The sequence below is a fragment of the Homo sapiens genome, chromosome 10 (assembly GCF_000001405.40).
Source record: "Homo sapiens chromosome 10, GRCh38.p14 Primary Assembly".
Classification (NCBI taxonomy): Eukaryota; Metazoa; Chordata; class Mammalia; order Primates; family Hominidae; genus Homo; species Homo sapiens.
The window spans coordinates 105,982,668-106,054,756 of record NC_000010.11 but is presented as its reverse complement, the minus strand read 5'-3'; the positions used below and the strand labels follow the sequence as shown (position 1 = coordinate 106,054,756).

The 72,089-nt window shown below is 37.2% G+C and overlaps 1 long non-coding RNA gene across 1 annotated transcript, besides 1 other annotated feature; it reads right to left on the bottom strand.

Annotated features, from left to right (window-relative positions):
* Nucleotides 31,566-32,076: an enhancer, noted in NCBI's record as "NANOG hESC enhancer chr10:107782439-107782949 (GRCh37/hg19 assembly coordinates)". NCBI's record gives its function as "activates a minimal SCP1, AML or CMV promoter by ChIP-STARR-seq in naive H9 embryonic stem cells {active_cell/tissue: H9 hESC(naive)}" and the evidence as "EXISTENCE:reporter gene assay evidence [ECO:0000049][PMID:30033119]".
* Nucleotides 40,782-43,254, bottom strand: LOC105378468 (uncharacterized). The gene is made up of 2 exons (XR_946292.3): nt 43,103-43,254; nt 40,782-41,220 (listed from the first exon to the last, which is right to left on the bottom strand). It is a non-coding gene; the product is annotated as an uncharacterized LOC105378468 (long non-coding RNA).
* Nucleotides 43,255-72,089: the final 28,835 nt, after the last annotated feature.

Below are 72,089 nucleotides of genomic sequence, written 5' to 3'. Positions count from 1 at the left end.
TTGTTGTCAGGGAATTTGGGCTTCAGTTTTTTTTTTTTATGAAACACGATAAATTATACATATAACATATTTCATATCCTTATAGCCAGAAAGTAAACCTGTCACCATGCAATTGAAAATGGGACCCTGATTGATATAGTACTTTGCCAAGTAGCCTCTGTGAAGTGACTGACCCTCTTATGATTTAAAAATTTATGCATCTCAGCAGTGATTATTCATCTGTCCATGCATCCTTTTTATATGACATTATTGCTTTTGTGTTCTATTTAATTCAACAAACCTATATTGAATAAATTTTGTACATCAGTAGCTTTTCTTTGCTCTGAGGATAAGAGATTACGACATTGTTTCTGTCCTTGCAGAGCCCACAGTCTAATGAAAGAATTAGACATGTGAAAATTCCTATAAGAAAAATTATAATCAAAATAAATGATAAATCCCAGAAACTCCAACTATAGAATAAATCAAGTGTGTCTGAAGATAAGGGAAAATGGGTGTATTGCAGAAGAAAATTAACACTGAGCTATGTTATTTAACATTATGTAGGAGTTTGAGGTTATTTAAGATTATGTAGGAGTTTGCCAAGTGGACATGAGGCAGGTAAAGCGAAGAAGATGCAGATTTTCCTGAGATAAAGTAGTACATGCATAAAGACACTGGGAAGTGAAGTAACCCGCTGTGTTTGGGGAGTGGCAAGTCTGTCCACTGAATGAATAGAAAAAATTGAGTACGAAAAGGAAGGAAAAAACCTAGTTATAAAGGGCACTGAAGCCCATGCCAAGGAATGACTTTTAATGAGATGTCAGGAGATGTTAAAAGTAACACCTTGGCAGCCAAGCATGAGGCTAAAATTAGATGCTTTCCTCCTTCAGCCTGAAAAGTTTCTCAATATGGCCTCTGGTCTTCTTAAAATTCAGAAGTAAACCATGAAATTTCTAGATTTGAGGCTTGGGAAGAAGAGAGAAATTTCATCAGGATTGGAATAGAATTTTGAATATCAAATTTCTCTATTGAACAATAACATCTTTGACTTTAGGGAGAAAAATAATTAATTGGTCCTGTCCAGTTGCATTAGAGCAGCAATACCTTAGCATTAATTATTTTATATAATTGTTCAAATGTAAGTAAGTGAAAAAGATTTCAGTACCTGCAAGTTTGTACACTGAATCTAACTCTAGTTCTTGGAAGAAGAAAGCTCATAAGCAGATTTCCCCAGAAGGGATAGTAGAGAGAGAAAATGAAGACATAAAATCAGTAAACAAATACATGAGGTCTGCCAAATGATTCTGTTTCCCCTTGAATGCTGTATCTGCACTAAACGCACACTGATGACAAATGGAATGCCTCCATTTACTAGCAGGTTGATCCAGAGGACCCACAATTTCTGATGTATCACTCCAATTTCCGTATTCAGAAAACTATCCTCTCCTTACAAAGCTCTTTAGGACTCTCCCTTGGGGCTTTGTTGCCTACAGTGATCAAAAGACAGCCAACAAAGGGAAGCATCAAATGGAACCAAAATGAGGAGAATAAACATAAAGGGACTTTCCAAAGGCGATTTGTTGCTAAATGAGCGCAGTCCTGTGCTATTGTGCATATGTCATTCGATCCGTGTTCAGCCTGGTCCTGGAGATCAATATGCATTACTAATCAAAATGGCATAGGAATCAGTGCTACAGTCACCTAAGTGATACCAAGTGGCTTTTATTGTATTTCAACATTGACAGTCACATATGTTCCATTGAAATTCTTCAAAGGCAAAATCAGTGAAAGGAAAAATTCTCAGCCAGTGTTGGGAGAGTGTTTTTATGCTCTGAACTAATGTTTCCATGTGCAGGAATACCCCAAAGGCAACACACATGGCCTAGAATTTCACTCCCACCTCACTTCTCCACACATGGCTACCTATTGTGGGTTAATACTGGTACACTTTTCTCAGTTGGGAAGTGAGAATTTCTTATAAGACCGTGAAGATTTGGTCTCTTTTCTTCCACCTCTTACCTGGGCCATTGAAGGATACTGATTTGAGAAGTGCTCTGAAGAACTCACATTTTTCCTGAGGTGGGTTGCCCCAAAGATAGATAGGGGAAGAGGTGTGGCCTGTTCCCCACCTGTTGGGGATCAAGCACAGGAGAAGAAGCTTTTGAAAGCCAATTTGTCCCTCAGACCTAAGCCAAATTTCACAAACAGCATTATCTATCATAAGGATGATATTTCTGTTTTTAGTTTTCATATGCTTCCATATGCCTTCCCATTTAATCCAGGCTAATGCAGAATACAGAATCCAGACTAATGCAGACTACACATAAGTTACAGAAGATACAGAATCTTGGTGAGTAAATTCAGTACAATGAGATATCACCTCATACCTGTTAGGATGGCTACTAACTAAAATGAAAAAAAACAAGTGTTGATGAGGATGTGAGAAATTAGAACCCTTATGCACTGTTAGTGGGATTGTAAAAGGTGCAACCACTATGGAAAATAGTATGAATGTTCCTCAAAAAATTAGAAATAGATTACCATGCGATCCAGCAATCCCACTACTGGGCATATATCCAAAGGATATGAGATCAGTGTGTCGAAGAGATATTTGCTCTCCTATGTTCATTGCAGCATTATTTACAACAGCCAAGATATGAACTCAAGTTTAGTGTCCATTGACAGATGAATGGATCAAGAAAATGTGGTATAAGATACGTGCATGCATGTATTCATTGCAACACTATTCACAATAGCAAAGACATGGAATGAACCCAAATGTCCATCAATGATAGACTGGATAAAGAAAATGTGGTACATATATGCCATGGATTACTATGCAGCCATAAAAAGAAATGAGATCATGTACTTTGCAAAGATACGATGCAGCTGGAAGCAATCATCCTTAGCAAACTAAAACAAGATCAGAAAACCAAACACCGCATGTTCTCACTTATAAGTGGGATCTGAACAATGAAAACACATGGACATAGGGAGGGCAACAACACACACTTGGGCCTGTCAGGAAAGGGTGTTGGGGAGCATTAGGGAAAAGGGCTAATGCATGCGGGGCTTAATACCTAGGTGATGGGTTGATAGGTGCAGCAAACCACCATGGCATACTTCTACGTATGTAACAAACCTGCACATTCTGCACATGTACCCCAGAACTTAAAAAAAAAAAAGAAAATATGGTATATATACACAATAGAATATTACCCTTAAAAAAGAAAAAAAGAATATCCCATTATTTGCAACAACATGGAAGAACCTAGAGGACACTATAGTAAGCAAAATAAACCAGCCACAGGAAGATGATCTCATTTATACGTGAAGTGTAAAAAAGTTAGTATACAAAGAGAGAGGAAAATGGTGGTTCCCAAAGGCTGGCTTAAGGAAGGAGATTGGAAAGATGTTGGTCAAAGGACACAAATTTTTTAGAAAGGAAAAATAAGTTCAAGAGATGTGTTGTTTATCTTGGTGACTACAATTAATACCAATGTATAATGTATATGAAGACTGTGAAAAGAGATTTTGTGTTCTTATCACACACAAAAAAATTATGTGTGAAACAATGCAAACATTAAATAGCTTGATATAGCCATTTCATGATATATACATATAACAAAACATCATGGCGTATACCATAAATACCATAAATATAAACAATTAAAAAATAAATGAAAAGAAAATATACAATCCTAAAAAATATCACTGCAATTCAGAAGCAGTTTTATCTACTTCCTTCCTAATACCTTGAAGTGTGTGTGTGTGTGTGTGTGTGTGTAAAACTAACTAGAAAGTTTATAAAAGGCCATGGAAGTGTAGCATGGTAGAGAAGATAATAAACTGGGTTATGGATATGCTATTAACTAGCTGGGTAACTTGGATAAGTGGATTAAACTCTATTGTTCTCCAGTTTCCTCTTTTATAGTATTTATTGAGTACAAGCTCTTTATTTAAAATATTTAGCATTCTGCGATTCCAAAACACTAGTTCTTTGTTTACTATTTATGTGACTCACTTTTCCTTTCCCAGGTCACTGATAGCTGTGACTCTGTGGTGGTCACATATATAATGATGCTTAGAGAATGGAAAGACCAAATAGTGAAACTCTACTGAATACATTGAATCATTTATTTGACAAGAGGAGAAAAACAAGTGAATTATATCCTTAAAGTTTGAATGGTGGTAGGCCAATAGAGCATTACTCAAAATAGTAACTTAGAGACTGTGAAAGGTTAGATTATTAATGAGCAAATATTTACCCTTCCCTTCAACTATCAATGGAAGATTATGCTTCCCCATCCAAAAAATGTTGAACTTAGCAATAGGACTGACTTTAGGTAAAGGAACATAGGGAAAAGTGACAGTTTACAATTCTTAATGGGAGCCCTAAGAAACATGATACTTTTCCTCTACCCCTGTCTTTCACTCCTACATTTTCACCATAAGAAGAACATGCCTTGAGTATCTGCGGGTCCAAAGAGAATGAAGATATGTGAAGCAGAATTGGACTCAACTCAGAACCTGGGGCCAAGTCGAGCTGAGCCTAACCTAGGTCAGCCAAAATCCAGATGATTCACAGATATCAAACTAAGAAAGAAATGCCTATTATTTTATGCACTGTTATATTGTGGTTACTTATCATGAAGCATTAAGTAGATATCTCATGCCAAGACTCAACAAGTTCAATTGCATTCTTAATTTTTATGATAATCTAAGTCAAAGCACAGGCAATGGATACATTTGATTTTTTTTTTTTTTTATGTATCTCTGGGTAATTCTACCCATTATAGGAAATACCACCTGACTGAGGGAGGACCTTCCCCTACCACACTAACTTTGAATGGAAATGCAAAATTAGCTCCTTTCACTTTTTTATTTGGTAAACATGAGTTGAGACTCCCCCATTTGGGAAAAGCTCAACTGTTCCTCCAAGACTCTTTAAAAAGTTATAACTAAGGCTCAGGGGAGAAGGTTGACTTATTAAATACAACCTTTAGTACTTCTTCATAACACGGTGAGACTCGCTGAGGCCTTGAACCTGCTGGAAAGAGTTTTACCAAACTAGAAAGGAACTCAATTTCAAAGAATGGCTGGAGAGCATTTGTATCTTTAGCGCAGAGTGCCCTGCTACACTCTATGTTATCAGCCACCTAGAGCTTTAGGTTACTTTTACCAAGAAAGACTACATTTTTTTCTTCATAAGCATTAAAACATTCCACAGGCATTCTTCTGCAGACTGGAAGCTACAATTTGTTATATGGGTCTGATTTCCAGAGCACACAAATCACAGGTCCTTGAAAATGTGTGTGGGCATTTTACAGAATGGTTTAGCTAGAAGAACATTTTCCTATACTACATTTTTTGGGGGAATAGCTGGGTTGTACCAATATTAGAAGCCAAATATAAGGCCACTTAAATGGACATTTACGTACATTGCTTTTTCTGGTGAAGTGAGCAGTTTTCAAAGGCCAGAAAGCCTCATATCTTCTCTCTCAGCTCTAAGGTTTACTAGTTATATCTTTGGACAAGTCACTTTAATTCTCTAATCTCAGATTCCTGATCCATAAATTGACCATATAATAGTCCCTACCTAATTAACATGTGAGGAAAAACAAAGTTAATAGATGTGAAAAGCTGAGTATATCATAAACCCTTGATAAATGTATCCTAGAGTAAGTGTTATTATTTTGGATCTGAAAGATGTGTCCTCAATAGAGCCATTTTCAACATCAGCTGACATTTTTGGAGAACAGAGACCATTCCTCAATTTTTAGAAATCAGACTAAATGAAATGTAACCATATAAGCTTATATATTATGCTTAGGATCATAATTTGGTTCTTTCTACATTTTTGGCATAATAGTACCCACTTAGGAAGAAAAGGCTGCCCTGTGCTGAAATCCTGCAGAGTGTCAGGTGCTAGGTATGTATATAAAGTGATTCATTAACTCTCACATCAAATCTCAGACTTAACAAATGACTACATTGGACTCTGGTTTTAAAGTGTGCTGCTATTATAAAATGCTCTTTCCCCTCAGTTTTTCTTGACAACTTTATCCTTTTATTTTTTGCCTCTCTGATTCTTTCATGATAAACTCTGCACTTAACTATTGTCCATTCTAAATATCACGTTTATAGCGTTACTTATTTTTTTCCATTTTTGGGTGGTGGAAATTGGGTCTTTGGAATTGTTACGTATAACAAGAACTAAAGAAAACCTTATGACTAAGTAGTAGACTACCTGAAAGCTTGATTGGCAGAAATGGAAGAAGTTGGCATTGGAAGGCCTTCACCCTTCGTCCCCAGTTTAGGAGTGAGGAATTAGGTTTGCCTAAATCAGGAACTAGCAGGTATTTCTAATATCCTAAATAAGCCCTAACTGGAATCTTAACCCATTAATTCTTATTTCTAGTCCCCATCAGGATTTAGTGTTTGTTAGATATTTGAATTCCAAAGATCAGTAGTCCCACATTCAATTCTGTTTTGTTCAATGCTGAGACTGTAGGGCCTCTATCAGATGCATAATAATAATTTTAATCATCATGTTCATAATTGGATTCATAAAAATGATGTTAATCATGTTAATTATAATAGGTGTGCTGGAACTTTATCCTGTGCCAGATGACATGAAAGGTTCTTTCTTTACCCTAAAACAGTTTTCTCCGTGTGTTATGAAGACTGTCTTACCACTGCCCAGTGCTTGGTGAGTTTTGCCTGTAATATGTCATCTAAAAATTCAATGAAAATATGTTGCTGATTATAATATTCACAATTTCAGCATGAAACTGATTACAATTTCAAACGGGGGTAATTTAAGAAAAGCTTAGCAAAAGAATAATGTATAAAGGCATGAGCAGTGTTTAAGGAAGCTCACAAGGAACAGTGCAGTAGTCCTGGGCTAGTATCAGCTAGGTAGGCATAAATACCTTTATACCTGCAAAAGCAAGGGAAAGAAGCAAAGACCTGAACCCTTGCTGCTTAATGAGAGGTTGAGGATTGCTTCACAACAATCTGTCAGAGAAGGAGCTGGATAATAGATACCTGGAACTCAATTTCCTCCAGCCACACCCCTTAATTTCTCACTCTTCTTTTTCTCTTGATTCAAGTTCGAGGGTAAGGACAGTACCATGTTGATACTGTCCAGGTAGGTAAACTCAGGACACAGAGCAGGATGAAAATGGTAAGAAAGTGGATCTAGAGGGACAAATGGAAGATATCCTGCATAATAATTGGTAGAACTTCTCAGAGAACAAAGACAAAGGAAAACTCAAATATTTTTATAGGAATGCTAAGTAGGACTTATTGAACAATAAATCTTTTATATTGAAAAGGGTAAAAATATGTGATATATCTGTTTAAAAAATGAACATTTGAAATCACTGATTTCAGGGTAGATATGTGAAGCAATGGACCAGATGAAGAGAGGCAGAACATAAAGTGTTTATACTCCCATGACACAAAAGCAAGGTGAGAAAAGAATATAAACGCAACTCAAACATGTAGAATAGAAAGTCCAACTGAGATCCAGACACCATTTCCAATGGCCTTGGTTATGGGAAAACTTTCCTCAATGTTAGTTATATTATCATGAAATATGCAACAAATAAATGAAATAAGCTGAAATTAAGAAGAAATATCAAGTTATAGAACTTACTGCCGAAAATGTTGTCTGCAGACCAGACATCAACATTGGCATCAACTGGAAGGTAGAAATTTAGAATATTGGGTGTTAGTCTAAGGATTATTGAATCCAAATCTGTATTTTAACAAATCCACAGATTCATTTGCTTTAAAGTTTGAGATGCACGGATCTCGTTGTTTCTTTCATAAGCTGGGGAGGTGATTGTGCAATGAATAAATGATGGGAAGAAAGTGCAGTGACATGGTGCTGTATGCTAAGTGGAGATAAGGCTAGACAGAAATATTAGGCTAGGTTCTGGGGGAACCTGTGGGCAGCCCAAGAAGGTAGCTCACACCTGTAATCCCAGCACTTTGGGAGGCTGAGGCAGGATTATCATTTGAGGTCAGGAGTTTGAGCTCAGCCTGGCCATCATGGTGAAACTCAACTTTACTAAAAATACAAAAATTAGCTGGGCATGGTGGCATGCACCTGCAGTCCCAGTTACTCGGGAGGCTGAGGCAGAAGAATCACTTGAACCCGGGACATGGAGGTTGCAGTGAGCCAACACTCCAGCGTGGGCAACAGAGGGAGACTATCTCAAAAAATATATAAATAAATAAATAAAAAAAAGCAGCAGCAGCCTGAACTTCACCCCAGTCAATGGCGTACCACAGTTATCAGAATGTAGTTATTCGGTGTTAGAGTGTCTACTGCATGGGTGCTCTTTAATCTTAGATAAGTCTCCTAATTAATCTACTTATGTTTGAAATGTTTCTGGTAATTTGGTTTTCTTTCTTTAATAAGCTGTTGATTTATGTGTTAACTTTATTATATTTCTGCAAATTTCCAGCTTTGTTATAGATCTTTTCTCTTTTAATTTGGAGTTGGTCGAAATCTGAGATAGGACTGATAAGATCCGTCTTAGTGAGTTAACTTTTTAGAGAAGTAATCTAAAATTTGTGTCCTGGAAAATTTTTAAAGTATATTTGGCCCGGGGCAGTGGCTCACACCTGTAATCCCAGCACTTTGGGAGGCTGAGGCGGGCAGATCACCTGAGGTCAGGAGTTCAAGACCAACCTGGACAACATGGAGAAACCCCATCACTACTAAAAATACAGAAATTAGCCGGGCATGGTGGCAGACGCCTGTAATCCCAGCTACGCAGGAGGCTGAAGCAAGAGAATCTCTTGAACCCAGGAAGCAGAGGTTGCAGTGAGCCGAGATCACGCCACTGCACTCCAGCCTGGGCAACAGAGTGAGACTCCATCTCAAAAAAAAAAAAAAAGAAAAGAAAATAAAGTATTTTCACTGAGTTCTCATCGTATTTCCTGTTTTCCAGAATTTCTCCATGAGCTGTATTCTTTTGCAGTTTGGATTGATTTGTCATGCTTTGCTTGTTTTTTTTTTTTTTTTTTTCCTCCAGAAGTAAACTTTCTCAAGGGGGTTCCTAAAAGGATGTTGTATAGAAAATAGCCACATGAACTTTATTAGCTTCGTATTGGAATTCTCTCTCAGAACACAATCTAATCCCTATTTCAATATACAATAACCAAAGCCCACACTGTCCAATGATAAACTGCACTAATAAGACCCTCTGGACTGTTTCTAAGGTAGCACTATGAAGAAAAAAAAATCAAATGCCCTTAAAGATCCTTTTTAAAGCAAAAACACCTGCTTTCCCAAATGGAGAGTCTTTGAAATCAGTGTGCATTTATTTTTGCAGTATATTCGGCCTTGGCTTCAGGAAGCATCAGGTGAATGTCACAAACTCAGTGAGTCATTCTCCCTCACCACTCTGCCCACCCCCACCCCCCACCCCACCCACTACGGGGAATAAAAAATAAGATTATTCTTAGAAAAATACACCTACTTCAGAGAGCTGTTCTGTTGACTGAGTGCTCTTACAAAGTAAGGGGGCTATTTTTTCTCTGCCTATACTGATTTCGTCTTGCATGTATGTATGTATTTGTTTATTTGTCTGCTTGTTCATATCTTGTGCATTCAGGTATCTATTTATTTAGTAGAGGTGACTAGGAGCATTTTCTGACTTTTTTCTCTGTTTTTCATTCATGTCTTTTCTTTGTAAGCATGTAGTCTTCTCTTTCAAGGGGAGATATCCACAACTACTAAATAACTGTTCATCTCATTAACAAACTATGTGGATATAGTCAGTGTTGGGAAAATATGATTAAAAACAAAATCTCCTCCCAATCTAAAATAACTTCTCCACATATGGTTTTCCACAAGAACAAGAAATAATTTTATTATTGAATAAGCATTAAAGCAAAATCTGGTGTACATCACAGGCAATCCACTAAAGAGATTGCAAACACAGAAATAAATCTCACTTTTATACAACTAAGCAGACACAACACATTACATACGTGTTCAAGATAAACAATCACTAATCCTCAAGGAAGAGGACTTGACAGCACCATTTGTCACACATAGTTTATTCTAGATTCGCTTGGTAATTGGGGTGGCCATCTGTGTTAGCTAATTGGCTTTATCTAAAGGAGAAATAAAATTCTCATATCATTATGACAGGAAGTACTTTTAGAGAAGGACACCTGGCCCCCTGAAATTAGGCTACTGCCCTCCCACAAACTAGGAGGTAGAGACACTATTTTCTTTGATGATTACATTTGAAAGATGTGGTTCCCAGATTCTTGGGAAAGATATTCCTGGATGCTAAAGCTGGTGAGAGGCTTATTTAGTCTATAGAAAGATTTCATGCATTTCAAAGAGACAAAGAGCTTACAATTACAAGTCTTCTAAAGTAAATGCTCTAAGAAAAGTGAGTGGGGTGAAGGCTCTTCCCTTATTTTCCAGAAGAAAGTAGAATTAAACTTCTCATTTTTAACTTGTACTTATCCTTACATCAGCCAAACACATCTCACCAGGAATCAGAAGCTCAAGGCGTTAGTGCTTGCTTTCTCACTCAGTAGCTGTTGCTTATTCTGTGAGTTTTATTTTCCATCTATGAGAAACTTAGTTAGAAACTGCATAATGTCAAAGGGCTTACACACAATGTGTGGTTCATGAACCAATAACAGTGGAGTTTGTTGGAAAACAGAATTCTAGGCTCTCTCCCAAGACTGAATCAGAGTGCATATTTTAACAGTACTTCTAGTGATTCAACGTGCATTTAAGACTCAGAAGCACTAGTCTATGACCATGGTTCTCTATGAGTAAACATAGTTAACCACAGAGAACCATGGTCATAGACTAGTGCTTCCGATGTACCCTAAAACTTAAAGTATAATAATAATAAAATATTTTTTAAAAACTATGTTTTACTCATATTAAATTGTGCTTTTTAAAATTATTGAGCTGTGAGTGTTTTTAATATGCTCTGGATAACGATGTTTATTGGATATGCGTTTTAAGATATATTCTCCAAGTTTTGGGGTTGTATTTTCAATTTTTCGATACTGGTTTTCAAAGAACAGTTTTAATTTTGATGAAGTCAAACTTACCAAGTTGTTTTCTCTCATGATTCTTGCCCTTTTTGTCTCATCTAAGTCATATCTGCATAAACCAAGGTCACAGAGACATTATACCATGTTTCCTTCTGAAGGATTTATCAGTTTTGGTTTTATATTTAGGTTTATAATGTAATTATAGTTAATTTTTGTTTATCATATAAGCTATACAACATGGTTTATTGAATGTTTTTGCAAAAGTCTTTGCAATTGTAATTGTAACATTTAATTATTCTAGCATCGTTTGTTGAAGACTAGCCTTTCCTTGATTAACTGCCTTAGCATTTGTTTAAAAAAATAATTGATTAAATATATTTACAGTTTACTTCAAGATTTTCTATTCTGTCCCATTGATTACGTTTTTTTAAAACAACAACAGAACCATAACTTACAATGATTTGTATTTTTATTATTTAGTCAATACCACACTGTCTTGATTACTATAGCGTTATATTAGGTTTTTGACATTTAGATATTCTTTATAAGCATTCTGGATATTATTCTTTTATTAGATACATGATTTGAAAATATTTTCTCCTATTATCTGTGTTGCCTTTTTACTCTGTTGATAGTGTCTTTTGATGCACAATTTAAAATAATTCATGAACTTCAATTTGTTTATTTTTTCTTTTTTTTAACCTATGCCTTTAGTGCTGTACCCGAAAAATCATTGTCAAATTCAATGTTGTGAAGACTTTGCCCTGTGTTTTCATTTAAGAATTTTATAGTTTTAGATCTTAACATTTAAGTCTTTAATTCATTTTAATTTTTTGCATATGGTGTTAAGCAAGAGTCCAACTTCATTATTTTGCATATGGATATCCAGTTTCCCAGACCATTTGTTGAAAAGACTATCTTTTCCCCATTATTGATCTTGGCCCCCTTGTCCAAAATCATTCAACCATGTATGTGAGAGTTTATTTCTGAACTCTCTATTCGATTCCATTGATGCATATGTCTGTCTTGATGCTAGTATACACAGTTTTGATAACTGTAGCTTTGTAGTTAATTTTGAAATTAGGATGTGTGAGTCCCCCAACTTTGTCTTTCTTTTTCAAGATTGTTTAGCTATTTAGAGTCTCCTGCAATTCCATATAAATTTTTGGATGGGTTTTTCTATTAACACAAAATTTTAAAAATCTTTGGAATTTTGATAGGTATGGCATTGAATCTATAGATTTTTTTTGTAGTATAGACATCTTAACATTATTCATTCTTCCAATCCATTACCATGGGATGAGTTTTTATTTATATATGTCTTCTTTAATTTCTTTCAGCAATGTTTTGTAGTTTTTCTTTTATAAGTCTTTTACTTCCTTGGTTAATTCCTAAAAATTTTATTTTTCTTAAGGATGTTGTAAATTTAATTGCTTTTGTAATTTTCTTTTCTGGTTGTTCATTGTTAGTGCACAGAAATGCAACTGATTTTTGGATGCGAACTGTACATCCTGCTAATTTTCTAAATTTATATAAATACATATAAGGTCCTACTATCTGCAAACAGAGATAATCTTATTTTTCCTTTCCAGTATAGATGCCTATTATTTCTTTTTCTTGCATAATTGCTCTGCTAGGACTTCCAGTTCTATGTTGAGTAGAAATAGAAGTGGCAAAATGGCCATCTTTCTCTTGTTATTGATTTTAGAAAAAAAGCTTTTAATTTAAACCAAAGGTTATTATGTTGAGATAGTTTGTTTTGATTTGTAGTTTGTTGAGTATTTTTTTTACCCTGAAATGGTGTTGAATTTTGCCAAATTACTTTTCTGCACCAATCAAGGCTATGCTTTTTAAAAAATTATTCTGTTAATGTGATAGTACACTGGTTTTCATGTGTTAAATCATTCTTGAAACCCAAGGATAAATATCCCATTTGGTCATGGTGTAGAGTTATTTTAACATGATGCTGAATTCAATTTGCTAGTATATTGTTCAGGGTTTTGCATTAATATTCCTAAGGGATATTTGGTCTGTAGTTTTCTCCTCTTGCAGTGTCTTTGTCTGGCTTTGGTATCATGGTAATACTGGCCTCATAGAATAAGTTAAAAAGTGTCCCTACACAGCTAAATTTTTTGGAAAAGTTTGAGAAAAATTTGTGTTAGTTCTTTAAATCTGTGGTAGAATTCACCCATAAAGCCATCAGGTCCAGAACTGTTCTTTAGTGGGAATTTTTCTTTATTGACTCAATCTCTTTACTAGTTATAGATTTATTCAGATTTTCTGTTTTTTATAGCTAAATCTTGGTAGGCTTTGTATTCCTAAGAATTTGTTCCTTTCATGTACTTTGTCCAAATGGTTGTTGTACAGTTATTCACAGTACTCTCATAATCCTTATTTCTGTAGAAAGCAGTAATGTTTCCACTTTTATTACGAATTTTAGTAACTTGAGTATTCTCTTTGTATCTTAGTCCATTTAGCTAAAATTGTGTCGATTTTGTTTACCTTTTTAAAGAGCCAACTCTTGATTTTGCTAATTTTCTGTATTATTTTTCTATCTTCTATATTATTTACCCCTGCTCTACTCTTTATTATTTCATTCTTTATGCTACATAGCTTTGGGTTTAGTTTGTTTTTTTCCAATTTTTTAAGTTGTAAAGATTTTTGTTGTTTTGTTTTTTTTAAATGTATAAACACTTATAGCTATAAATTTCTCCCTTAGCAATCCTTTCACTGTATCCCATAAGTTTTAATATGTCATGTTTATACTTTCATTCATGTTTAAGTATTTTCTAATTTCCCTTATGATTTCCTTTTTTAGCCATTGTTTAATAGTCTGTTGTATAATTTCCACAGTTTTATGAATTTTTCCCAGTTTTACTTATGTTATTAATTTCTAACTTCATTCTACTGTGACCAGAGAAGATAATTTGTATGCTATCTTTCCTTTCAAATATATTGAGACTGCTTAAAACATATGGTCTATCCTGGAAAATGTCCCATGTATACTTGAGAAGAATGTGTATGCTGTTGCTTTTCAGTAAGATGTTTTGCACGTGTCTGTAAAATCTAGTTGGGTTATTGCTTTCTTTAAGTCTTCTATTTCCTTAATTATCTTCTATCTGGCTGTTCTATTCATTATTGAAAGCTGAGTATCAAAATCTCCAACTATTACTGTAAAACTATTTCTCTTTTGCATTCTTTCAATTTTTGCTTTATATAATAATATGTTAGTCTGTTCTTAATTATGTAAATCTTCATATTTTCAATATTTATTGCTGAATTGAATCTTTTATTAATATATTGTTTAATGTCCTTTGTGTTCTTATAAACATTTTGTGATTTAAAGTCTATTTTGTTTGACATTAGTGTATTAGGTTCTCCAGAGAAATACAATACACACATATATATGTGCACATATAATATACAAATACATATATAAATATATACGCACACATACATATATATCATGTATATGTATATGTAAACATGTTTGTATATATTTTTTATGTGAAATAGCTCACATGGTTATAGAGGTGAGGAAGTACCACATATTGCTATCTACAAGCTGGAAAACCAGGAAAGCCAGGGGCATAACTTATCCCAGACACAGAAGTCTGAGAATCAGGGCTCTGATGGTATAAGTCCTGATCTGAGTCCAAAAGCCAAAGAACTGGGAGTGTTAATGTCTGAGAGCAGGAGGAGGTAGAGGTCCCTGCTTAAGCAGACAGAGAAAATTTGCCATTCCTCCACCTTTTTATTCATGCCCTCAGCAAATTGGAGCTGTCCACCCACATAGTGAAGGCAAATTTTTTTATTCAGTCTACTAATTCAAATGTTAGTCTCTTCCAGAGATACCTTCATAGACACATTCAGAAATAATATTTTACCAGCATCTCATTTCTCTGTCAAGTGGACACATAAAATTAACCATCAAAAATCCACCTCTTGTTATCTTGCCATCCATATGCATTCCCTTAAATAATACCTAATATCAAAATAAAGACAATAGCAAGGTCATAATTCCACCTAATATGATAAAACTATCTTGCACACAACTTAAAATCCACTAACTCCTTCTCCAGAATGGGAGGTAAAGTCCTTCATATAATGAATATAAGTCAGTTAATATTATCTACTTATTCTTGAGTAGTCCTTGGTAGTTCACATCTTTCAAGGGACATGTCCATCACTTTATCTAGGTAGTAAAATTTATTGGCCTAAACTTGTTAATGACAGTTTCTTATTATCAAAATGTTATGAATTCCAGTTTCTAGTCATATAAGTAAAGAACTTGGAAGTCATCACTCTTATTCTCAGAGGAAGAAAATCTGAACAAATTAAAAATCATCAACTTTGCTTATATTCTTTAGAAAAATGAGGACACGGGGAAAACTGCTGCCCTGAAAAAACTGAAGAGAGGTACATACTGAGAACAAGAGCTTTCTGGATGTAGAAGATGCCTGCTACTAGAGCAGGTACTGGTAGGGGCAAAACTGTGATTGATAAATTTCTGGAGGCAATTGTGGACAAGCTCAAGAGTTAAATTCCAGGTAGGATTGAGGAGCAATCTTTGGGGAACTCCTACACTTTGAGGAGTTTTATTTCTTGAGGAACTCCCACACTATTATGAGTTTTACTTCCAAGCCCACCAAGTTCCTTGAGTAAAGATAAAACAAAAATCCTCTCTTGCTTTCAGTAAGAAGAGGGGAAAGAGTAATCAATTTAAAATATACCTAGAGCATTATCTTCTTCTTAACAAAAGGCTGTCCTCAAGGAAAACTATTTTACCAGAGGCCCACAAACCTTGGGAAAAAAAAATCCACTTCTAGAAACTTCTAGTCTTCCTGTCTCACAAAGGGGGAGAAAAAGAAATAATAAGCACCTATAAAGGTCACAGCCCAGGGATACAGCAAAGTTAATCATAGGATTATAGAATGCTTCTCTTTCCCACAACTTACTACCATATTAATAGGGCTCCTGTACAGTAACAAAGCACCACAACTGAAAGAACTCAAGGCTTAGACCAAAGATAATAAAGGAGACAAAAACAAAAACACTAGAATAACTTTAGTCTCTTATATCACAGTTACTCAAACAGTAAATACAACACAACTCCTACCCAGAAAAATATAAAAACACACACAATAGGCCTATTTACTATAGTTTATTTAACCCAATGCATTACTTCCAGCATCTAAGAAAAAATTACAAGGCATGCTAATAGGTAAACACGCACACACACAGAGTCTGTGGAAACAAAGCAGGCATCAAAACCAGAATCAGATATAGCAGATATTTTGACATTATGAGACTGGGAATACAAAACAACTATGACTAATATCCTGAGACATCTAATGGAAAAAGTGGATATCATGCAATAATAGATGAGCAATGTAAACAGAGATAGGAAACTGTAAGAGAATCAAAAGAAAATGCTAGAAATAGAAAACACTTTGAGAGAAAAAATGAATGGCTTTTATGAATTAATGAGTAAACTGGATATAGCTGAGGGGAAAATATTAATGATCTTGAAGAAAAAGAGAAATAGAAAAAAAAGGAACAGAATATCCAAGAATTGAAGGACAATTTAAAACAAAGCATAATGTGCACATAATTGAAATGTCATAAAGAGAATAAAAAAGGAACAGAAAAACTATTTAAAGTAAAAATCGCAAACAATTTTCCAAAAGTAAGACAGACACCAGCCCACAGATCCAGGAATCCCTGAGAACACCAATCAGGAGAAAAAAAAAAAATATATATATATATATATATACACACACACACACACACACACACACACACATACATACATATATATCTCCTGTGTGTATATATATATTACATATAATCTCTCCTGTATATGTGTATATATATATACACACATATACATACATATACACATACAGGGGAGATTATATATAATATATATATACACATACATATACAGAAACATATGTGTGTGTATATATACACATACATATACACACGTATGTGTGTGTATATATACACATACATATACACACGTGTGTATATGTATACATATATATACACATACAGGCATATATACATATATATACACACAGACATATCATATTCAAACTGCAGAAAATCAAAGATAAAGAGAAAATCTAGAAAGAATTTAGAGAATAAAATGCACATTACATACAGAGGAACAAGGATAAGCATTACATTGAACTTCTCTTCAGAAGCTATGCAAGCAAGAAGAGAATAGAGTGAAATATTTAAAGTTTTGGAAGACAGAATCTACCAACGTAAAGTTCTGTATCCAGCAACCTTTTCAAAGTGAAAGAGAAATAAACAACTTCTCAGACAAATAAAAATTGATGGAATTTGTCACCATTAGACCTGCATTGCAAGACATGTTAAAAATATCTTCTTCAGAGGGAAGAAAAATCATATAGGTCAGAAACTTAGACAGTCATAAAGAAAAAAAGAGTATTAGAGAAAGAATAAATGAAGGTAAACCAAAATCTTTTCTTTCCCTTACTGTTAATTGAGCTAACAGATAATAAGTTGTTCAACAAAATAACGTCAACAATGTGGTCAGTGATTATAGCTTACAGATAAATGAAATGATGATATAAATGTAATGAGGAACTGGAGGGAGGAATTAGAAATCCTGTGTTACAAGGTACCTGCACTACCCAAAGTACCTGCACAAACTCTAGGGAAGCTTCCAAAAATGGTATAAAAACCAGTATAATTTATATGGACTAAGAAAGGAAAGAAAATAGAACCATAAAAAATACTAATTTAAAACTGGAGAAAGCAGAAAAAAGGTAGAAAAAGTGAACAACTAATATAAAACAGTTATCAACATGGTAAATTTAAATCATTTGTATCAATAATCACTGTATATTAATGGTATAAATACATCAATTAAAATGCTAAGATATTAAAAGTTGATTAAAGAGAAAAACAAGGCCCAATTATATGTTGTCTAAAGGAGATACGCTTTAAATGTAATGATAAAGACAGATTATAGGAATGATATGTATAAAGACATATCATTTTAGCAGAAATCAAAAGAAAGCTAAGGTAGCCAACATTAATTTCAGACAATGTAGACTTTAGAGCAAAAGAAATTATCAGGGATAAAGAAGGAAATTTCATAATAAAAAAGCGTCAATTCTCCAAGAAAACTAACAATCTTAAAAGTGTATATGCATAAAAACAATCAAAATACAGGAGGCAGAAACTGATAGAACTACAAGAAGAAATAGATAAATCCACTATTATAGTTGGTGTCTTCAACACTCATCTAACAGTAATTGACAGACCTAGCCGGCATAAAATCAGTAAGGATACAGTTACCTAAACAGTACTCAATTAATTGGACATAATTAGCATTTATAGAAATGTCATTTGACAATGGCAAAATACATCTTCTTCTCAAGGTTTTATGAAATTTGCCAAGATAGAATATTATCTAGGTCATAAAACACACTGACAAATTAATTAAGTAAATCATACAAGGCATGTTCTCAAACCACAATAAACTAGAAATCAATAATAAAAAGATAAATGTAGGGTCCCAAAATAATTAGAGAATAAATAATACAATTGTAAATAACACATGGCTAAAAGAAAAAATCTCAAGAGAAATTAAAAGGAAGTATTTTGAACTAAATGAAAATGAAAATATAAATTAAAATTTGTGAGATGCAGTAAAAGCAATGCTTAGAGAGAAATTTAGAGCATTGAATTTATATATTTAGAAAAGAAGAATGCTCTAAATGTGTAATCTAAGCTTAAATCTGAAAAATGAGAAAACAATGAGGAAATTAAATCCAAAGTCAGGTGAATGAGAAATAAAAAAATTAGATCATAAATTAATGAAATCAATGACAGAAAATTCATAGAGAAAATCAATGAGACCAAAGGCTAGTTCTTTGAAGAAATAATAAGATTGAAAAACCTCTAGATAGGTAACAAATGAACAAAATGCCAATAAAACAAAAAAGAGAGAGCAGACACAAATTAATAACAGAAATTAAAGAGGGACCATTACTACTGATGCCATGGACATTATAAGGATAATAAAATAGTGTTCTGAGCAATTCTATGCCCAAAAATTTGATTTTCTAAATGAAATAGACCAAATTTTTGAAAGACACAATCTTCCAAAGCTCACACAAGGAGAAATATATAATTGGAATAACCCCATATCTATTAAATAAATTGAATCACTAATTATTACTCTTCCAAAACAAAATGTTTCAGGTTCAAGTGGGTTCACTGGTGAATTCTACCAAATATTAAAGGAAGAGATGATATCAATTCTTTACAATCTTCTCCAGAAAAACAAACAGAAATGTCACTTCCTTTAAGGCCAGCATTACCTTAATACTGAAATCAAAGACATTACAGGAAAAGAAAGTTATAGGCCAATATATCTTATAAACATAGATGCAAATATGATTTTTAAAAAAGTATTAGCAAAATAAGTATACACCATGACCAAGTGTGAATTATCTCAGTTATGCAAAGCTGGTTCAAGATTCCAATATTAATTAATATGGTCTACCACATCAGTGGGCTAAAGAAAAACAAATTACATTATCATATCAATAGATTCATTTAAAAAATGACAAAATCCAACGTTCATTCATGATAAAAACACCCAGCACACTAGAAATAAAAGAGAACTTCTTAAGCTTGATAGAGAACATCTACAAAAAAAAAAAAACCCTATATCTAAAATCATACTTAATGGTAACAACCTAGTTTTTTTCCTGCAAAGCACTAGACAAGGGTGCCCACACTTACCATTATACTGGAAGTCCTAGCTAATGCAATAAGACAAGAAAAAGAAATGGAAGTTTTACAGATAAGGAGGGAAAAATAGAATAAACTTTTTCTTAGATGCCATGCTTGTCTATGTGCAAAATTCCAAATCAACTAAAAAACCCTCTTAGAATTAGTAAGTAATCATAAGAAGTTTGCAGGATACAAGATTAATATATGGAAGTTAGTTGCTTTTCTTTGTACCAGCAATGAAATATTGAAATTTGAATTTTAAAACACCATACCATGTACATTACTTCTTCCCTCTAAAGAATATTTAGGTATAAATCAAAGAAAATACATGCAAGGTCTATATGAGGGTAATGACAAACCTCTTGTAAAATAAATCAAAGAAGATCTAAATAGAGATATACTTCATGTTCATAAATAAAAATACTCAATATTTCCAACATGTCAGTTCTTCCCAACTTTTGAGCTATATACTCATTATAATGTCAATAACATTGATAGTTATATCCCTTCTTTTACTCCTAATCTTATATTTATTTTCTGTACTTTAGAGTTTGTTTTCCACTGCATTGATTTTGGCTGTTACCTTTATTATTTTCTTCCATTTAATTTGTTCTACTTTCTCTTATCTTTTTAAAATTTCTTCTGCTCCTATCTCTCTCTCTCTGTCTCACCTTCTCTTTCTCTTCCATCTCCCTGTCTCTTTCTCTATCTCATTTTTCCTGGTGTTTCAAATTAAGTACTTTCCATTGATTATCTTCCAGTTCACTGTTTTCCACTCAGCTACGTTGAGTCTACTGAGGAAATTTTTATATCTGATATAATTACATATAAGTGTTGTATCTTTTATGAGTTATAATAATATATAATATACTGATGAGATTTTTATATCTGATATGATATATATATAATTTTCACTTTATTAGTTCCACTTCTATGATTAAATTATTCATGTCTCCATGCATGTTGTGTACTTTTTCCACTAGATCTTTAAAAATTGATCATGGTTATTTTAAAGTATCTGTCTGATAGTTTCAAATACATCATCTTCGAATCGAGCCCTTTTTATTGCATTTTGTAAATAGCTTTTTCTCTGTGTCTTTTAATTTTTTATTCAGTTTGATTCAATTCCAGACATTATAACTTTCTGTATAGTATATAGGAAACTGATATATAGTATTTATGTATAAAAATATACTTGTCTTTTCTCAGTCAATGAGTGTGGAAGATTGAATTAATCTTAACAGTAATTCAGCCAAGTTTTTTTGTTGCTCTGTTTACCTTTAGTTCACCACAAATTTCACATTTCTTCGATGATGCCTGGTGTTTATTATGGGGGTTCTGAATGCTGAAGAGTTTTTGCCAACATTTGTGCTCTGCCCTCACCTTTCAGCTATTACTATACATTTCTGCTGCAGAGGTAGTGTCTTTCTGTGATTCTGGCCATCTCTGAAAGCAAACATTGCTTGCTGCTTGATGCTTGCCAGAGTGATGATGAGAAACAGAGGCAATTTTGTCCTGGTCCAGCCTGGGTCTCAAGTATGCTCTGTTTTCCTGAGCTTTGGAAGTGGAATTCTCTCAGCATTCTTCTCACTTTATGCCCATGACAGAAAGCCAACTTCTGCCTTGTCTCTGCAGTGGATCTTGTCCAGGAGAGCTTATTATTTTCTCCTCCTCTCAGTGCTATAAAGACCTCAAATGATATTATTACAGGATTCTGGCTTAGTATATTTTCCTGTGATTTTAGTAAAAAAGTTAGAGTTTCCCATTGGTAATTGGTTCCCTTTTATACTACATGCTATTCAGATAAATCTTCATTCAGTTCTCTTTACTTTTAGGTCCTTTGGAAATCACATTAGGTGAAACTGTTCAGAAATATAAAGAGCCAAACAATTCAAATCAAACGCATATTTCTCTTGCTATATTATCATTGACAACCAGCATTTGCCTTTTATTTCTTCCTAGTTGTAGTTTTATAATATCTCTGAAATAAATTTTCTAGATCCTGGACATTCTTACATTTTCACTGGAGATTTACTTTACTTAATTGAATTCCACTCCATCTGACAATGGTTAATTATTAGAACAGTCATTGTGACAACCAAGTCCCTGGAGTATTACTGATGTTTTCCAAATCACATATGTGAGTGGCTTATTCTTTGTGTGGCAAAAGAGGTCAATCAGGCAAAAGAATGTAGGTCGATAGTTTAGAAATTATATATGAGAAAAAGAAATCTATACACAACTACAATTCAAGGTCTTCCTGTCCAGTGTGCTAGTCTAATCAATCATTCCTGTTGAATTCACATAGTATACTTATCTCTTGTGGTAAAGAGTTGAAAGCCAAGATTAATGAAGTCAATAGGGTAGCTTTTGCAGATGATGGTAACAAGATATCCTTGGAGAATCTTTTCAGTGTTATCTAAAGTCATCTAATAGATTGACATAAAAGTACTTAATTTTCTAATTTGGGTATAAATGTTAAAATTATATAAATCACCCAGACAAATTATGTCTAGTGTTATTTGTTCTTTAGTTAACTGATTCATTAATTTATACATAATTCATTTTTTTCTGACACCACTGTATTGGCCATAACAAATTCAATGGACTTTTTCCTGGCCATTTTTATAATCTTTCACTGCAATTTGTCCCATCTTGTTTGAAACAAAAATTTTAGATGACATTAAATTCTAAGATAGTGAGTAGGAAGTTACAATTATGATTAAGATACTTATGTTATTGTAATTTTGGCTGTTCTGATTTATTTAAAGAGTGTTGATAATAAGGATATCACCTTATAATCAATATGACTGCAATTTGAGAAATAAAAAGAAAAATTTAACTAAAACAAAACCTCTGTTTCTTCTCTTTCATATGCTTCTGCAAGACCAGCTGTAACATACATACAATATAAGAAAGAAAGTTATATAGATGATATTTTTAAAGCATTTTTTGGTACACCACAACCTGGGAGGGCAAAAGTTCAACTTCTAGCATGCATGGCATGTAAACTATACCATCTATCTTTCTACCCTCCAAACAGAAAGGGCCCTTTTAGAACTCTCTACCTACTTATATGCCACTTACATTCCCTGGAATATTCTTCCTATGGCTGCCCACTACTCAGCCTTAACGTCAGTATGACTGTCACTTTGTATTCCTGCCTTTTATTTTTTAGCAATACTAAATGTATTCTTCCAGTACATTATATATTCTACTGTGCTATAATTTTCTTTTTATATTTCTATTTTGTAGAAGTTTTACTTCCTATTTCTCCTCTACTAGATTGACTAGTAGAAGAGAACTATATTGTTATTTTTATATTCTCAGTGTTCTAGGATATTTTCTCATCTAATGTGTATTCACTGAGTAATAAATGGAAGGAATTACATATTTGATGATGGATTGACTAACTTAATAAATTAAAAAATGAATTTGCATTATTAATAATGAGTTGATTTAAAGAGAAAGTTGGACAAGATCAGCACAGTGACATTTCTGCTTGGGAATGAAAAGCTTACCATATATTGTGTTTTGGCAGTGACCCTATTACTTATCTGTAGAGTATTCTTTTAAAAAACTTAAGAAAAAGGAAAGGTATACACCAAAGACATTGTCATGTCCCCCATCCCAATGCAGAGACCATCTTTATTTTGTAAAGTTCACGTATTTTTATCATAATTGTGTTATTATTATTAAATAGCATATAATTAATACTATGTATTATGCTATGTGTTTTGAAGCAGTTAATTTTTATAGCAACTTATGATAAGAGTTCTATTAACCTGACAAGTGCTAAAGAGTTAATAAGTGTCAGAGCCCAGGTAACTCATGCTGGTGGTTCTTAAGTCTAGCTGCCTCTACTGATAACCTCATTGGAGTACTAGAGTGGCTTAGATTCAGAGATGCTGGCTCATGCTAACAAAACCAAAAACAAATCAACATGTCAAACCAGAGTGAAAGTTAGCTAATTTTCCATGAGATATGCAATATTCTGCATGAATCAACAATAATGTCAGCTTAACAAGGACTGTCCTCCTGTAAGCTAGTTACATAAAAGCCAAAGTAGTATCAAAAGTGTTCTTGGTGATCAAAATTAAATAAAGGAAAAATAGAGCTATAATATGCACTGTATAATTAATGGCATTGGATTCTAATGGGCTTGACAGGCAGTCCACCTAATAACTTCAGTCTGATAAGGGCATCCTCTCTCACTGGCCAGTTTGAATATTGCCAATGCTTTACTTTGTCACTCACTTCTATATTTATCCCTTCCATGATGATCTACTAGCCTTATGGTTGATACAGTCCTTCTTCTGCTATGATACTATCTTCAGTTTATTCTCACATTTTGTTGGCCAGGAATCTCCTTAAGGCAGTCAATCCTGAATATCTCTATTGTAAACAATTACAACATGACTTGGCATTTATCATAGTTACAAAATATTTTGAATGAAATATTAGGTTGGTGCAAAAGTAATTATGGTTTTTGCCATTTAAAAGTAATGGCAGAAACCACAATTACTTTCGTACCAACATAAATATTTTTGTTTAAAAATTAATTTTCACAAAAACCCTTGAGATAGGTACTTTTTGTTCATCCCTGTTTTACATAAAGGAAACAAAGTCTTGAAGAATTTGCATAACCTCCACACGAACATCAAGTATATAGAGGAGTCAGGATAAGAATCCGGCTCTCTCAGTTTTCAGAACCTGGGATCTTAACATTTATGTAATTACTAGTTGTTCTCATTACTTAACTCTCAGAGGGTAAGTTTATTATTTTTTCTATATTCCTAGGACATGTCATTGTCACCACTACATGGGTCTTACAGCAGCTATTATTGGCTCCTTTTAACAAATGAGGAAAGTGATGCCCAGGGAGATTAGGCGAATTGCACAAAGTCACATGGCCAGGAAGTGGCACAACAGCTTTTAGAATCCAGACTTTCTTGGCTTTAACTTCTTTGACCTTTTTACATTATCATTCTGCTGAAAAGTTTGCCTATCTACTCAAATTAACCAGGAAAATGGAGGTGATTTTAGACCACAGTTGGAAAGATGTTGTTTTCCAGTAGCTTGGTCATGTGCAGGGGTTACGCTATCCTAGGACGCTCAGCAATAGGTATTTTGACACCATGTGACCTGGATTTTTTACTCACCTTAGATACTGACATTTAAGCACTTAAAATCCTTCAGGAAAAAGTAAATCCTTCCAGAGAAATAAAGCAACAGTTTTTCATGTTAGTATTAAACAGAGCAGACTGGAAAAAAAAATCTATAAAACACCATACAATATGTAAATATACTGTTATATAGAAATATAACCAATATTGAAATAGAAAGAAGATACTCTTTAGTCCTTCCCATGGAATTCCACATTCCTCCGCACTCATGACAGATATCTATGGGGTTTTCCCTCTTCATAACATCATATACATGAATTAGGTTATGTTTCTTACAAGACCAAATTATTTACAACTAAATGTTCTCAAATATTTAAGATCCATAGATGATTTCATTGGTTGAAAAGTATAAACAAGCCTGTTTTCCTGCATTATTTTTTCACTGAGCTTTCAAATGACAAAATGTTTGAGAGAAAAGTCTTGCTACTTTGGACTGAACAGTGGAGTGGCAGGGGGAAAACACATTACTTAGAGAGTTAAGAGTCTTAATTTTCATTCTCATTAACAAGAGTGTATATAGCTAACAAAACTAACACCAACACAGTTACCAGCCACAGAACAGTTATATGTTTTTAAGTTCCATTTATATATCAGAGAGTTATCTTTCATCTTTACAGCAGGCACATAGGCAGTTGTCTTAGTTCAGGCTGCTATAAAAAAATACCATAAACTGGGTGACTTATAAACAACAGATATTTATTTCTCATAGTCCTGCAGGCTGGAAGTCTGAGATCAAAGTTCCAGCTTGGTCCAGTTCTGGTGAGGACCTTCTTCCAGATTTCAGACTGCTGACTTATCATTGCATTCTCACATGGCAGAAATAAATCAAAAGAGCTCTCTGGGTTCCTTTCTATAAGGGCCCTAACGTCATTCATGAAGACTTCACCCACATGACCTTATTATCCCTCAAAGGTGCCACCTCCTAATACTATCACCTTGTGAATCAGGATTCCAACAATGAATTTTGGAGGAACACAAACATTCAGTCCATTGCAGGAGCTATTTTAGTTCCATTTGTAAGGTGAGGAGGGAAAAAAAAGACTGACCCATAATCTTGAGTAACTTTCTCAAAATCATAGTTAGTGTATCAAGCATGGTTCCACTAGGAAAACAAAAACAGGTTACTCAACACAAGGAGTGGATCACACAGGTAGCAAAAAGACAGAAAGAAGGCAATGAATCAGCCCAGAGATTCAGGGCATCAGGAAGCTACCCTAGATTGGAGGGATGAAAGAAGGAGGCAGTGTCATACTCAAGTAACTGAGTGGAGGCTGTAAAATGCAGAAAGCTTGACTGTCAGAAGCTGGAGCCAAATGGGTGCAGCTGCTGTTTGACATGTTGTCAAAAGTGAAGTGTGGGGAGTATTTACTTTTGCTCTTAGGGAAAGTAGACCGAACAGTACATGGGCTGATTATGATTTTGATTAGCTTTAAGTATGCTCTTTCCAGGTCATCATGCTAGTTTTATGTAGTGTCAAAGCACTTGCAATATGATTTGGGGCAAATAACTTAAGTCTTTGGGCCTTTAGTTCTTTGTTTTGAAGAACTTTTGTGAACCTAATTGGTGACAGTACTGGTCTAGGACTCAGATCTCCTGAAATTGTCAGTGTAGGGTCTTCTTGCTGCATTTATCTATCCAGCTTTATAACCTTTAGATGAATAAGGTTTTGTATTTTAATTGAAATAATTTTCTTCCCATTGCGTTAGTTTTCTGATTGAACAGTATCAACTATTGGATGGTAGATTTGAGCAAAATGTGGAAAAAACTCAACTACAAGTTGAGAGTTGAAGGTTTTATAATGGCTTGTTCATCTTAACAGTCTGCTGGGTCTGTTCAGTCAGAGATATATCCCCAAGTAAAATGCCTGTGTCATTAGGATCACATTTACCAGGGACTGAGCTTAAGAAGTAGTGTGGTGACAGCCCAGCTCATTGATATGGTTGGCTGTGTCTTCACCCAAATCTCATCTTGAATTGTAGCTCCCATAATTCCCATCAGTTGTGGGAGGGACCCCAGGAAAGATAACAGAACCACTGGGGTGGTTTCCCCCTTACTGTTCACATGGTAGTGAATAAGTCTCATGAAATCTGATGGTTTTATCAGGGAAAATCCTTTTTGCTTGGTTCTCATTCTTTCTTGCCACCACCATATAAGAAGTACCTTTTGCCTTCAGGCACGATTGTGAGGCCTCCCCAGCCATGTAGAACTGTAAGACCATTAAACCTCCTTTTCTTTATAAATTACCCAGTCTTGGGTATGTTTTTATCAGCAGTGTGAGAATGGACTAATGCACTCATGAAAGTGATAAAGGCCATGAGAACTTTGGTAACTGGGCAAGCAATCAAAACATAAAGTAGTATTCTAGGACAAGCAAGAGCTAGGTAATCTGCTAGAAATTCTTTCAAATTCTTTCCAAAAAATTTGTTGAATTATAGCTAATCAGCAACTTTAGGAGTGTCATTCATGGGCAGGCAGAATCCAGGCATGTTTTACTTTTTACAAGAATCAAAGAGGAACCAACAGTAGATGACTGTCTGCCAGCACTGGCTCAAAAGAAACCCTTGATCACTAAGTCAATTTGAATACCAGGGAACAGGGGAATTAGGAGATTAGAGAACCAATCTAATCCTAATCTTTACTCTGCACCATTTCTTCACTATGGGGAGATGACCAGCAACAGCTTTTTGACAAGAGACTTGCTGAAAATGTAACCATGGCAAGCAGAGTTGCACAAACTAGACAACAGAAAATTGATATCAAGGAGGAGAATATCAATTGCAAGGCTATCCATTCCAATCTGAATCCACAGACACCTTCCTTTTACAAGCACACTGGGAAAACCAACTGTCTCAAAGAGCATATCAGACTAAGCCCCAGAATATTTTTCTCCTCTTGGGGAAGAAAATGGGATATGGAATTAGGAGAACTCAGAGGGAGAGAAGAAAATTACACAATTTAATCATCTTTGGTAAGTTATTAATGCATCAGTACATAGAAAAGATAGGGCATTGATGAGAAATGATAATATCAAAAGATATAAGGATGAACAATGTGCTGAATTCATTTGAAGGTCTATCAGCAATATACATCGTCATTGATGCATATCTAATAAAGAATATATAAAGTAGTCTTGATAATTAACTACAAAGTTTTACCATAATAACATAATGCCTCATTATGTGACTCCCATTTTTCTCTGGATTTGTAGTTAGAAAGATCTGACCTAAGGCAATTTGGAGACTTTTACTCTATAGTAGGTAGAGGAGTGTGAAGTGGCTATTTCTTCTAGCATCTTTACATGGATATGGCCAAAGATTCTGCACTTAACTATGGGGTTTAGTTTTCTTTATAGGGTCTGAAATTGGCTGTATACTTTCTCTTCTTTTGCTAAAAGGGCAATTAGACTAAAAGATAACTAGCTCTTGAGAACAGCGTTAATATCAATGTACTTTATAGGCCATTTACTCCCTATAACTCTCTTTCCAATTTTTATTTGATACCAGATGCATAAACTATGAACAGCTTGTTTGGAATTCTTAGAGCTAAGGGAATTGAGGAAACTATTGGTAAAAAGTATTATTTAAGGTAGAAAAAAGTCACTGATTAAAGGGAAGACTTGTTAATATCATGTCAAAATAAGTCAATTCCACTAAACATTTTGGCTCTACATTTTAATTAGAAAGGCTGCTTATCTAGAAGTGTATAGACTTTTGAAATCAATGTTTTTTATGTCCTGGATTTTCTAAGATATTAAACAATTCTATTTCCAGAAAGTTAGAACCCTAAAGGACCTTGGGAATTCAGTTCTGTTCCATCATTTTCTGATAAGGAGAAGGAAGGATGCTCCTCCAAACTTGTTTAACAATTAAGAGTCAAAACAATGTCCATATGCCTATGAGCTTTGAAATGTTGTTCCAGCAGAAATTTCATTACTGATAGTGCCTACAATTTTCAGAAAGACTAATAGGAAAGAATAGAAACCAGTAAATTCCACTAGAATACAAAAAAAATTGGACAGGCCTTATGGAGAGGTTAGTGATGACTCAGACAGATGGTACACAGAAATAATAATTGGTCAGTCAGAATGAACAAGGAATTGCCATATTCTGCCTCCCTCTGTCTACTGGGATACTGCCTGTTTGCCTTCATGTTCTTTCAGCTATGACCTCAAACTTCTCTCTCTGATCTCCAGTGTTCCTAATGACTGACTTTCCAGACCCAATTTGTATAATCCTAAGCCCAGATCCCTTCAGTTGATAGTTTGGTCAAGGTAAAAAAAAAAAAAAAAATTTGAAAAAAAAAAAAAAAAAACAACCCTGTTAATATTTAACTAATTCCTAGGATTAACAGGCAGTTACTGTCCTACAGTCAATTGTCCTCTTCCTAGGCTAATCAAACTCTTCACACTTATGCATGGCCTGTGAAGAATTATGTAATATACAGTTGTCCCTTAAACAACACAGAAATTAGCAGGGACTGACTTCTCTGTATTTTTTAATCCATATATAGCTTTTGACTCCCCAGGAATTTAAGTACTAATAGCCTAGAGTTGGTTGGAAGCCTTACCAATAACATGAACAGCCAGTTAACACATATTGTACATGTTATATATATTATATATAGTAGTTTTATAATAAAGTAGGCTAGAGAAAAAAATGTTAAGAAAGTCACAAGGAAGAGAAAATGTATTTACTATTTATTAAGTGGAAATGGATCATCGTAAAGGACTTCACCTGTGGTCTCCATGTTGAGTAGACTGAGGAGGAGGAGGAAATGGAGGGGTTAGTCTTGCTATCTCAGGGCTGGCAGAGGTGGAAGAAAATCTGAGTGTAAGTAGACCTTTGCAATTCAAACCCATGTTTTTCAAGGGTCAGTTGTACTTAGCTTCTCTCTGAAACTTACCTTGAAAGAAGAATTTCTTTTTGTAGGCAAAAAACAGAGTTGGGATTTGGAAATGCTGAATGTCCAGAATAATGTTCAACGCCTGGTCCATTCTAATCCTAAATAGGCAACAGTCAGATGAACTGCGTAGCTCCATTCATTATCCTGCCTGCTGAGCCTCAGCAATCCCAGATTGATTGGTATCTAACAAATAAAGATCCTCTCTTCCTTTCTGATAACAGCTAACTATTATGTTTATACTTCCAAATGGAAATGATATTTCAGCTAGCCAAACGTGAAGTTTACCCCAAAGCAAACAGGCAGTTAGCTAGGCAATTGCTTCATTTTCAAAAGTTCTACATTAAATTCAAATGTTATTCGAGGTTCACTGCCATTCAGATTGACATTTAGAAAGAAAATATGCATTCTTTCCTAACCTTTAGAAACAACATAGGATTTAGACATTTCAATCTTGTTTCGTTCTCCTTTACTTGTGTTTCTTATCCATTTATTCAGTTCCCAAACAATTATTTCTTAACCTTTGATAGAAAGTGATGAGCTGCTCTGAGAACAGCAACTATTAGAGACACTTCAGTATTGCAATACAGCTGCTGAGAACACTTTATCTCATTTTCTCTGTGATTTTATTTAGCCTAGGTTTTGAAAATCAATTAAAATGGAGAACAAAATAATATGTTTATTTTTCCTTTGGAGGGCAAGGTTCAACCTTCTCTTAAACCAAACAGAAATAGTTTCTATCTGAGTAAAGAAAAATAAAGCTAAGATTTTTAACATGTGTATTATCGAATCACTCTCCCCAGACTTTAACCAAGGATAAAATCAGAGCTGCTTCTTTTACTTGAAATGTTAAGAGTTGGACATAATATTTTCCAAGCAAAAAGGTAAGGCCACAAAATTAATGGTGGAGAACGTTCACCAAGCATTTCTTCCAGAATGAACATGGAGCACTATGGGGTCAGGAGTCAGGCCTCATGTGAAGTTCATTCATGGATTATTCATGCACAAGAAAGAACATTGAAATTTGATGGCCAAGGAAATTAAAAAGAGAAAGGAGCATTTGCTCTTTAAGAGCTAGTTATAAGATACTTGTGCAACTACAGAGCTGAGGCAGACATGTGTATTGACCAAAAATCGTTTTAAAATGATTTTAAAGCATAAAGGCATATGATTTAAAGGCACAATTTTAAGTTGCAGAGTAGATTGATGTGAAAGTTCTCCAGAGGTTATCCTATAGACCAATTTCTCTGACCACATTTATGAACAGAAAGTAGCTATATTGACACAATGTTTGAATAGAAAGCAGAAGTTTGGGGAACCTAAGTTATGAGCCTTATCCTGTCATTCACTGAGTGTGAGCCCTTGAGCCCTTGCGAAAATAATACATTTAAAATGTGGTTACACCTAATCCTTCATAGAATCAGCAAGATGGCTGGATCTAGTTACCTAGTGCTTGCCCTATCCTCACAAAAGCGGACAGAAACAAAAAATAATTATATTTTGAGTAGAGTGACTGCAGAAGTACACTGAAGAACACCATGGAAGCAGCAAAATTCATGTGAGTTGTGGCAGTTCAGGATAGCACCATAGTTCGGGTATCTAGGTGTTGTTCTGTCTCTGCTATACAGTCTTGTTGGTAGGGACTGACTTGGATTCGGGGGGGACTTCTTTATACAAGGCAAAGGTAATCTGGATATTCCAAGTGGTTTCCACTTCCACCACAAACACCAGCAATTGTGGCTGCAAGAGGATCCCTGTCGGGCCTCTGAGCCCAAGCTAAGCCATCGCATCCCCTGTGACCTGCACATATATGCCCAGATGGCCTGAAGTAACTGAAGAATCACAAAAGAAGTGAAAATGGCCTGTTCCTTGCCTTAACTGATGACATTCCACCACAAAAGAAGTGAAAATGGCCAGTCCTTGCCTTAAGTGATGACATTATCTTGTGAAATTCCTTCTCCTGGCTCATCCTGGCTCAAAAGCTCCCCTACTGAGCACCTTGTGACCCCCACACCTGCCCACCAGAGAACAACCCCCCTTTGACTGTAATTTTGCTTTACCTACCCAAATCTTATAAAACGGCCCTACCTTTATCTCCCTTCGCTGACTCTCTTTTCGGACTCAGCCCGCCTGCACCCAGATGATTAAAAAGCTTTATTGCTCACACAAAGCCTGTTTGGTGGTCTCTTCACAGGGACACGAGTGAAATATGGTGTCGTGACTTGGATCGGGGGACCTCCCTTGGGAGATCAATCCCGTCCTCCCGCTCTTTGCTCCGTGAGAAAGATCCACCTACGACCTCAGGTCCTCAGACCAACCAGCCCAAGGAACATCTCACCAATTTTAAATCCAGTAAGCGGCCTCTTTTTACTCTCTTCTCCAACCTTTCTCACTATCCTTCAACCACTTTCTCCTTTCAATCTTGGTGCCACACTTCAATTTCTCCCTTCTCTTAATTTCAGTTCCTTTCCTTTTCTGGTAGAGATGAAGGAGACGTGTTTTATGCGTGGACCCAAAACTCCAGCGCTGGTCACAGACTCAGGAAGACAGTCTTCCCTTAGTGTTTAATCACGTGGGGCGCCTGCCTGATTACTCACCCACGTTTCAGAGGTGTCTGACCACGTGGGGATGCCTGCCTTGGTCCTTCACCCTTAGCGGCAAGTACCGCTTTTCTGGGGGATAAGAACCCCCCACCCCCACCCCTTTTCTCTATGTCTCTACTCTCTCTTTTTTCTGGGCTTACCTCCTTCACTATGGGCAACCTTCCAGCCTCCATTCCTCCCTCTTCTCCCTTAGCCTGTGTTCTCAAGAACTTAAAACCTCTTCAACTCATACCTGACCTAAACACCTTATTTTCTTCTGCAACACCGCTTGGCCCCAATACAAACTTGACAATGGCTCTAAATGGCCAGAAAATGGCACTTCCAATTTCTCCATCCTACAAGACCTAAATAATTTTTGTTGAAAAATGGGCAAATGGTCTGAGGTGCCTTACATCCAGGCATTTTTCACACTTCGTTCTCTCCCTAGTCCCTGTTCCCAACGCGATTCCTTCCAAATCCACCTTCTTTCCCTCCTGCCTGTCCCCAGTCCCAACCCCAAGTGTCACTGAGTCTTTCCAGTTTTCCTTTTCTACAGACCCATCTGACTTCTCCCCTCCTCCCCAGGCTGCTGGTCGCCAGGCCGAGCTAAGTCCCAATTCTTCCTCAGCCTCCGTTCCTCCACCCTATAATCCTTCTATCACCTCCCCTCCTCACACCGGGTCCGGCTTACAGTTTAGTTCCACAACTAGCTCTTCCCCACCTGCGCAACAATTTCCTCTTAGAGAAGTGGCTGGAGCTGAAGGCAAAGTCAGGGTACATGTACCTTTTTCTCTATCAGAACTCTTTCAAATCAGTTAGTGTTTAGGCTCTTTTTCATCAAATATGAAAAACCCAGCCCAGTTCATGGCTCATTTGGCAGCAACCCTGAGACGCTTTACAGCCCTAGACCCTAAAAGGTCAAAAGGCCGTCTTATTCTCAATATACATTTTATTACCCAATCCGCTCCCGACTTTAAATAAAGCTCCAAAATATAAATTCCAGCCCTCAAACCCCACAGCAAGACTTAATTAACATTGCCTTCAAGGTGTACAATAATAGAAAAAAGTTGCAATTCCTTACCTCCAGTGTGAGACAAACTCCAGCCACATCTCCAGCACACAAGAACTTCCAAACGCCTGAACCGCAGCTGCCAGGCATTCCTCCAGAACCTCCTCCCCCAGGAGCTTGCTACAAGCGCCAGAAATCTGGCCACCAGGCCAAGGAATGTCCGCAGCCTGGGATTCCTCCTAAGCCGCGTCCCATCTGTGAAGGACCCCCACTGAAAATTGGACTGTTCAACTCACCTGGCAGCCACTCCCAGAGCCCCTGGAACTCTGGCCCAAGGCTCTCTGACTCCTTCCCAGATCTTCTCGGCTTAGCGGCTGAAGGCTGACACTGCAAGATCGCCTCGGAAGCTCCCTAAACCATCACAGACGCCGAGCTTCTGGTAACTCTCACAGTGGAATGTAAGTCTGTCCCCTTCTTAATCAATACGGAGGCTACCCACTCCACATTACCTTCTTTTCAAGGGCCTGTTTCCCCCTTGCCTCCATAATTGTTGTGGGTATTGACGGCCAGGCTTCTAAACCTCTTAAAACTCCCCAACTCTGGTGCCAACTTAGACAATAGTCTTTTAAGCACTCCTTTTTAGTTATCCCCACCTGCCTTTATTAGGCCCTTATTAGGCCGAGACGCTTTAACTAAATTATCTGCTTCCCTGACTATTCCTGGGCTACAGCCACTCCTCATTGCCGCCTTTTCCTCCAGTTCAAAGCCTCCTTCACATCCTCCCCTTGTATCTCCCCACCTTAACCCACAAGTATAAGACACCTCTACTCCCTCCTTAGTGACTGATCATGCACCCCTTACCATCCCATTAAAACCTAATCACTCTTACCCTGCTCAATGCCAATATCCCATCCCACAGGTTGCCTTAAAGGGATTAAAGTCTGTTATCACTTGCCTGCTACAGCATGGTCTTTAAAGGCTATAAACTCCCCTTACAATTCCCCCATTTTACCTGTCCTAAAACCAGACAAGGCTTACAGATTAGTTCAGGATCTGCACCTTATGAACCAAATTGTTTTGCCTATCTACCCTGTGGTGCCAAACTCATATACTCTCCTATCCTCAATACCTCCCTCTGCACACCATTATTCTGCTCTAGATCTCAAACATGCTTTCTTTACTATTCCTTTGCACCCTTCATCCCAGCCTCTGTTCACTTTCACCTGGACTGACCCTGACACCCACCAGGTTCAGCAAATTACCTAGGCAAGGCTTCAGAGACAGCCCCCATTACTTCAGTCAAGCCCAAATTTCTTCATCTGTTACCTATCTCGGCATAATTCTCATAAAAACACACGTGCTCTCCCTGCTGATCGTGTCTGGCTAATCTCCCAAACCCCAATCCCTCCTACAAAACAACAACTCCTTTCCTTCCTAGGCATGGTTAGTGCGGTCAGAATTCTTACACAAGAGCCGGGACTGCATCCTGTAGCCTTTCTGTCCAAACTACTGGACCTTACTCTTTTAGCCTAGCCCTCATGTCTGCCTGCAGCAGCTGCCGCTGCCTTAATACTTTTAAAGGCCCTAAAAATCACAAACTGCTCAACTCACTCTCTACAGTTCTCATAACTTCCAAAATCTATTTTCTTCCTCACACCTGACACATATACTTTCTGCTCCCCAGCTCCTTCAGCTGTACTCACTCTTTGTTGAGTCTCCCACAATTATCATTGTTTCTGGCCCAGACTTCAATCGGGCCTCCCACAGTATTCTGGATACCACACCTGACCCCCATGACTGTATCTCTCTGATCCACCTGACATTCACCCCATTTCCCCATATTTCCTTCTTTCCTGTTCCTCACCCTGAGCACACTTGGTTTATTGATACTAGTTCCACCAGGCCTAATTGCCACACACCAGCAAAGGCAGGCTATGCTATAGTACAAGCCACCAGCCCGCCTCTTAGAACCTCTCATTTCCTTTCCATCATGGAAATCTATCCTCAAGGAAATAGCTTCTCAGTGTTCCATCTGCTATTCTACCACTCCTCAGGGATTATTCAGGCCCCCTCCCTTCCCTACACATCAAGCTGGAGGATTTGCCCTCGCCCAGGACTGGCAACTCTTAACTCCCTCTTAGAGTGGATAGATGATCTTTGCTGGCAGGGGACCCTCCAATACTTTCACCCTGATGAAGTTCTTTTGTTTACTTTTATACTCACTGTTATTCTCATTCCCATTCTTATGCCACCCTCTACCTCTCCCCAGCTATCTCCACCACACTGTCAACTTTACTCAATCTCTCCTAGCCGTTTCTAATCCCTTCTTAGCAAACTGCTGGCTTTGCATTTCCCTTTCTTCCAGTGCCTACACAGCTGTCCCCACCTTACATGCAGACTAGGCAACATCTCCTGTCTCCCTACATCTCCAAACTTCCTTTAACAGCCCTCATTTTACCCTCCTGAAGAACTCATTTACTTTCTAGACAGGTCCAGCAAGACCTCTCCAGACATTTCACATCAGCAAGCTGCCGCCCTCCTCCGCACTTACTTAAAAAGCCTTTCTCCTTATATCAACCCTACTCTCCTCATATTTGGACCTCTCACAACACAAACTACTATTCCTATGGCTGCTCCTGTATGTATCTCTCGGCAAAGACCCACTGGAATTCCCCTAGGTAACCTTTCACCTTCTCGATGTTCCTTTACTCTTCATCTCCAAAGCCCAACTACACACATCACTGAAACAATTGGAGCCTTCCAGCTCCATATTACAGACAAGCCGTCTATCAATACTGGCAAACTTAAAAACATTAGCAGTAATTATTGCTTAAGAAGACACTTACCCTGTATTTCACTCCATCCTTGGCTACCTTCCCCTTGCTCATCAGACTCTCCTCCCAGACCCTCTTCTTGTTTACTTATACCCAGCCCCGAAAATAACAGTGAAAGGTTGCTCATAGATACTCAACGTTTTCTCATACACCATGAAAATCGAACCTCCTCCTCTACGCAGTTACCCCATCTGTCCCCATTACAACCTCTGATGGCTGCCGCCCTAACTGGATCCCTAGAAGTCTGGGTAAAAGACACCCCTTTCAGCACTCCCTCTCATCTTTTTACTTTGCATCTCCAGTTTTGCCTCGCACAAGGCCTCTTCTTCCTCTGTGGATCCTCTACCTACATGTGTCTACCTGTTAATTGGACAGGCACATGCACACTAGTTTTCCTTACTCCCAAAATTCAATTTGCAAATGGGACTAAAGAGCTCCCTGTTCTCCTCATGACACCGACACGACAAAGAAGAGTTTTTCCACTAATTCCCTTGCTTGTCAGTTTAGGACTTTCTGCCTCTACTATTGTTCTCAGTACTGGAATAGCAGGCATTTCAACCTGTTATGACCTTCCATAGCCTCTCTAATGACTTCTCTGCTAGCATCACAGACATATGACAAACTTTATCAGTCCTCCAGGCCCAAGTTGACTCTTTAGCTGCAGTTGTCCCCCAAAACCGCTGAGGCCCTGACTTACTCACTGCTGAAAAAGGAGGACTCTGTGTATTCTTAAATGAAGAGTGTTGTTTTTACCTAAATCAATCTGGCCTGGTGTATAACAACATAAAAAAACTCAAGGATAGAGCCCAAAAACTTGCCAACCAAGCAAGTAATTACATTGAACCCGCTTGGGCACTCTCTAATTGGATGTCCTGGGTCCTCCCAATTCTTAGTCCTTTAATACCTATTTTTCTCCTTCTTTTATTTGGACCTTGTATCTTGCGTTTAGTTTCTCAATTCATCCAAAACCGTACCCCGGCCATTATCAATCATTCTATACGAGAAATGTTTCTTCTAACAACCCCACAACATCAACCCTTACCACAAAATCTTCCTTCAACTTAATCTCTCCCACTCTAGGTTCCCACACCGCCCCTAATCCCGCTCGAAGCGGCCCTGAGAAACATCGGCCATTATCTTTCCATGCCACCCCCCCCCAAAAAAAAAATTTTTTTTCGCTACCCCAACACTTCAATACTATTTTATGTTGTTTTTCTTATTAATATAAGAAGGCAGGAATGTCAGGCCTCTGAGCCCAAGCTAAGCCATCGCATCCCCTGTGACCTGCATATATATGCCCAGATGGCCTGAAGTAACTGAAGAATCACAAAAGAAGTGAAAATGGCCTGTTCCTTGCCTTAACTGATGACATTCCACCACAAAAGAAGTAAAAATGGCCGGTCCTTGCCTTAAGTGATGACATTATCTTGTGAAATTCCTTCTCCTGGCTCATCCTGGCTCAAAAGCTCCCCTACTGAGCACCTTGTGACCCCACTCCTGCCCACCAGAGAACAACCCCCCTTTGACTGTAATTTTGCTTTACCTACCCAAATCTTATAAAACAGCCCTACCCTTATCTCCCTTCACTGACTCTCTTTTCGGACTCAGCCCGCCTGCACCCAGGTGATTAAAAAGCTTTATTGCTCACACAAATCCTGTTTGGTGGTCTCTTCACATGGATGTGAGTGAAAATCCCCCAGTTTACACAGGCCCCAAGTCCAGTTTAGAAAGTAGGCAGGCATTTGCACAGCCACATTGTCTCAGAGTAAGACCACACATTGAGTACTTGATATCCTTTGGCTGTGTCCCCACCCATTTCTCATCTTCAACTGTAGTTCCCATAACCCCTATGTTTATGGGCAAGACCGGGTGGGAAGTAATTGAATCATGGGGGTGGTTTCCCTCCATGTTGTTCTCATGAAAGTGAATAAGTTCTCTTGAGATCTGATGGTTTTAAAAGGGATTTCCACCCCCCAACATCCCCCCCACTGCTCTGCACTTCTTTCTCCTGTGAAGAAGGACATGTTTGCTTCCCCTTCTGCCATGATTGTAAGTTTCCTGAGGCCTCTCCATCAATGTACAACTGTGAGTCAATTAAACATCTTTCCTTTATAAATTGACCAGTCTCAGGCAGTTCTTTATAGCAACGTGAAAATGGACTAATACAGCAAATTATTACTAGGGTAGTGGGGCGCTGCTATAAAGATACCTGAAAATGTGGAAGCAACTTTGGAACTGGGTAATAGGCAGAAGCTGGAACAGTTTGGAGGGCTCAGAAGAAGACAGGAAAATATGGGAAAGTTTGGAACTTCCTAGAGATTTGTTGAATGTCTTTGACCAAAATGCTGATAGTGATGTGGACAATGAAGTCCAGGCTGAGGTCGTCTCAGTGGAGATGGGGAACTCACTGGGAAATGGAGTAAAGGTCACTCTTGCTATGCAAAGAGACCGGTGGCATTTTGCCCCTGCCCTAGGGATCTGTAGAACTTTGAACTTGAGAGATGATTTAGGGTATCTGGCAGAAGAAATTTCTAAGCATTAAAGGATTCAAGAGGAAGCAAAGCATAAAAGTTTGGAAAATTTGCAGCCTGATGATGAAAAAAAAACATTTCCTGGGGAGAAATTCAAGCCAGCTGTAGAAACTTGCATAAGTAATGAAGAGTTGAATGCTAATCACCAAGACAATGGGGAAAATGTCTCCAGGGCATGTCGGACACCTTCACAGAAGCCCCTCCCATCACAGCCTGGAAGTCTAGGAGGGAAAAATAGTTCCATGGCTTGGGGCATGCTCCCCCCTGCTGCTCTGTACAGCCTTGGGATTTGGTTCCCTGAATCCCAGCTGTGGCTAAAAGAGGTCAAGGTACAGCTCAAGCCATTGCTTCAGAGGGTGCAAGGCCTCAAGCCTTTGTAGCTTACACGTGGTGTTGGCTGTGGGTACACAGAAGTCAAGAATTGAGGTTTGGGAACCTTCACCTAGATTTGAGGCCATATGGAAATGCCTGGATGTCCAGGCAGAAATTTGCTGCAGGAGCAGAGACCTTATGAATAACCTCTGCTAGGGCAGTGAGGAAGGGAAATGGGGGTTGGAGCACCCACACAGAGTACCCCCTTGGCACTGCCTAGTGGAGCTATGAGAAGAGGGTGACCATCCTCCAGACCCCAGAATGGTAGATCCATGACAGCTTGAACTATGTCCCTGGAAAAGCCACAGACACTCAATGCCAGCCTATGAAAGCATCCAGGAGTAGGGCTATACCCTGCAAAGCCACAGGGTCTGAGTTACCTAAGCCCATGGGAGCCCACCTCTTGTATCGGCATGACCTGGATGTGATTTATGGAGTCAAGGAGATCATTTTGGAACTTTAAGATTTAATGACTGCCCTATTGGATTATGGACTTGCATGGGGCCTGTAGCCCCTTTGTTTTAGCCAGTTTCTCCCATTTAGAATGGGTGTATTTACCCAATGCCTGTACCTCCATTTTATCTAGGAGCAATTAACTTACTTTTGATTTTACAGGCTCATCAGTGGAAGGGACTTGCCTTATCTCAGATGAAATTTTAGATTTGAACTTTTGGGTTAGTGCTAGAATGAATTAAGGATTTGGGGGACTGTTGGAAAGGCATGATTGTGTTTTGAAATGTGAGAACATAAGATTTGGGAGGGGTCAGAGGTGGGATGATACGGTTTGGCTGTGTCCCCACTTAAATCTCATCTTGAATTGTAGTTCTCATAATCCCCATGTGTCATGAGAGGGACCTGGTGGGAGGTAATTGAATAATGGGGACGGTTTCCCCTCATGCTGTTCTCATGATAGTGAGTGAATTCTCATGAGATCTGATGGTTTTATAAGGCGCTGTTTCCCCTTCACTCTGCACTTCTCTCTCCTGTTGCCATGTGAAGAATGTTTGCTTCCTTTTCCACCATGATTTTAAGTTTTCTGAGGCCTCCCCAGCAATACATAACTGCGAGTCTTGGTGGTATCTTGAGGGTTTGGTGGTATCTTGACAATGAACCCACCACTGGAGTGCATCTTGCCCTAGGGGACACTAGTGGCTGACAGTGCTTGTCCTTGAGGCCCCACTATCATTCCACTACATTCATACTGGTACCTGCAGTACCCTAACCCCGGCTGCCAGAGCCTAGGCAGATGGGATGACTGAGAACCTAGTATCTGAACTCACACAGCAAACCATCCACTCAAGAAACAGGTGAATCTGTACAATAGGGAAGGCACCAAACAGCTGGCCATACACATCACCCCTGGGCATCTGCAGATTGTGCCAAAAGACTTCCACTAAAGTTTAGAAATTCTTCTGCCTGATCTACCTTATTATCAAATTTGTTGACTGTATTTTTTATTTCGTTCATTGAATTATTTATTTCCAAGATTTCTGTTTAGTCCTGTTTTATGGTATCTTTCTCTTTATTGAATTTCACAATCAGATCAAGAATTGTCTTCCATATTTTATTGAATTGTCTACCTGTATTATCTTGTATTTCACTGAGTTTCCTTAAGAGCATTATTTTGAATTTCTTTTCAGGCATTTTATAAATATCTTTCACTTCAGGGTCTTTGATTAGAGACATAATCCTCTGAAGGTGTCATATTTCCTTGCTTTTTATGGTTTTTGGGTTCCTACATTAATATCTGTGCATCTAGTAGAAGAGTTACTTTTTAAAATTTTATGAATTATCTTTCATAGAGAAAGACTTTTTCTTGTAGAGAGGTCCTAGGTTGTCAAGTGGGTATCATGCATTGGCTGTAGTTCTGGGTAGATTCAGTGATGTGATCTTTATGCAGTTGCAGTTTCTTCAGCTATCATCCTCATCAGTGATGCCTGTGATTGCCTCAGTGGCCAAGGCTGCAGAAGTTTGTGATGGTGACAAAAGCTAAATAAAAAATAGAGAAAAATAAAGAAAGCCTACAAGACTTATGGTACACCATAAATCAAATAAATTTTCACATCATGAAAATTACATAAATATAAAAGAGGCAGGGAAAGGCATAGAAAACCTATTTAATTAAATAATAAGGGAAAGCTTCCCATGTCTGAGGACATATGTGAGTATCCAGATCCAAAAAGTTTCAATAGTCCCAAATATATTCAACCTAACAAGGTACTCTCCAAGCCACATGATAGTTAAAACTGTCAAAATTCAAAGACCATGATAATTCTAAAAACATCAAGAAAAAAATATCAAGTCATATGTTAAGGAATCCTCATTAGGCTAATAGTGGACTTCTCAGTAGAAACCTTACAGGCAAGAAAACAATAGGATAATATATTTAAAGGTCTGAGAGAAAAAAAATCTGCCATTCAAGACTACTGTACTGGCCGGGCACAGTGGCTCATGCCTGTAATCCCCACACTTTGGGAGGGCAAGGCAGGTGGATTACTTGAGGCCAGGAATTCAAGACCAGCCTGGCCAACATGGCGAAACCCCATCTCTATTAAAAGTACCAAAATTATCAGGGTATGGTGGTGTATGCCTGTAATCTTAGCTACTCAGGAGGCTGAGGCAGGAGAATTGCTTGAACCAGGGAGGTAGAGGTTACTGATTATGCCACTGCATTCTACGCTGGGTGATAGAGTGTGACTCTGTCTCAAAAATAAAGAAACAAAACAACAACAACAACAACAACAACAAACTACTACACCCAGCACAGCTATCTCCTTCAGAAATGAAGAAAAAATTAAGTCTTTCCCAGATAAGTACAACCTGAGAGAATTTATTACCACTAGACTGGCCTTAGAATAAATACTTAAGGAAGATCTACATCTGGAAAAGGAAAAAAAAAAAAAAAAACTATCATGAAAATTGACAAAAGAATAAAAATTACTGGTAGAGTAGTTACACAAATGAAAAATAGAAAGGAATCAAACTTTATCACTACAGAAAACCAGCAAACTGCAAGATAAACAATATGAGGGGAAGAAACAAATAATAGGCAGAGCAAATAGAAAACAATTTTTAAAATGACAGAAGTCAGTTCACACATAAAAATAACAATCTTGAATTTAAGTAATTTAAATTCCTAAATTGGAAGACATGGACTTGCTGAAAGGGAGGAAAAATAAGACCCACAGAAAACACACTCATCTGTAAAGAAAGATAAAAACTGAAAGTGAAGGAATGAAAAGATATACCATGTACACAGAAACAAAAAATAAGCAGGAATAGCTATAATTATAATTATTATTATTATTATGTCACATAAAATAGACTTTAAGTCAAGAAAATATAAAAAGGGACAAAGAAGGTCATTATACAACAATAAAGGGATAAATTCAGCAAGTTTTAGTTCTAAATATATATACATCCAATTCTTGAAAAATTGAAAACATACAGAAAATACTATTGGAGGTAAAGGGAGAGATAGACTATAATACAATAATAGTTGGGGACTTTAACATCCCACTTTCAGGATTGGACAGATCATCTAGACAATGCAATCAACAAAGAAACAGAATTTAAACTGCATTTTAGACTGAAGTAACCTAACAGACATTGATGTCATATTTCATCCAATGGCTTCAGAATACAAACTCTTATCATCAACACATAGAACGTTCTCCACAATAGGCCATATATTAGGGCACAAAAAAGTTTTATTAAATTTTAAAAATCAGGTCTGACCAGAAGGGCAGAGCAAGATAGCTGAATAGAAGCCTCCACCAATCATCCCCATCATAAGGACACCAATTTAACAACAATCTGCATACAAAAAAACCTTTTTAAGAAACAAAAATTAAGTGAGCACTCACAGTACCTGGTTTTAATTTCATATCGCTGCAAGAGGCATTGAAGAGGTAAAAAAGACAGTCTCGAATTGCTAATGCCACTCCTCCCCATCCTCAGGCAGCTGCTGCGTAGTGCAGAGAGAGAATCTATTTGCTTGGAAGAGGGAGAGTGCAGCAATTGTGAGACATTGCATTGAATTCAGTGTTGCTCTGTCACAGCAGAAAGCAAAACTGGTCTGAACTCAGCTGATATCCACCCATGGAGGGAGTATTTATTGCAGGCCTAGCCAGAAGGGAATTGCCCAACTCAGCAGTCAGAACTTGAGTTCTGATAAGCCTTTCCACTGTGGGCTAAAGCACTGTGGGTCCCTAAATAAACTTGAAAGGCAGTCTAGGCCAAAAGGACTGCAACTCCTAGGTGATTCCTAGTGCTGAACTGGGCTCAGAGTCAGTGGACTGCAGGGTCACACGATCTACTGAGACACCAGCCGGGACAGCTAAGGGGGTGCTTGCACCACCCTCCCCCAACCCCAGACTGCACAGCTTATGGCTCTAGAGAAGACCTCATCTTTCTACTTGAGAAGAGGAGAGGGAAGAGTAAATAAAATTTTGTCTTGCATCTTGGATACCAGCTCAGCCACAGTACAATAGGGCACCAGTAAGACTCTTGAGGCACTATTTCAGGCACTAGCTCTAATATATTTTTAGACAAACCCTGGGCCAAAAGGAAACCCACTACCTTGAAGGGAAGGACACAGTCCAGGAAGGATCTATCACATGCTGACTAAAGATCCCTTGTGGCCTAAATAAAAAGCAGTGATAACCAGGTTGTGTACTGTGGGCCTTGGTGAGACTCTGAGACTAGGTGGCTTCAGGTGAGACTCATCATATTCCTAGCTGTAATGGCTATGGGGATAAACTCCATTTTCTAGAGAAAAGCAGAAGGAAACTAAAGGGGACTTTGTCTTGTACTTTAGATACCAACTGGGCCACCAGGGATAGAACACCAAGCAGCCTCTTGAGGTCTCCAATTCTAGGCTTGCCTCTTGGATGGCCCATCCCTGGGCCAGAGGGGTGCCCACTGCCATGAAAAGTGAGTTTCAGCCCAGACAGTCTTCATGACAACTTGATGAAAGAGCCTTTGGATCTTAAGGGAAAATCGACAATAGCCTGGCAGTACTTCCTGTGAGTCTGTGATGGTGGTGACCATAGGGTAAGGCTCCTCTGCTTATGGAAAGGGGAGAAAAGAGTGGGAAGAACTGTATCTTGTGGTTTGAGTACCAGCTCAGCTGCAGTACAATAGAACACCAGGTAAATGTCTAAGGTTTTTTACTTTAGTTCCTTGTTCCTGGACAGCACCTCTGAACCTGCCTGAGACCTGGGGGAACTCACTACCCTGAAGGAAAGGACACAAGCCTGGCTGGCTTGGCCACCTGCTGATTGTAGAGCACCAGGGCCTTGAGGGGACATAGGCAGCAACCAGGTGGTTGTCACATCAGGCCTTGGGTGAGACCCAGTGTTGTGCTGGCTTCAGGTCTGACCCAGTGCAATCCCAATGGTGGTGGTCACAGGGGTGCTTATGTCACCCCACCCCCAGCTCAAGGCGGCTCAGAACAGAGAGAGAGAGATTTCATTTGTTTGGGAGAAAATAAGGGAAGAGAACAGAGTTTCTGCCTGGTAATCCAGATAAGTTTTGAGATCTTACCCAAGACCATCAAGGCGATACCTCTAGGGAGTCTGTAAGAACCACAGCTTTACTAGGCTTGCAGAAGCTCCCCTAATGCAGGCTTAGATTACAATACCCGAGTCCTTTCAATTACCTGAAAAGCCTTTTCAAGAAGGATGAGTACAAACAAGCCTACATGGTGAACACTACAATAAAACCTAATTATTCAATGCCAAGATACAGATGAACATCCTTAAGCATCAAAACTCTCCAGGAATGCATGACCTCAAAAAATGCACTGGGTCAGACATGAAGCCACCACAGCACTGGATCTCACTCAAGGAACTAGGGCTCAATATTGGAGAAACAGAGATATCTGACATTTCAGATAAAGAATTCAAAATTCTTTAGTTATTTTGAGGAAACTCAAAGAAATTCGAGATAACACAGAGAAACTGTCACAGCCCAGAGGACCCTATGGAGACAATTAAATGTATCCCAGATGAGACCTTACAACACAAAAAGGTATTAGGGGAAAACTAATAAAAAACAAATAGTTTGAGTTAATAACAATGGATCGATATTGGCTTATTATTTGGGACAAATGTATTGTAGTAATGAAAGACATTAATAGAGGAGAGTGGGTACAACATTTTTAGAAACTGTGTACTATCTTTGATACTTTTCTATATATTATTTGAAAAGAAAAAATGTATTTACGTATTTTAAAAAGTGGTGACACTTGTATTTTTTTAAGACTCCTCTCAGCTCTGATACCTTATGACACTGAAATTTTTACATGGATTTTCAGATAATTGTGAGCTTTACTAAGAAAGGTGTTTGGACATTAACAAGGAAGTTTCTGCAGATATATCATATATTTGCATCAAACAAGCAAATAAGTCATCTTGTTTCTTGAAAATATACTAAAGTAAATATATAACAAAATTTAGAAAGTTTTAAATAACCCTTAAAACAATCATTTTAAAACAGCATTTTACTTTCATTCTTGTGTGTAAATGTATTTTCATTGTAGCAATGCCATAGCATGTCCTCATGTTATGGCAAAAGAATCTTCCATATAACAATTTTAATGTTGACGAACCTCAATATACTGAAATTTAAGCTAATTCTAAAGTATTTCTTTTGTATGTTCCATCACAATAAACACTATAGTTAATATATACGTTTGTTTCTGTTAAATTATTTTCATGGGAGGGAAAACATTGGGTCAATGTATGGAACCAAATCTGATAATTTATTAACCATATTTCTACCTAGTTGTTAATTTTGTTAGTTCAGATTTAAGTGGTCAACAGAAATTTTAATGACTCTTGCTAATTTACCAGAAACTAGGTTGCATTTTTATTCACATTTTAACTTCAGAAAATGAAAATTTTCTTGAATGAACTTTGATTTGCATATATTTTTATGATTTGTTTATGCTTGACTAGCTCTTAAGGCAAAGATTGCAGTTGAACATTCAGCAATTTTTTTATATAGTTTAAAAAAATCATGGTCTTCAAGTACAAATATGTAAGAATGTATGATCCTCATTGATATATCAATTGTTTCCTCAAGAGAATACTGAATAAGTAACTTCCAAAATTCTCTTACTCTTTGGATGGATAAAAAAACCAAAAAACTATCCCAAATAGTTTTGCTCTCCTGGGCCCCCATCACTACTGCTATAGATGAATTTAGTAAGTAAGCTGTATGCAGGATTTTATCTTGAATTCAATTAAGAAACTCTATGTCAATGTAAAATTAATCCACACTTCCTCATTTTCTTCTTTCGTCTGTAAATAGAGATATCGAAATCTGGAAATTAGAGATCAAATAGATTTTTTTAAAGAATTAAATGATTTACAAATCCCTTTAAATCTTTTTATTTTAAATTAGATGCTGCTTATAGAAATTTACTTATATGTATTAAAGAGTATAAAACAAACTTCATATAAAAGGAACAACATCACACATTAGGTTTGACACTGTCTTTAGAGAGAGATGATTAAATAAAAATTATAAAAACATACATAAAGCTGCTGAGTTGATGATTTAACAGGCATGGGAGTCTGTCATCATTTTTCTTATCACCCAAATTATGTCTTTTGCTCATATTGGAAATACTTTAATTATCAAGGCTGACTTTGGGCTTCTATCCTTCAAAAACGAAGAGGGTTAAGAATAAGATTTGGGTCACTTATTGACACGATTTCACCTATAACTCTTTGAATTCTGAGCCGTGCTTAGCTCTCTCTAATGATGTGTTTGCATAATGTATCACTGTAGGTATCAAAATTTCTGCCATAGCCAGGGGATTCACTTTATGACGGATTGTTTTCTGGATGGTTGAAGTAAACTTTGTATTACAGACAATGTGGTGTGATAGAAAGAGCACTAGATAAAGTAATTAAATTCCATGTGCCGCACAACATTCCACCTGCTATGGTCATACATATGCCCTGTTATTGAGGAAAAAAGAATACAAAATAGTAGTAAACAAATGGTTTTAAAATATCCTAATTTGTTGTTTAATATACAAATGTATAAACTGTGTAACACATAAAGGAAACATAATAATTCTGCATGAGAAAAATCAAAATTTTATGAGGAAGTAATAGCTGATATTGAAAGAAGAGTAGGGCATTGGGAAAAAAAGACAAAGTTAGTAAAAAGTCTGTGGACAGAAAAACCTTAAGGCTTGAACATTCATAATGTTTGGGGGTCTCAGTGGGTAATTTAATGTGAATGATGAAGCCAGAAAGGGAAAAAAACAAGATAAAGTTAGGATATTAGATTGGGGGTAGTTTGGGAGGAGCTGTACATACATGTTATGATTAGGAGTGTGATAGCAAGTTATTGAATAGCCTTAGTCTCCAAATAAGGATGTTAAAATGCTTTTAAAAGTATAATGTTGGATATAGCATGAAGAGTGGATTATAGAAGAAGAAGAAAAAAGCCAGGGTAATAAGTTGGAGTTGGAGGTTGTTTCAATCAAGCTGGAGAAGATAGTGATGCCCTGAACACTTGGCAATGAGAATAGAGAAGATTTCTAAGAAAATATTCAGGGAAGTAATCTGCTGGGCTTACATTCTGATTTATTACAAGAAAGGTAAAAAGAAAATCTGTTTGGGCCTAGGAATTATAACAAAGAGGAATTATAACCCAGAGGAAACCTAAGGAGAAATAGATTAAGATAGTCCAGTTCCAGAAATATTACATTTGAAATTATATAGGAATATCTATAGGAAAATATAATCTGGACTGTTAGAATTTGGATATGGAGCTCTGGAAAGAACTGAAGTTACAGATTTTAGTGTCACTGGTTTATGAGAGTCCAGCAAAGGAAATGAAGCTCTTCATGGAGAACAGAAAGGCAACATCGTTAGTGTGACTTGAATCAGAAAGCCCAGGTTTGAGTGCCAGGCTCTGCCATTGACTATCTCTGTGACCTTGATTTCGTATTTTTCATAAATAGATGTCTTCCTGACCACTCAGAGTTACTTAAAATATTCAATGAAATAACATGCAAATGTGCTTTGGGAATTCTTAAAATATTTTCATTACTTTTGGGTGTGATATATATCCAGCAGCACCTATGTATTAACATGGTCATTGAAGCATTTCAATGATTAATTGGAAATGACCTAAATAACTGTAGGTAGAGATCATTTATATAAAAATAATACCTCAATTTACATGTAATTATTAATATGCTGACAGTAACTTCTGTTGCTATAGGGATTGTGAAAACACACTAATTATTTACACTATGACATCAAGGGAAATAAGGTAACTAAATTATATCTATAACATATTTATTACTATCTAAAAATTGATACAGAGAGGAAAAAAAGCTGGAAAGAGGTTTTCTAGAATCTTAGCCATTATTATTTTGGGGAGATGATACTATGGGTGACATCTTTCCACTTTAGTGCTGCTAAACTTACTGGTGGGGATGGAAGGGTGCAGAGTTCAAATGTTTCTTTAAAAAATTGATTCACCTGTGAAGGAAATTTACTTTTAACATGTAAAATCTTAATCACATTTGGTTGTATACAGAATCCTAACTCTGAAAATAAATTTTAAATTATCATTCTGGTCCAATTGTCTCATATCCATCACGTATAGGTAGTTAACTTAAAACTTCAAGAAAGGACATTTTCCTTGAGTCACAGATTTCATGGCAGAACTGATGACAATGATTATGATGATGATGAGAATGAAGAGACTTTTCTTTCCAGGTCGCTGCAGAAGAAAGTGGTTATTTTTTCCTTGGAATTTTTAAGGAAGCTCTCAGAGATAGCTCTGTGTTTTAATTATGTGTGTATATGGCTTTCTTGTCCTACTTAACTGTAAACATCATGAATACAGGGTTCTTTCTTCTGACTTATTCTGTGCTTATTGGCAAACGAATGGACTGCAGTAACTCCCAATTGCTTATGTGTATATTACAGTAGGTGGAATTTGAAAAAAAAAAAAGAGGTTTTCTGCAAGAGGCCATTTCACTTTTTCCTGTAGGGGACAGATGGGGAAAACACTGCATTCAATTTAGCTGGCTGCTTCTGGTTTCTTTTCATAGATTTTTTTTTTCTTTCTTTCTTGAGGGGAAAAATGTTTTTTTGTTTTTGTTTTTTACCTTTTTTTGATGGATTGTCTGGTGTTCTCTGTAAGACTTTTAAATTTGCTTTTCAGTACAGTAGAATTGCCCTCCAGATATTTTAAGGAGGTTGACTGATAAGGTTTAGTAACAGCTAACATTCTGCATCTTGGCAAAAGCTGACTGATATTTAGTAAATGTGATAAACAGTGGTCAGAAGATTAATTTTAAAGAATAGATTTGAGGTGCTCTTGGCAACATGCATGATGTATGTTACTACGGCCTTGATGCCAGGAGTATATTTGTAGAACTTAATTTATGTGGGGGTAGGACATATATGTTCTCATACTCACAGATCTGTAAGAAAATAGAAACCATAAGAATTGCATCTATAATTATTGTGTAATTTATTATTATAGTTGTAACTCCAGAGAGATTGGTATTCAATAAAGTAAAATCTACTGGAAGAATTATAACTCTAGAGCTACTGATGTTATAATGTGGATGTGTGAAAAACAAAAATCACCTGGGTTGCGGAATTTCTGCATTAGTACCCATGAGGGACTTGGTTGACTGAAGCAGAGCATGCCTGACTACTGTGATTCAAAGAAGTACTTTAGAGTAACTCCTGTTTTCTATGACTTAAATCACATCATGATATATAACACTGAATAATATAACACCAGGTCTCAAATGTTATACTGTAAACATTGATAGATGGCAACTTTAGGGTAGATAAACCCTATATACCATGTAATCTTTGGAGAAATAACATATTTTCCTAGCATATTTCTCTTCAAAATAGAGTGAAACAGCAATTCTTATTTTACAGGTGTAAACACTGTAAACAGCTAAAATCTGTTTTGATAATTTACAAGAAATTATAGTTAGAAGATCAATTCTCAGTTCATGTGATCCAGCATAATTTATAATTGTTCTTCATTATTTAAGAATTATGGGCTGGAACTGGTGGCTCAGGCCTGTAATCCCAGCACTTTGGGACGCCGAGGCGCAGATCACCTGAGGTCAGGAGTTTGAGACTAGCCTGGCCAACATGGTGAAACTCTATCTCCACTAAAAATACAAAAAATGAGCTGTGCATGGTGGTGGGCACCTGTAATTCCAGCCACTCAGGAGGCCGAGGCAGGAGAATTGCTTGAACCCAGGAGGCAGAGGTTGCAGTGAGCTGAGATCGTGCCTTTGCACTCCAGCCTGGGCAACAAGAGCAAAACTCCATCTCAAAAAAAAAAAAAAAAAGGATTATATGGGTATTTTGTCTCCTATTTTAAGTTACTCGTTCCTTTAAACAGTAATTTTTGAGATCTTGCTATGTGTAAATTACTTACCTTTCTAGGGGAGTTGGATATTTATGATCTTATTGATAGTTTAATTTATAAACCTCATTATTATTTTACATTTAAATGTTATGTTTAAAATGTTTGTCATAAAAAATTCAAGTAGTACATTGTGAAATTAAAAATAGCACTCTCTATTCATACAAGCAATCTTTATTAAAGTGTTTATATAATTGTTTTTATATTAATGATATCATATGATACATATTATTTTGCATCTTGCTTTTCTTCTCTCAATAGTAAATGATGAATTTCTTTACATGTCAGTAAATAAAGATGGAATTTTCTTGCTTTTTTAAATAGCTGACTAGTGTTCCTTCCTATGATAGTAACTACTTCTCTATTAATATAATGACTATTTTTCTCTGGCTGGTGCAGATGAGTGACAAATAATAACTATTTTTCAAGTTCTTTATTAATAGACTTTTTCTTTTACCTTTCGATACTTCTAGATTCAGTTCCCTGTTTTATTTGCTAGCTCGTATAACCATTATTTCAAGACCAGATTATCACCTCACATGTATACGGACTGCATTTTTTCTTGCTAATCTACTCACCCATAACATCCTACCTTTCATCTTACCTGCACATGGCTACCAGGACCATGATGTTAGAGCACCAGGGTAACCAATAACCTTTTATTCACTACTAAATGAAATGTACACCTACGGTAAAATTCAGTACTTTTTGGTATATGCCAATTTGATGTTCCATCCCTTCCCCTTACAAAAACTTTCTATTTCTAGTCAAACTAGATTCTATCCCTACATTTAATAACATGATATTTTTTCTGCCCCAGTCTTCCTGTTTATCTTGAACTACTGAAATCTTTACTGTCTTTTAAACCATAGTTCAAATTCTAGACCCTTTTGGGAGTCTTTCTTCCCCTCATTTTTATCAATATGCCAATAACTTAGTCCTCACTTTTCTGGGCTATCATAGCAAACTGTTTAAGGCTACATCATCTTAGTACACTACAAGAAACATAAAATTTAGGAGGAAGGATAAGTATATCACACATAACTATAATATGAAACTCAGAATGTGATACATGTTTCTCACTTGTCCCATCGACTTTGTGTGGATGCGCTTGTGCATGTAAGTGATAAATATGGTGATAATAATTAAATTTTACTGAATGTTTATTACGTGTATTAGGTTGGTGCAAAATTGAGGGTTTTGCCATTACTTTTAATGGCAGAACCCACAGTTACTTTTGCACCAATCTATTACTGGACATCATACCAAATTCTTTAAGCAATCATCTCATTTAATCCTCATAACAAGCACACAAGACAGTTGCTATTGTTTTTCTTATGTTACAGATGAGAAAATAGGCTGCAAGGGTTCAGCTACTGATCTAAGGTCATATAGCTACTACGTAATAGAGCCAGAATTTGAATCCAGGTTGTCAGAATTCCTAAACGGTATTGTATTTCTTTACTTAAAATTTATATGTTCAATCAATAAAATAGTCTTTGGAAGAACTAAATTGGCAGCCTATGACCCATAACCCATGACATAAGAAGATGTATGAGAGTGCCATTAAAGCCAAGCCATGAGAAAACATTATCCTCTAGAGACTGATAATTAACTAATAATGACATGTCATTAATAGCTAATTAAAAGAATTATATTCTCAAAATATTAGGTAAATTGCTCACTAATTTAATTAAAGGATTTTTTTCCAGGCCTCAAAGGTCTAGATAGCTTCTCATTTTTTTTTTCCCATTGCCCCATTCATTCTGAACCTGAAAGGATATAGTTCTTCATTGAAGGATATTGGCCACAAATGGGCAATTCATCTTTGTTCAAAGCAAATTATATTTCATGTTCTTCTGGAAAATTTAATCATTAGGGCAAATTCTTCCTGTATTTACTCTTTCTAGGGAAACCATTCGTTTGTCAGAATGAATGACCACTTACTACAAAATATTTTCTTCAATATGAATTAAAGTAGCCTCTTCATTTATCTCTCTGCCAGCAGTTTCACCATCTGTATTTGTTGGCCATGGTTGCTGTAACAAATTACCACAAACTTAGTGGCTTAAAACTACACAAATTTATTTTCGTATTGCTTTGTAGTTAAAACTTCCAAATGGGCTAAAACCCAGGTGTCAGCAGGGTTTCTTCCTTTCTGGAAGCTTGAGGGGAGAATCTGTATTCTTGTTTTTTCCAGCTTCTAGGGGCCACCAGCATTCTGTGGCCCATGGTCCTCCTCCTCCTCCATTTTAAAACCCAGGATGAGGAGTTTGAGTTTTCATATTGCTTCACTCTGCTATCTTCTTCTACCTACCTGGCTAATCCAGGATAATTTTCCCATCTCAGTGTCCTTAACAACATCTGTAAGTCTCTTTTGCCATGTAAGGCAACATATTCTCAGAGTCAGGGGACTAGGATGTGGACATCTTTGTTGGGTCATTATTCTGCCTACAACACTATTCCTTATTTTCATCTATTCTCCAAATCATTATCAGAGTAGACTTTCTCAAATGTATGTATGAACATTCATGTCCATATGCAAGCTTTTTCCATAGCTTACCCTTTCATACATTGCAAACAAGGTACTCCTATTCCACCACTCTTACTGAACGATTTTTGTTTCCACTTTCATTGTCTTCATAGTGTCCTTTTGTTTCTTCTTTTTGTGGCATGGGGGATAGTCAAGTAAAAAAATGAGAAAGGATGCTATACAAGTTCTAAAAGATCTGTAACACTAGGCTGTTCCCTTTGCCAATTTCCTCCTCTTTAATCACCTTTAAAATTCCTATTCATTCTTCAAGTCTTAGCTCAAGGGTTATCCTTTTTTTATATCATTTTTTTATCTGACTCTTCCCAGGGAGTATTCCTTGCCCTGTCTCCTTGATCCATCCTGAGTGTTCTGTATACATAGTGTCTAGGAATACCATTAAGTAGTTTATCCTGCTGTACAGATGCTAGGGAGTGCTGATACTTGAGTCACAGCCAGCTCAGGTAAGCTACATCCAAAGACCTATAGGGAAGCCATAGTCTCAAGTAGTGCCTACGGTGATTAGCTTTGACTATAAGGAAGATCTTTATTGACAAATATAGCAGCTGCTGAGGGCCTATGTTAGAAAGTCATCTTGGATTATCTACTCCTATTTCTGGCCTGAGATGCCTGGCTCAGTGCCTATTTAGAGAAGTCTATCCTGCACTCACATGCCAATTTATTGCAGCACTAGAGTTGGGATTCAGAATTTAGGTCAGGTTATGCCTATGTGGCATCAGAACTGCACCTTTTCTTCTCCTTTCCTAGGGCTTGTGATGTTTTGTCTTTGGACTTTTAAATACGAACAGCAGTTGCCTTAGTGCCTTCAGTCTGGATGTTTCCCTTTCTTAAACTTCATCTGGAAAGGGATGGCTGCATTTCATTTTCCAGACAATAAGGTTGTTTGCCCACACTGCTATGAGCAGATATTCTCATTGCCTTCTAACAGACATGGCTTCAGGTCCACCACTCATGGTTAGGGATCAAGGTAATTATTGTGTTTCTCAAATATCAAGGCAAACTTCTGGTAACAGCCTGACTGTAGCAAAAAGTAAAAGATAACAGCAGCAACAATAAGCTCAATTTCTTGCAGGGTCCTTTACTATAGCATATATTGATTCATCTGCAACTAGCGGATGGTGATTTTCTTAAGGTAACACAATTTATTTTCTTCATGGAATTTTTAGATTTTAGATTTTCTTCATAGAATCTTTAGACCCCTGTAAGGTATCTGAAACAAAAGGATCCAGATTTGTGTAATTCCACTACTTACAGTACATTTGTATTCCTGCTGGCCGTAAATTAAAATGGTATCTTTGTTCAAATAGCATGGTAGGGAAATAGGAGTGAATGGCAATCAAAATTTATGTTAGAAGGCAAATGGCCAAAAATAGTCAAGATAATCCTGAAAAATTAAGGTAGGATGATGACTTCTCTTACTAGAAGGAGATTTGTCATAAATTTCTAAAAATCTAGGCAGGTTGTTATCATGGAGACAGAGCATATAAACATGGAAATTTATATGTGTTATAAAGTCACTAGAGACCAGTGTGAAAGAGGTTCTCTATACAATATATGATGCTGAAACAACTGCTTTTCTATGAAAGAAAGAGAGAGAGAGAGAGACAAAGGTAGGAAAAGAGGAAAAAAGAAAGCAAAGGAAAGGAAAAGGGAAAGGGAAAGGAGAGGAGAGGAAAGGAAAAGAGGAAAAAAGGAAGGGCAGTCACGGTGGTTCATGCCTACAATCCTAGCACTTTTGGAGGCTGATGCAGGTGGATCACTGGAGCCCACCTGAGTAACATGGCAAAACCCCGTCTCTACAAAAAATACAAAAGTTAGCCGGGTGGGCAACAGAGAGAGACTCTGTCTCAAAAAAATAAATAAATAAAAAATAAAAAATAAAATAAAATAAAATAAAAAAGTAGCCAGGTGTGGTGGCAGATGCCTGTAATTCTAGCTATTCAGGAGGCTGAGGTAAGATGATCACCTGAGCCCTGGAGTTTGAGGCTGTAGTGAGCTGTGATCATGCCACTGCACTCCAGTCTGGGTGACCGTGAGGACCTGTCTCAAAAAAAAAAAAGAAAGAAAGAAAAACGGGGTCCCTACCTCACAGCAATACATAAAAGGTATTACCAAGCTTCAGCATAAAAGGAAAACCATAAAACATTTAGAGTAAAAGATGAGATAATGTGTCTAAAAACCTGCAGTAAGGAAGAATTGGCACACACACACACACACGCACACACACACCTAACCAAAAGAGGAAAGATCAATAAATTATAACAAATTAAAATTAAGAGTTTCTGCACATCAAAAGAAATAATAAATTGTGTGAAAAGAAGGAAATGAAAGCACAAAGAATTGTAACTTAGAATAAAGATCTCCAAATTTGTAAGAGGAAGGCTTTTGATCCAATAGAAAAATAGCAAATATGTATCAGCCAGTCATTGCCACAACAGTGCTGTACAACAAGCAATCTTAAACATTCTGTGGCATACAAGAATAAGCATTTATTTATCACTCATGTGTCTGTGGGTGCACTGGGGCAACTCTGACCATGTCTCTCATTCCAGCGCCCAAGGTGGAAAGTGATAAATAGTGGCCATTTGTAGCTCCCCCTCCCATGGCATAGCCCAATGCTCAAGAGGCCAGCCCTAATACCCAAGAGCATTTTGAGTTACCATTCACATCACTTTCATTCACATCACGTTGGCCAAAACAAGTTATGTAACCAAGTCCAGAGTAAAGATTCTTTCTGTTCACTTTGTAGAAAGTAAAGACATGGACAGGAATTTTAGAAAGTAAAAACAAGAGTAGGAAGCTGGGAAGTGATCAATAGTAGCCACTATTTCACTCCCCTGCAATAGTACTATATAGCCACATCCTTGTTGAAGAGGCTGCAACCAGGATGTGGCCATGTAACACTATTACAGGGAGATGAAAAGATGAAGCAAGAATCATTCGGCTGCATACATGAACAGGGATTTTAGAAAATAACAACACAAGTGAGGAGTAAACTGAGTAAATACAAGACAAATTGTTCAAGCCCATTGGCAATTAGAAAAAAATAGTCAAAAATGAAAATAGCAATTTGCATCTATCAGTTTGCTGAAATATGAAAAGTCAAACATTAAGCGCTACCAGACTTTGCTGCAGACCTCAGCAGCAGGCCTGACCCAGCGAACCCCAGCAACAGGCTGCCCCAGTAGCCCCAGGCTCTAGGGTGGTCCCTGAGGACTCAGGCTCTAGGCTGTTGTCAGCACCAGGCCAGCTCCTGCAGCTCCAGGATTGAGGCCCATGCAGGCGGACCCAGGCTCCAAGTTCACTTCAGCACCAATGCCAGTACCCACAACCCCAGAATCCAGGCCAGTCAAAAGATAACAAGTGTTGGCAAGAATGTAGAGGAAAATGAAGTTCTGTACACTGTTGGTGGGAATGTAAATTGATGGAGACATTACAAAAAACAGTATGGAGGTTCCTCAAAAAGTTAAAAATAGAACTACCATATGATCCAGAAATTCGTTCCTGGTATTTATCCGAAGAAAATGAAATCAGTATGTCAAAGAGATATCTGCATTCCCATGTTCATTGCAGCATTTTTCATGACAGCCAAGATGTGGAATCACCTAAGTGTCTGTCAACAGATGAATGGATAAAGACAATGAGACACACACACACACACACACACACAAACACACACGCAATGGGACATTATTAGCCTTGAAAAAGAAGATCTTGTCATTTGCACATTTTCAACAATATGAATGAATCTGTAAAACATTATGCTGAGTGAAATAAGCTAGGCACAGAAAGACAAATACTACATTATCTCACTTGCACGTGGAATCTAAAAAAGTCAAACTCATAGAAGCAGAGAGTAGAAGGGTAATTGCGAGGGGCTGCGATGCAGAAGAAATGAAGAGATGTTGGTCGAAGGACACAAAGTTTCAGTTGGGCAGAATGAATAATCTAGAGATCTAGTGTGTAGCCTAGTGACTCAAGTTAAAAATATTGTATTATATACTTGGAATTTGATAAAAGCATAGATCTTATTCTCACCATTTTAAAAGGTAAATACATAAGGTGATAAATTTATTAAAGCTTGATAATCAAAGTGTAATAATTTCACAATATATACACATATAACAACATCATATTGTACACTGAAATTATTTATAATATTTACTTGTCAATTTTGCCTCAATAAACCTGAAAAAATAAAAATCATTTGTAAAAATAGAAGAATTCAAGTGCTGGCAAAGATAAAGAACAATGGAAATTCTTCTGCATTGCTGGTAGGTGTGTAAAATTTCTCAACATCGTAGGAAAACAATTTGACATTATCTACTAAAGTTGAGGGTGCACATACCCAAAAATTCAGTAGTTATACCATTGGGCATATATGCACAGGAAAGTATTGGCATGAATGTACTCCTGGAAACATATGTAAGAAATTTTACAGTAGTTTATAACACACCCACACAAACAGGAAAACAGAAAGCAAAACAAAAATACTAGGAACAAACTTGGTGTTTATCATGGAAGAAGAGGGCACCAAGCTCATTAGGGAAGGAGAACTGTTCCTACTGTGGTATTGATGGCCAAAATTTATAGAGTCTGCTTTGCAGGTCACAGATCCATCATCTCATATATACACTATCCTATCTCCCAGAGTTTTATTTTCCTCCAGGGCATTTTGCTGATAGCTTCATTCTTCCAAAATGTATTTGTCACATCAGGTGTTGATGCTGGAATGCAGGCTTCAAGCCACATATAATGTGAGATTTATCTACAGTCTCTTTTTATTCTTTTCGAGTAATCACCATAAGTGAACTTTTATGTGGAAAAGAAAGTAATGAAAGGTGTGGTTTGCACTGCTAAGATAGAAAAAGAAATCTTCAAACAACGTATGCAGACATGTTTATAGATGAATATTAGAGACCAAAAGGAACACACACTTTTAGAAAGTTTTCTTCAGCAGAACTTTCTTTATAATGAAAAAGGGTTGGTAACACAAGACTGTATCATGCTTTACTATATCAAAACTTCCTTATTCTGAAGTTTTCCTATTCTATCCGGCTAGAAATTCTTGAACATGTAATCAAAACACACTGCAGAATGTACATGCAGAGTGTTTAAAAAAGGGTTGCACCATGCATTTCTACTTTGGTGCTCTAGGTCATCTTTCTCAATCACCCAGAAACCAGATCTTAAAAGTTCGTCTGAAAAATTAACAGAAGAACAAAGCTAATTCTGTACCTGAAAAGGAAGAAAGATACTCAACTATTGGGAATGTTCTTTCGCTCTGCTCTCAGTAACCAATAAACACACCAGCCTCCTGTGCCCTATTTATACTATGAGTGATGGCCAGACTAGTCACAACCAAAGTACTTAACAGCTGTTCTTTCTACTAACAGGTGAAAGTGACTATCCTTTCCCAAGCATATTCTAGGGAAGTTAATCATAGTTTTTCCCTCAGTGTTCAGTCAAGCAGTAAAAAAGCACCATGCCCTTCCAGTTACGGTCATGAGCATGTTGGTTTCTTACATTGTGATTTCTAGTTCTATAATCCAGATGAAATCAAAGTGCAGCAAGAGCAGTGAACTCTGAAATGCACATCTTTTGTCAGAAAGTTTGGTGTAAAGTCCTCACATTTCAGTTGTGAGACCTCTGGCAATTCACCAAATCCCTATAGGCTTCCATTCCTTCATCTTTAAAGGAAGCTATGTGGATTAAATTACCTGTGACATTTCATCCGGAACTAAACACTGGGATCATTATCACTATGTTCCTAAATAACAGTCCTGTCTCTGACCAGTTGTAAACTCCCCAATGTTTAGACATCCTTCCATACCTATTCATTAAATAATTATTTAAAAATTCATGATCTGCAAAATATTGCTTGCTTTTTAGAAGGGCTAGAGGCCCTGCTCTAAAAATGTGACCATCACATAGCTACCTTTAAAACAGGTGTTTGATACAAGGTAGGAGAGTTCCATATTATCCTTCTGTTTTTTCCTTCCTGGATATTATTGTTTAATGCTATTCTCTTTTCCAAAAAAATTTTACCTATTGCAAGGCTGTAATAAGTGGATAGATATCTTGCTTTGATATAGCAAACTGAGCTATACATTCAATGTAAGTTATCTTTGGATATGGGTTTTAGACGTTCACCACCTTTATTAAAATCAGTCGGAAATTTCTAACGATCATATGTAGCCCCCCAAAAGGAAGATTAAACTCGACATGCCAGGTTGTCATGTTCAAACCATGATTTGTGTTTTTCAGTTTAAAAATATTGTCTCCAATAGCTCTATTTTACATCTCCTCACTCTATGTACTTTCTATGTATTTTCTTTCTGAAAAGGTGTGAATTAATTACAAAGAGGGAAAGTTCAATTAATCTCACCTCATGAAATACAGCTCTCCAGCCCACGCTGAGCATAATCTCTACTGCTCCTGAAGAAGCAGCCACTCAGCATTCGGGTCCGACATGATATGATTTTCCTCTTGTTGTGTGTAGGGGTAACTATGGGTCCAGAAATTACTATGGCAATGTCAGAGAATAATAGATTTATGAAAATTGGAATATGTATGTGCAGTAGATAATATTTGGTTTTGATCCTGAAGTAACCATAAGTAGCTTCAAATATCATAGTAAATGTTCTTGTTACTCAGTTATTTTAGGTGGATCCTTCCAGATAACGGATTTATTATAGCACCTCACAAGCTTTGCTAAAGCCATGGTTGAGGAAACAGTTTCATTTTACCTCCCTTGTAGTTAGAGTATGTATTCCTTTTCTTTTATCTTCTGCCTCCTTTAAAATAAAACTGCAATGTGAGACATTATGTGTCATTGTTGTTTTAATCTAGAGCTGAAAGTTGGTAATTCTTTCAAGTCTGTTTAATGAAGAGCAGCGGATAGGATAGGTCAAGTTCCTCTCGTTCACTATTCTCCAGTTGTATCCCTTAAAGGTCAGAGATTCTAACCTTTATATAAGGAATCAATATCTATGGCTGCATTGATTTGTTGGGCTACTGGAAGAAAGTAACTTACTATTAAATCAGATATTTCTTCTCCCTCTCTGCATTACAATAAAAACACTTGCATTTTTACTTTTAAAACACTTTGGAAAACATCAAAAATCCTGTATAAAATTAGAATTTTTTTACTATAGAATTTAGTTGTTTTCATTTTTAATTACTTTGAGGCAGATTAATGTAATATATGACATAATTTGGGGAAATATAAGAAAATTTTATTTATTTCAATGTATGTGTTATAAATTTAAACAAGCACATCCAATTCATATTTTCATAGATATTATTTACACTGAAGTTCAGGTAGTATTTTAGGTCTCTTTAAATTGAGCTGGCTTAGAGATACAAATAGTAGGCAAATATAGTACATGGCATATGCAGCAATAGCAAAAATAATGGAGATGATTCAACAATCTCACCATTTTAAGAAACACTGGCAGAAAAATCTTAATGATCACCTTAGTCTAACCTATTATTTTGTAATGAGAAGTAGATGCTCAAAGATCTGAAACAAATGCTCGAAGTCAGAGAGAAAGGAGCAGATTAAGGAATGCATGAGCAAGTTGCCAGATTACTCATAATACACCAAGAGTCACACACTTGCAAGGGCAAATGAAGACAGAAGACCTTTGCAATTTACCTGTTCTTTAGACAAACTATTTGATTTGTTCATCTACAAGGCCTCTTGCACAACAGATAAATATATCTACCTAAATAAACATGGGAAGGAATTCCAGCTATTTTACTTGTCCCTCTTCCATGGTAACAGCTTGTTCAATAACTTCGGGTATAACCTTTGCATTTATAGATCTGTTTTTCGTTAGCTAATATTTTCCATTCCCTCTTGTAATCATGTCCTTTTGATAATGACATGATAATTTTTGATAATGAGGGAATTTTCCATTCCCTCTTGTAATCATGTCCTTTTGATTTTTATTGATACACAATGTTTGTATATATTTATAGGGTACATGTGATATTTTGTTACATACATAGATTTTGTAATGATCAAGTCAGGGTATTGAGAATATGCATCACCTGAAGCATTTATCATTTTCATATTTTAGGAATATTTCAAATCCTCTCTTCTAGTTATTTTGAGATATACATATACATTGTTGTTAACTCTAGGCACCCTACTCTGCTATTGAACATTAAAGCTTATTTCTTCTAACAAACTGTATGTGTGTACCCATTAACCAAACTGTCTCCACCCCCACCCCCAACTTACACCCCCTTCCCAGACTCTGGTAACTATCATACTACCTTCTATTGCCATCAGGTCCACCTTTTTAGCTCCCACATATGAGTGAGAACATGTGATATTTGTCTTTCTGCACTTTGGCTTATCTCACTTAACATAATGAACTCTAGGTCCATCCATGTTGCTGCAATGACAGGATTTTCTTCTATTTTATGACTAAATAGTATTCCATTGTGTATACATACCACATTTGCCTTATCCATTCATCCATTGATGGATACTTAGATCTCATATCTTTGCAGTTGTGAACAGTGCTGCAAGAAACATAGGTGTGCAGATATCTCTTGGAAATACTGATTTTCTTTCTTTTGTGTAAATACTTAGTAATGAGATTGCTATGTTGTATGGTAGTTCTATTTTTAGTTCTTTGAAAAATTTCCATACTGTTTTCCATAATGGCTGTACTAATTTACATTCAAAGCAATAATGTATAAGTCACCTTCTCTCTACGTTCTCACCAGCATCTGTTATTTTTGTCTTTGCGACAACAGCTGTTTTAACTGAGTGAAGAGGTTTTCTCTTTGTGGTTTTTATTTCATTACTCTGATGTTTAGTGGTGTTGAGCATTTTTTCATATATGTGTTGGCCATTTGTATGTCATCTTTTGAGAAATATCTGCTCATGCCCTTTGCCCCCTTTTTAATGGAATTATTAATTATTATTATTATTTCACTGTTGAGTTGTTTGAGTTTCTTGCATGTTCTGTACATTAGTCCCTTGTCAGATCAATAGTTTGCAAATATTTTCTCCCATCCTACAGGTTGTCTCTTCACTCTGTTGATTGCTTCCTTTGCTTTGCAAAAGCTCTTTAGTTACTGTGCTCTTAATTGTCTATTTTTATTTTTTTTGCCCTTGTTTTTGAGGTTTTAGCCATAAAATCTTTGCCTAAACCAACATCTTGGAGTGTTTCTTCTATATTTTCTTCTAGTAATTTTATACTTTTGAGTCTTATATTTAAGTCTAATTCATTTTGGGTTGAGTTTTGTATGTGGCGACAGATAGGGGTTAAGTTTCATTCTTCAGCATATGAATATCCAGTTTTTTCAGCACCATTTAATGAAGAAGGTGTCCTTTCCCCAGTGTATGTTCTGGGAACCTTGTTGAAAATCAGTTGGCTGTAAATTGTGTGGATTTATTTCTGGCTTATCTATGCTATTACATTGGTCTATGTGTCTGTTTTTCTACCAATACCATGCTGTTTTGATTACTGTAAGCTTGTATTATATTTTGTGGTTAGGTACTATACCTCCAGCTTTGTTCTTTTTGGTCAGGAATGCTTTCATTATTTAAACTATTTGTGGGTTCCATACAAATTTTAATATTTTTTTCTATTACTGTGAAAATTTTCATTGGCCTTTTGATAGGGATTGCATTGAATCTGTAGATTGCTTTAGATAGTATGGTCATTTTGACAATATTCTTACAATCCATGAATATGCTATGTCTTTCATTTGTGTCCCCTTCAATGTCTTTCACCAGTGTTTCATGGTTTTCCTTGTACAGATCTTTCACCTCCTTTGTTAAATTTATTCCTAGGTAGTTAATATTTTTTATAGCTGTTATAAATGGGAATGCCTTATTTATTTATTTTTTTTAGTTTATTATTGGTGTACAGAAATGCTACTGATGTTTCTATGTTGATTTTGTATCCTGCAAATTTACTGAAGTTATCAGAGCAAAGAGTTTTTTCGATGGAGTCTTTATGTTTTTCTAAATGTAAAAATATGTTATTCCCAAACAAAGACAATTTGACTTCTTTTTTTCCAGTTTGGATTTCTTTTAGTTATTTCTCCTGCCTGACTGCTATGGCTAGAACTTCTAGTACTATGTTTAATAGGGGTGGTAAAATGGGTCTCATTGTCTTGTTCCAATTATTAGAAGAAAGGCTTTCTGCTTTTTCCCATTCAGTATGATGTTGGTTGGTTTGTAATATATGACCTTCATTATATTGAGGTATGTTCCTTGCATGCCTAGTTTATTGAGGATTTTTGTCATGAAGGGATGATAAATTTTACTGAATGCTTATTCTGCATTGACTAAAAAAATCATAGGCTTTTGTCCTTCATTAAGTTGATGTGATAGTTCATGTTTATTGATTTGTATATGTTGAGACGTCCTTGCAGCCCTAGAATAAATCCCACTTGATCATGGTGTATTATCTTTTATAATACGCTGTTGGATTCAGTTTACTTTTATTTTGTTGAGAATTTTTGCATCTACGTTCATCAGGGGTAGAACTTCCTTTTTTAGTTGTGTCCTTTTCTGGTTGCGATATCAGGGTTGTGATGGCCTCACAGAGTTAGGGAGAATTCCTTCTCTGTAATTTTTTTGGAATTAGCTTTAAAAAGCATCAGTGGTATCTTTCCTCACTGGTTTGGGCTGTTGTTGTTAGTGGAAGCTGTAGTGAGGCTTTTCTGGGACAAAGACACCAGGAGAACCATTCCTTAGGCTGCAGTGCTGGCAGCAGTGAGCTGAGCATACCTGTCCTTGGACTCTCAGGGCACATATACAAGCACTGGTGTTTGCAGGCTGCGGCAGGCAAATTCTTAGCCTTGCAGACATCTTGTTCAGGTGCTGGCAGTGGCAGTGGTAGGTGGGGAGGGTGGATAGATCCTTGGGCCCCTGGGCAGCATACATTATGTGGGCAGTAGTGATGGTGGGACAACCCTTGGGCTCCCAGCCAGCAAGTACTGGTTGCAGTCGTGGCTGTGTTGGGCTGAACAAACCAGTCCTCTGGCTCTCAGGGGTTGCATGCAGGTGAATGTTGGCAGTGGTCATGGCAGAAGGCTGTGTGGGTCTGTCCTCAGGCTGTTGAGAGGAGTGCACCGTTGTCAGAGGTGGTAGACAGGGTGGGGCAATCCCCAGGCCTCCGGACAGTGTGCTTGGGCACTGGCATCAGGTGTTTTGGGACTATTGTTGGGTCCCCTGGTGGTATGCATGCACTACCAGGGCAACAGATGGATAAGGTGATCCCCAGGCCCCTGGGTGGCATGTTCAGGGTAGGCAGACCTGTACTCAGGCCGTGTGGTGGTGTGCTTGGGCACAGGCTGTGGTGGGCATGGCAGGTGATCCTGAACCCCAGGCCCCCAGGCAGCATGGTTGGGTGGCAGCAACAACTGAGCCTGTTCTCAGGGAATGTGCACACATCTGGGGGCCATGCTGCTGACTGAGAGTGCATTGCCATCAGTGGCAGCAGCCCCAGGTAGGCAGTTCTCAGGCTCCAGGGAGTGCACGCTTTGGATCCTTTGTCCCAGCAGCAGACTACATGGTGTGCTGCACTGCTCACTCCCAGGTGTGTGAGATATTGTGTGTACTAGAGTGCTGAGGACCTTGCTGCTTAGCTGGGGGCAACCTGCAATGTGTCACTGAAGCCCTTTGCATAGACACAGAGGGATGTCAGTGGGGGTCCAGGGATGTGGAGATGTAGGGGCGGTTGGGTCCCAAGGCAGAATGCAGTCTGGTGAGGAACTGGGCCCTCAAAATGGCACCATACTTCAGCTTCTTGGATCTTAAGGGGTGTGCGGTACCCAGTTTGAGCTCTTTCTCTGGAGTAATGCTATCGCACGGACTGGTGGAAGCTTCCTACAGAAGACTCAGAGCCTGCTAGGGTCAAGGGACTTTCCTGTGGTTAGGATTGCAGGAGTCCATGGTGGGAATGTAGACAGTGGGGGATATTTTACTTATCCTTTCCCCACACTGGGGAGCCTCTCCAGACTCCCAGCCAATCCTGGCCAGGCTGGCTGCCGCCTCGTTTCCTTCTCTTCCTGCGCCTCAGGTGTTTCCTGTCACTTCTCTACAGAATTCCAGTGTTCTCTCTTAGATGCTCTGTTTAAAGTGTGATTATATATGAGCTATTTCGGGTTTTCTTGTTGTTGTTGAGCAGGATAGCGTTGGGTGCCTCTAGTCAGCCACCTTGAAGCCCCCTCCATCATGATGACTTTAATCTGCTCTTATGTAATCTTAAATAAGACACTGCTTCATGGGGTTAAATTTATTCATATTGCAAGGATATTCTTTAAATCTTTCTTAGTAAGGAGTGCTGAATTTCCCTCCAATCTTAATATTGCAAATGAATACCAACTCAAGGCCAGAGAGGGCAGTGGGAACCTGTTTCTGTTACTGGCTTTGAGAGTGAGCAAATCTGGAAACACTTTAATCACACAATAATACAGTGTGTTTAGGGGAGACTTAACTCCCCAGACTCCTGTAAAGTTACAGAGCTAGTCAAGCAAGTTGTTCCAACTCAGTCTCTAGTGTGTGGTGAAAATCCCTCTGGAGAAGAACGATATTGCTACTAATTAGACCTTACAAATTGGGAGAGCCAGAAAATCTGGACTACCAGGCAGCTTTAGTATTGGTGATTGTGGACTACTTCTGTGTTGGGCAGTAAATAGTAACAACATAATAGAACAAGGTGTAATAACTTCCAAAATAAGAAAACAGAAAAAGAAAGAAAATTTTAAGAAATCTCACAAATGTAAAGACTATTTAGACTCTTAATCTTACCAGGTCATTATACCATAGACTTTTTTTTTTTTTTGAGACAGAGTCTTGCTCTGTCACCCAGGCTGGAGTGCAGTGGTGTGATCTCGGCTCACTGCAACCTCTGCCTCCCGGGTGCAAGCGATTCTCCTGCCTCAGCCTCCCAAGTAGCTAGGATTACAGATGCATGCCACCACACCAGGCTAATTTTTGTATTTTTAGTAGAGATGGGGTTTCACCATGTTGGCCAGGCTGGCCTCGAACTCCCTGACCTCAGCTGATCTGCCCACCTCAGCCTCCCAAAGTGCTGGGATTACAGGCATGAGCCACCATGCCCAGCCTATACCATAGACTTTTGAGCCACCCATGACTGTCAAAGTCTTTCTCTGTAATAAAATCTTTCCTTGTTTTAGATACAAACAAGGAAATTCTCCTCCTGCATTTTTTTTTTGTCTCTATAAATGACTCTTAGGACTCTTCAGAGACCAAGAAGACGGTTAAAAGTCTGGAATGTGCTGCCTAGTTGAGTACCCATCACAGGACCCTCTGTTATCCTCAAGGTTAGAAACATCCATGTCAAGCAGTCACTTGCTACTTCTGTAAGTCTGTGTTCTGCTCTCTGAAAACTGCCTCTCTTACTCTCACTGGGGTAAAGAGAGAAGAAAGGACTGTGAGGAGGGTCTTCAGTGCTTATCATACAACACATGAAATAGTGCTCATTTTTTAATCTCTGGGCTGGACCGTACTGGTGGGACACATTGGGTCTCTGGATTGACCTCCGGCAAGAGCCAGATGGAGACTGAAATGTCTCCATCATGAATCAGGAGAACAACTGTCAGCTACGGGGAAAGTCCATTCCGGCATGCTGGCCTGAATTCGCAAGGATCTGCTCTATACCACTTCAGATCTTCTGAAGCATGCAGTTGTCTTAGAATTATTACTGACTAAATAAATAAATAAATAAATAAATAAATAAATAAATAAAGATTTTTAAAAGGTACTCATTTCGATTGACTATTGCCTTTTCCCTCATATAGCTTAATTGAGAATGGGATAAGGATTACAATCATTTCTTGAAATGATATTTTGAAGTAATTACTGGATGAAAATGTGGAGAAGTAAACATGCTTTCTGGAAGGCAGTTTGAGTTTGTGAGCAGGCGTTGAACATTCTACATTGTTTGAGTCACTGCTTCTTCTCTTGTTTCTACTTCCATCTCAAAGAGACTTTTTTAAAAAGTTGTTTGGCTTGTATGTGTTCCTATGTCTCAATGTGCTCCTCTACGAAGTTCACAGGCAGAGCAGTATGCCTGATGTGTTAGACAGTACAATACAGCTGGGAAGCTGTGGCTCTGTCCCAAACTGGTTTAGGTCATCTCCAAATGCTATGAAGTTGAGCCTGGATCCCATAGCAAAAGGAGGACTGACTTCCTTCATCCTGAAAGGTAGGCATTTTTAGCAAAATCATTTTCTCTCCAGGCTTCTTGGCAACAGACTGGCCTCCCCATGTAAGATGGATGATGTGATTAACATAATTAAGTCTATAGACACCCAGGGGATTGCCCTGTTAGGCAACAGTTACTGATATTTCCATGTGCCTGCCTGCCTCTTTGAAGGCATCTATTTTATGTCAAATTGTCTAATTTTACTCCCTGGGCAGGTTTGTGAGCTGTGTTTGCTGTAATTGAGAAAGAATGCTGTGGGGGATTCACAGAAATCAACATAGAGAAAGAGCTTAGGAGGTCAAGTTTGAGCAACAGCTGCATTCCATTTTTGTAGGGCTCGTTTGTCAGTGGGTCTAAGATGGTGCCCTCCCTCCTTCATCATTTAAGATTTTATTATGGCTGTCCCCTGCTGAGGCCATTTTCATGTTAGAAAGGAAAAATGTCTGTTAGCTCCCAGGTGCTGGTACCACACTTAGGATCTTCAAGGGATGAAAAGTACCTTCCAAGAGTCCAGAAACAACAGGTATTGTTCAGAAAACCCTGCAGCCCACTTGATTTAGGACTGGGATCAGCAAACTATGACCTGTGGCCCAAATCCAGCTCACAACCTAATTTTATAAATAATGTCTTATTGGAACCCAGCCAAGTCCATTTGTTTACATATTGTCTATGGCTACTTTTGTATTACAACAGCAGAATTGAGTGGTTGACAGAGACCATGGCCTACAAATCCAAAATATTTACCACCTGGCCTCTTTCAGAAAAAGTTTGCAGTCTCATGACGTAGAAATTTGGATCAAATTTGAAAGATAACAAGTTATCTAGATACGGGGAAATGCTACCAAAACAAAATTTGGCAAGTTAAAAGAATTAATGGTCGACATTTTATGACAGTCGCCTGAGTCTGGGAGGTTGGGAAAATATTGAGTTGCTGTTGACAGGTATAAAGTTTCAGTTATGCAAGATGATTAAGTTCCAGAAAACTACTACACAGTATTGTATCTATACTTAACAATGCTGTATTGTACACTTAAACATCTGTTAAGAGGGTAGATATCATGTTAAACATGTTTGCCACAATTAACACAAAACAACATATTCATGGTAGCTATATCCGTGGTGTGCTGGAATTAGCTCTTCCTGATTAAGAGAGTTGATTTTTAAACAATCAAGAATTTTGCAGGCCAGTTGTTAAATAATTGATAAGCTGAAATCAGCCATGATCAAGTGGGAATACTTGCACCATGGAAATCAGAAACACTACAAACCTGGACCTCATGTTTGTTTGTTTACTGGAAAGCCAGTTTACCAGTACATTGCAATTGACAAACCTTATGCTCCCTGTGATGAAAAAAGAGAACACTAACAATAGGTCGTGAGAAGAAACAGAATAAGGAAAGTCTAACTCTGTGTGTTTTCCTTATCCCTTGGATATGCCTGCCCCTGACACAATTCAAAGAGTAGATGTTTCACATGGCTATCAGTAATACCATACATATTAGATGTTACTAGCTAGAGGAATCACACGATCTTTTTTTTATTTAAACAGAAACCATGGCAAATAGAAGCTTACACATTTGGCAAAGGAGCCTGTCATCACTATCTCTCAAGATTGGATGCATGCAGAAGAATTTTATCAGCTTCTCAAGGCAGGACATTCCACAGAACACTCTACCTTTCTGACTTTCTACCTTCATATTCCAATGTCTTAACTACATACTTTTTTTCCCAAAATAATGGTACCCAAACTTTAATGAGCATTAAAATCATTCACTGTGTTCATTAAAATTAGTATTTCCCAGCTCAATCTGAAAAAAAAAATATGTAATGGACCTGGGGCTGGACCTAGGAACCTACATTTTTAACAATTATTTCAAGTGATTCTTTTTGCTTTGGTCCACAAATAAAAGCCCCCAATTTTTTTTTATCTAACTGACTCTTAAAGCCTTTATCTAACTATAAATCCCAGGCATATGAAAGACCTAAGATGATGCCCAGGATGCATTAACACTCAATTTATTTCAGTTTACTCCCTTTTCCTCCTTGCTCAAGATTATGCCATAAGACTGAAGAAACTTGAAAATCTGCCCTTTCATGTATTTGAGACTGTTTTGTCCTCTGAATATACAGTCTATGCTTCTTGACAACCCTGTTTCCAACTTCGTCATTGCTCCACATTTGTGATTGCCATGAAGTAATAATTTTCAAACAGCCAATGTGAACAAAGAAGTATAGTTATATGTGGTGTTGAATATAGTGTTCAGTACCCCTTTCTTATCATTTGTAAGCGGTATCATTGATGTTGGGGTACCCCACTCAGATCCCACCGCTTCAACATGAGGTCCCCTATTTTCCATATTCTGAGATGGTGTCTGCTCACAGCTGAGTTACTGCTCACAGCTGAGTCCCTGCTCACAGCTGAGTCCCTTTAAGGAATTGTGCTGGTCCAGATTTGCTGCCTTTCCCAAGATTCTGCCTATTCCCAGGGTCATTATGCATCTATTGACAATGGGCAGGAAGGCACCCTCTATCTTCAATTCAAGACAACTGTAAAGGGCTCCCTCAGCTCTAAAGCTCCTGGCAGGATCAACCAAAACTTTGGTTACATCTACCTTATATAACTTCTCCCTTTGCCCACTCCTGCTTCCCTTACCTCCTCTTCTTTCCCCCAGCCACTGTCGCTGAAAGCACTACTCAATAAACTGCATGAATATGAATCTCTGTCTCAAAGCCTGTTTCCCTAGAAACCTACTCTAATGCAATATCCAATAGCTTTGTTTTTAAGGACCAATTCTAACTCCATCTTGAGTTGAATTGCTGGATTTGGGAATCCAGCTACTTCCCCAGATTCCCTTGCCCAGTTTAAAATATCTTGGGTGGAATACAGCTGTAAGGAAAAATAAATAAATAAAAGGAAAGTTCCATTTTTGACCTGCATTATAAATTCAGGTATTCCTGAAACAAGTTTATATGATACTCTGTATAAGATACTGTATTTAACACTTTTGGGAATATAAGGATTTATTTTGAAAGATACATAAATTACTCTAATGTAAAACAAAAATGATGGAAGCCAGAAGGGCAGCATATACTTGAATAAGAAGTAAGTACACATTTTGAATATAAAAGAGGGTAAGTCATGACACTTCAAAGATGATATGAACATAGACCTAAAGATAGAAAGTACTTACTTTGGTGCTGCCGTAACACAGAAAAATAAGAATGCCCATTTTAAAAGACCTCTAAGAAGACAATTTTTAAAGATTCCCACTGAGCTAGATATAGAAGCTTCTCATAATCAGAATTCCAATATGCAGTAGACCCCAGTAAATGAATCCACCTTAATAAAGCTGAATATTATTCTAAAATGTTTACTGTTTAAATGGAAGTGGTCTGCTTGATCAGTCATCCATAATTATCTCTTCTGCTGTGACTTGACTTGGGAAGCAGTTTTGGCACATTTGGCAAAGGAGCCTAAGTCATTACTATCTCTCAAGATTGGATGCATGCAGAATAATTATATCAACTTCTCAAGGCAAGACATTCTGCAAAACACTCTACCTTTGTGTTTCTACCTTCATATTCCAATGTCTTAATTGCATAATTTTTGGATTGGACCTCAGATTGACCAGGATTTGGGTTTGACACTTATTTTATGTAACCTTGGGAAAATTACATAGCTTCTTTGAAACCCAATCTTTTCATCTATAAAATGGAGATAATAATGTCACTAAAAGCTTAGTAGCAGAAAAGGTTGATAAAGCAGTTTGCACAAAATAGGTCCTGAATACATAGCACACCTATCTCATTTTTCTCCATCATTGTATATGTAAAGGGACAGAGCTTGATGAAGGAAGGTTACGTAACCCATGCAAGCTACTAAAGCTAATTAACAGTAGAGCTAGAATCAGAAGCCAGGATTTCTGGTTCTGAGATGGCATTTTTTTTCTATCAGGATGCTTCTGTAAATCAAATTTTCATCAAAATGTCCCTTTTTAGTATGTAAGGAGCCAAATTAACTATCTAAAGACATTTTCTAATGTTTATAGAACATTAGAAAAAAAAAGACATCCTTATCTATGACATCCAAGTAAAGGGCAAGTTATTTTAAAAATTTCTATTATTTAAAATAAAAGTAAAAACAGAAAGACTTAATTCTTATTATTCCACACATTTTAAGCGCTCCTCAATAATTAATATGAATATGATAAGGACACATCTCTCTGTGTGGGCCTAGTTTACACTGGATCAGATACCTTCCCCCTCATTTGCAAATTCAGACTGGATAAATGCAGTGGCTGTTCGATGTCTGATGTTTTCACAGATGCTGCTTCTGCAGTGCCAATCTGAAGCACAAAGACAGGCTACAGAGATCCACATGGAACAAGGATAACCAGGCTTAACAGCAATTCATAGCATCAGTCACTTTTATTGGCCCCAAGGCAGTGTTTCCATTATTTATGCTGCTGGGTGATCGGCTATATTTATGATACAGCTAGTTGTCACGGCTTTAAAAATATGATGGATTCCTAAATTAATCCAGTATTCCTTGTCTTGGGCATGAAGCATGGACAGTCACAAGGAGTACAGATGTATCTATAATCACAAAGTTAAATGCCCATGGGTCATGATGAAGAAGATTGGCCATTATG